Source organism: Citrus clementina, unplaced genomic scaffold (genome assembly GCF_000493195.1).
Source record: "Citrus clementina cultivar Clemenules unplaced genomic scaffold, Citrus_clementina_v1.0 scaffold_6, whole genome shotgun sequence".
Classification (NCBI taxonomy): Eukaryota; Viridiplantae; Streptophyta; class Magnoliopsida; order Sapindales; family Rutaceae; genus Citrus; species Citrus x clementina.
This window is the reverse complement of record NW_006262139.1, coordinates 15,790,008-15,843,419: the sequence shown is the minus strand read 5'-3', so window position 1 is coordinate 15,843,419 and position 53,412 is coordinate 15,790,008. Positions and strand designations below refer to the sequence as shown.

Here is a 53,412-nt window from a genome sequence, read left to right as displayed (position 1 = left end):
GTTAGCTCATTTAATTGATTGCACCACTACTGGACTAATAAGTAAGATAACTAGCAATTTGGGTCAAAAGCCTAAATATATCATTTAGTGGGAGGCTCCATTTAATTAGCTTTTGTATAAGGGGCCTTATGTTATTTTACAAGGTGGGTCCCCTATTGAAAAAGCAAATAACGTGGGTTTTGTTTTTTCATTATTTGGAGCCTAAGGTTTTCACTAAAAGGAGATATATAAGGCTTATTTTTCTCAACAGAAAAAAGTAGAAGCCACTTTATACAGATCAGAGAAAAAGATTTTTCTCTCCATTGTTGAGAGAAAAATTTTCTCGTGCTAGTTGCTTTGGTAGTGATAAAGGCGCCCACACGTCAAGTGCAGATCGAACCTGAGTCATAACCTGGAAGATCATTGGTGACAGTTCGTGATCTAACAAGCGTGGTGGTGACGGATCGTGATCTAACAGGAGTGGTGGTGGCGGATCGTGATCTAGGAGCCTAAATCACTTCAGCGGAAAAAACCAACTCGGATTTTCAAGGTACGATTTCTAGAATACGAATTCTTATATATTATATGAGAGCGATCTTCAAAAGGTTTTATAAAAAATTAAAAACCTGATTTTTCCCCAACAATTGGTATCAGAGCCATCTCATATTAATATATAAGAATTTCGTATGAAATCATTCTTGAAATTTATGTATTAGAGTGGCACAATTTATTCAGATATATATTAATTATTTAATATATGAATAAAGCATGTTTTGTTTTGTCTTAATTCATGGTTAGATTTTCCGTTGTATTTTTTCTTTGGATCTGTAACAAGAGGGGTGATTTTTTATTATCATGTTTCTCTCTTGATTTATTTTACTGTTATAGAATTTTTGTAAGCCAAAAATTGGCCTAAGAAATTTGTAAATTAATTACTGGAAAATTGCGGAAACTTGCTGGAAACTGCGGCAACGAACCAGAGTAGCAGCACGCGGCCAGCAGCACGCGCTGCGCGCACGGCCCAGCAGCACTCGCTGCCAGCAGCGCGCGCTGTGCGCGCGGCCCAGCAGCACTCGCTACCAGCAGCGCGCGCTGCGAGCGCAGCCCAACAGCACACGCTGCCAGGCGCTGCACACACAGCAGCTGCAGCGCGCGAGCAGCAGCTGCAGCGCCCAAGCAGCAGCGCGAACGTGGGCTGGAGGCGCGCGCTGCAGCGCGAACGTGGGCTTGAGGCGCGCGAGTGAAGGCAGCTGGCGTAGCGTTTTGGTTGGCGTCTTTCCGGCGTTGATGAGGGCTGTCCGGCGTGGAAACAGTGAACAGCGGCTAGGTTTTTGGAGATGGCGGCTGGGAAAGAGAGAAAGAAAAATATGGATTTAGGGTTTCATGGTTTCTATCATGGAGGTCCCTATGGTTCCATAAGTTTTCATTTGGGCAGAAATTTTTAATTTTTTGCGTTTAAATCCAAAAATAGTTTTGGGTTTAATGAATCCTAGTTTTAGGCCCAATTTCAATTGGGCTTAATGGATTAAAATGCATAGATAAAATTAAATACATTAAATTTATTTTTGGTCCAAAAGTTTTATTTTTTAATAAATTTTTTTTATTTTCTTTCAAAATTAAAATTGGACCAATTATAAATTTAAAAGCCCAATTTCCCCTAGTCCATTAACAAAGACAATATTATGGAAGATGGACATTGACAAGAAGCCCAATGAAGATTAGGCTTAGGTTAATGTATTTTTCATTATTAGGAAAGCCATGAATTAAGATTAGTTAATTGTTTTTCTATATGTTATGTTTTGGATGATAACATGCCATGATAACATGTCATATAGAATAGGTAGTGCCACTCTATGCATAATGATACATGTCATTCATTAATTATGAATTTCATTATATTGTTTGAAATTTGCACATGCTTAATAATATTTGATATCATCTAGATAATATTATAGGTAGCATGCAATTAACAATATGTATGTTTTAAAAAGGAAAAACCAATTTTAAAATATTGAGTGGGAGAGGGAAAATTCAAGATAATTTTCCCACGGGCTCCATTGTTAGTTCAATAATAAAATTATATATATACCTCGACTTCATGATACGGTGATGCTCCCTACGGAGGGTATATATATTAGATATTTTATTTGATAAACTTCTTCAAAGATAAAATTGAAATATTTTTCAATCGATTGTTCACCCCAACGGTGACTATTGATATGAAAAATACGTAGATTGAAACAATGGTTATACACTCAACTAAAGTTTGTTATTAACCTTCCCAACGAAGCTCTGTTAACAAATTTAGGTCCAAAAAGATAACGATAATTATTTATCATGTCTTTACATGAAAGTAAATAATCCAATGGGTAATTGGGTCTAGTAAGTATAGACATGACTTCCCCACCGGATAGCTTGTCAAAGCAGTACTAGATTATCGTTACAATAAATTAAAATGCATTTATGGTTTTTTGCATTTTTGTCATTTATTGTGAATATTGTTTCAAAGTATTTATGCATGTGTATTTTGTTTTTTCAGAAAATGTCTTCCATCAACCCATTATTAATTATCCTTGTTAAAAATGAACTCACTGGCGAAAATTATTTAGATTGGAAACGCAATCTATTTAATATTCTCACTGCTAAGGGAAGCAAATATGTGTTGACCCAGCCTTGCCCTCCTGAACCATCGTTATACGATTATAGAAATCAGAGGGAGCCTTATGAGAAATGGTGCGAAGCTAACAAAATGGCTAAGCGCTATATATTGGCTTCGATTTCTGTGGAACTGCATAAGAAACATCGGAGCATGGAAACAGCCACTGAAATAATGGCTAGTCTTCATCAGATGTTTGGGCAAAATACCCATTTTGCCAGAGAAGCAGCATTAAAACGTATTACGGATACTAAGATGGAAGAGGGCACAAAAGTTCGTGATCATGTCCTCAAAATGATGGACTATTTGAATGAGGTTGAGATTCATGGTGTTCAAATCAATGATAAATCAAAGATTAACATGGTGATTGAATCTTTACCTGATACATTCAAAGAGTTTAAGGTCAGTTATATCTTAAACAATAAAGATATGACCTTAATTGAATTAATGCACGAACTACATGCTATAGAAGAATTTTATCATAGCAGAAAACTTCCTGAAAAAGGATTCTCTTCAAGGCTTAAGTCGAAAGACAAGAATGAGCAAGCAAGAGTTGGGATCGGCAAACTGTCCACTAAAAGAAGTGGCAAGCCAAAAGGCAAGTGTTACAAATGTGGACAGAAGGGTCACTGGAAGAAAGATTGTCCTAAGATTATTAAAATCAGGTATAAGAAATCTTTAAGCTTCCTAATTAGTTCAGATTTCTATTGATTCATACAATAATGAATTCTGAGATAACTAATCTTATTTGTAATTCATTTATTTGGTTTTCAGGAAACCAAGAGATTAAGTGAAGAAATCTTCAAACAGCAGTTGAGGACGTGCTAGTTTATATCAATTGAAAGACTAGATCAATTTTACAAGACTTGAGTTTTGATATTTGTCTTTATATTAGAGGAATTTAATTTCGGTGGCTTGTTTTAATAAACAGGAGTACACTGTTATTTATGGATCCTCTGTTTATTACTTATTTTGGTTATTTATAAAGACAATTTATATCATAGAAGTACATTGATCTATTCAAAGTAAGATATAATGATAAAAAGTATATGCATTTATCTAAGAAAAGAAATGTTTCTTCTAACCAAAAATTACCTCTGATATTTATGCTTAAGTCATATAAACTATAATAAGATTTTAAGAAAATGATTAATGATAGACTTGTTGGCCTATTAAGATTGATCATTGTAACTCTATAAATCTTATTTAGAAAAGTAATATGACAAGGATGCTCTTCATGAGCTAAAAGCATAACATTGTATTTGATGATTTAGCGCATACAAATGTATACGGACTAATCAGTTTACATGTTATAAGAGGTTATGAGTATTCTATCAATCTTGTTGATGAATATTCATTTTATTTATGTTTGTCTAAATGCGTCATGATTCCATTGCTTTTGAAATTCAAAAGAGAACGTGGATAAGACAGAAGCAATTAGACAGGAACATAAAAGAACTTCGATATGATCGAAACAAAGAATATCTCTATGGAGAATTCAAGTACTATTTGGTTGTCAATGAACACTATGATACAATAGTGTAATTAAATGGAGAAACAAGATTCTTTTGGATAAGACAAGATATATACTAAGTGGTTTATCATTTACCTTTTTGATTCCAGATACTAGAATTTGAAACTACAAAGTTTATTGAACTAAGTTTCATCTATCTCGGTGTCTACTACTCCAAGATATTATGAAAAAGTCACAAACATAGTTTGAGACACATTCGTATTTGGAGTTTACTAGAATCAGAGATAGAGCAGATGAATTCGTGTTCAGAAGCTTGCATGTTTTAGGTATCTTAAAGGAATAAGGGAAAGTCTGAATTATAGTCCTCAAGATAGGAATGTATTTATAGAAATATTATTTACTTTCTTTGAGGAAGACTATATAATGACTTATAACCTAAGAGTAAGGTAAAACTAGAGAAATAAAAGAGATCAGGTTGATGCTCAGCTTTCAACACCTGTTATAGAACAGGAAGAACAGCAACAACCAGCTGATCAGTACAGGATTATCCTTGAACAACCATCACTTTTAGAACCTCGTCATAGTGGGAGGGTAACTAGGTTACCTGAGAGATACATGCTTTTGGGAGAAACCTATACGGCTATCTCAGATGAACATGTACAAGATCCCACTAGTTACAACGAAGCTCTAATAGATAGATATGTTGAATTTTGGAAAAAGGCCATAAATCAAGAAATGGAATCTATGTATTCCAATAAAGTCTGGGAACTTGTAGAGACACCAAATGGGGTAAAACCTATAGGGTGCAAGTGGATCTACAAGAGAAAAAGAGGAGTAGACGGAAAGGTGGAAACATTTAAAGCAAGATTAGTAGCCGAAGGGTTTACTCAGAAAGAAGGAATCAATTATGAGGAAACCTTTTCTCCGGTTGCTATGCTTAAATCCATCAGGATTCTGCTCTCCATTGCTGCAGTGCTAGATTATGAAATTTGGCAAATGGATGTCAAGACTGCCTTTCTTAAACGGGCATCTTGAAGAAAACATCTACATGCAGCAACCAGATGGATTTATACAAAAAGGCCAAGAACACATGGTATGTAAGTTGCAGAGATCCATTTATGGATTGAAGCAAGCATCCCGGTCATGGAACATCAGATTTGATCAAGCGATAAAATCGTTTGGATTCATTCAGAACATTGATGAACCATGTGTGTACAAGAAAATTCAAGAAAAATTTGTAACCTTCCTAATTCTTTATGTAGACGATATTCTTCTAATTGGAAACGATATAGGAGTGTTGACTACAATAAAGAGTTGGTTAGCAAAACAATTTGATATGAAAGACCTGGGAGAGGCAAGTTATATTCTTGGTATCAAGTTACTACGAGACCGGAAGAATAAAACTTTAGCCTTGTCTCAAGCGGTCTATATCGATAAGATATTGGCTAGATTTAGCATGGAAAATTCCAAGACTGGTTTATTACCATTCAGACATGGAATTACATTCTCTAAGGATCAATCACCTAAAACATCTGAAGAGATAGAGAGAATGAGACGAGTTCCCTATGCAACAGCTGTGGGAAGTCTCATGTATGCCATGCTTTGTACTAGGCCAGACATCTGTTTTGCGGTATGGATGGTTAGCAGATATCAATTTAATCCTGGACCTCAATACTGGACTGCAGTCAAGCATATTATAAAGTATCTGAAAAGAACTAAAAATTATATGCTTGTGTATTCTGGTGATGAACTTATTCCAGTGGGTTATACTGATTCTGACTTTAAGTCAGATAGGGATTCCAGAAAATCTACTTCTGGCTATGTGTTTGCATTGGGAAGTGGAGCTATTAGTTGGATGAGTGTGAAACAATCTTGTATCACAGACTCAATAACTAAAGCTGAATATGTGGCTACATCTGAAGCTGCAAAAGAAGCTATATGGCTCTGCAAGTTCCTACGAAATCTTGAGGTGGTACCTGTTGTAACTGCACCCCTTAAACTATTTTGTGATAATGGTGGTGCGGTAGCTCAATCTAAGGAACCAAGGAACCACAAGAAACAAAACATATTGAAAGGAAGTATCATCTTATAAGGGAATAGTGTAGAAAGGTTATATGAAAGTACCCCAAATGGCATTAGATGCTAAATTGCAGATCTTATTACAATGGCCATTAGTGGGAAACCTTTATAACCTGCACTTAGAGCCCTAGAGCATGTGCAATATGCCAGATATGCTTTGAGAGCTAGTGGGAGATTGTTGGGAAAATATGCTCTTTAAAAGCATATGTGTTTATTTAATTGTAATAAACAATTTTTTCTGATTAATAAAATAAATGAGGTATTTTATTCAAATATCTTAATTGCATTAATATTTGTATTAAAGTCCATTTAATCATATTATATGTATTTATGTGATCACCATGTGGATTCACAGAAGACATAAATACAAGTTATCTTATGATTAAATAAATTTAGTTCGCAGTTGATAAATAAAGTTGGGCACTTTATTTAGGTATAGACTGTAATAAATTCATTGAATGATTTGTCTTAATCATGTATGAATTTATTGATGTAGTACGACTACATTGAACAGGATCACATATGAGATTTAATTAACTTTGTAATAACTGTCAGACTTATTAAATCTCATAGGCGTTGATTTTACTGTAATCTTAATCTTGAGTTAATTATGATTTCATGATTGTGATTGTTATTTCATTTGAGTTACCTATGGGCACGACACATCCTTGTGATCAAGATTACCCGGTATCTTGGTGGGAGCAATTATGAGTATTGGAGTTATGGATTAACAATATAGAATTTGTACAACACATCTCTTGATAGGTTTTCGGTACTTGATCATAGAATTCTCTGGCCAGAGTGTGTCAACATATTTAGTATGTTGAAAATGATCATTAGAGAAAACCAGTAAGGATCAAGGAATAAGATGTTATTAAATTGATTGAACAGTTGAGATATCAATTTAATTAACGATGTGGTACAAAGGATTGTGCAGTAAAGAAATCAATGTGGCTTGGGACGAATTATTATTCGAGCATACAATTATGGAAGTCAGTTCCAATCTTTTAGTGGAGTAGATTTGGAATTAAATAATTGGGCTAGTTTAATTACATGCCTAATTATTGTAGCCACTATTGTATGTTCCCAAATGATCCCCGGGTTAGCTCATTTAATTGATTGCACCACTACTGGACTAATAAGTAAGATAACTAGCAATTTGGGTCAAAAGCCTAAATATATCATTTAGTGGGAGGCTCCATTTAATTAGCTTTTGTATAAGGGGCCTTATGTTATTTTACAAGGTGGGTCCCCTATTGAAAAAGCAAATAACGTGGGTTTTGTTTTTTCATTATTTGGAGCCTAAGGTTTTCACTAAAGGGAGATATATAAGGCTTATTTTTCTCAACAGAAAAAAGTAGAAGCCACTTTATACAGATCAGAGAAAAAGATTTTTCTCTCCATTGTTGAGAGAAAAATTTTCTCGTGCTAGTTGCTTTGGTAGTGATAAAGGCGCCCACACGTCAAGTGCAGATCGAACCTGAGTCATAACCTGGAAGATCATTGGTGACAGTTCGTAATCTAACAAGCGTGGTGGTGACGGATCGTGATCTAACAGGAGTGGTGGTGGCGGATCGTGATCTAGGAGCCTAAATCACTTCAGCGGAAAAAACCAACTCGGATTTTCAAGGTACGATTTCTAGAATACGAATTCTTATATATTATATGAGAGCGATCTTCAAAAGGTTTTATAAAAAATTAAAAACCTGATTTTTCCCCAACAATAAGAAGAAGAGCCACTTAAGAAAACAAGTGTTGACACCGTAGTAAACATTGCTAGAATCCCAAATTTGATTTTCCAAGATTTTATGAAAAGAAATGCTATAGATAGAATGTTAGGCACCAAGGACAATCCCCAGAAGCTGAAGATAATCAGTTGGGGGCGGAAAGACATGGAAAATTCTTCTTCTCGAAAGTTTGTGGCTTGATCGGCTATGAACCTATCGATTGAGCCCATGTGACCTGAAATTCCAAAGGCTATTAGACCTAAAGCTGTGTATAAGAGAATTTTTTGTCCCTCGCCGATGCATTCAGGCTTGTAGTCACTGCAAGTGCCCATAGCCCCAGCGAGTGCAGGTGGTGTTGACATTGTCAATAAGCACATACCCTGCAAAACAGAATATATTGTGTGTGATTTTAGATACTGCTATAATTACTCCATGTTTGTAACTGATGTACTTCAGCTTGATTTTAAAAGTGCTAAAAGAGGAACTTAATTACAGCGGTATAAGCAAAACTGGAGACCAAAATCATCCAATATTTACTGATGGTAGTGTCAACAAGATATCTTATTGCCAAGGGCAACACGTGGGCGGTGCCCCAAAAGATATTGACAATCCCAGCAGCATGCACGAAACTGATCATCCACACTTCTGTTAGATAGTCCATCATCATCCAGAAGACAAATGCAACAAAGACGTCGCTCCAAGAAAGAACTGCCATTCAAGAATACAACCAGAAATTTAAAACAGGCTGAAGATATGAAACACTGGGTTGAATAAAATACACGTGTTAGATTATTAATTACCCAAGATTTTTCCAACGTTCAAGAGTGTTGATGGAATTTTTGAAGTGATTGCGTGACTTGCAATATCTTTTGGCGCAAGGGAATGAAATAGATTCTAAGAATCAGATGAATTAGTTTACAAAATAAAACTAAGTTTTAGTGCCGGAGTAGGTAAAGCTCAAATCAATTTTTCTGGGCTTCTTACCTTTTAAAAATTTAAACTCGGGTGATCAGACAAAAGACATAATTTGAAAACCACTCATTCAAGATCCTACGGACTACCAAGAACTCAACCTTAATAAGAAAAAAAAGGTGATCAAACTGAAGTGATCTTGTTGGGAAATTGGAAAGATTTCGGAAATGCAGTGTAGTATATATTGATGAAGGATGAAGACAAAATAATATATTCCCGTAGAAATAACGTGGTTGACAGTGTTGTCAACAACTTATTTGTTGAAATTCTGCCCTTCCACCATTTTTTATTTCAAAGAACGTTCGGCCGATTGATTTTCTTAATGGCATACGACACAAAAGTATTAGGAGGATTCAACTGAAATGGGGATTAATTGTTGCTGGTGAAGGTGTTGATTATTAACGCACAAAAAATCAAACACGGGTTACACAGCCGCACGCGTTTACACCAGGAATAATAACAAAAAGGGTAATTTTTACTTTCCTCCCCTGAGCTTTGGGTTTTTGCACTTAGATGGCCAAGATCTATTTGTTAGTAAAGACCCTCCTACCGTCAGTTAATTTTGTAGTTGACTGTTAATTGAATTCAAAAAGACTGAAATACCCCCAATTGTATATTATGGTAAAATGAATTTGACTTTAGTACCGACCAAAGAAATAATTGAAGATGCAAATTGGTTAGTTTGACGTGCATGGCTATTCGCAAAGTGAAATGTTTAACCCGTGTTTTTTGCCACGACTTTTTTTTTTCCGCAACTCACTCACGTGATCACCATAATTTTGATGACTACTCAAATGCGTTTCCGCAATAACTAACTGTTGATGCCAAAATCCGGATGAGTTTGTCAAATCTCAGATCCATGCATCATCATTAAATTTGTTTGGTGGGAAGCTGATGATTAGTTAGCACCATGAGCAGACAATCCATGAGCAAATAATTCATGAGCAGGCAATCCATGAGCAGATAACCCATGAGCAGACGATCCATGAGCAGACGATCCATGAGCAGATAACCTATGAGCAGACGATCTGTGAGCCTGTGAACACAACCAACGGTCAGGAGGTGCCGGAAGTTTTTCCGGCGAGAACCCTCCAACGCTCAAGTCAGTGATTCGGGTCTTACTTGGAAAAACTCATACCACAATTCATGTGGCTTAATTATGATTGCTTGAAACAAAAAGCTTTTAAGTAAATTTAAAGGAAAAGAATTTGAAATAATCAATCTTAAAGAAATCACAGGCGAGAGAGAAATTTCTCAGTGGTAGAGAGAGAAAAATGTCCAATGGGCTCAGTTGCTTAGAGAGAGAGAGAGAGCTCCAAGCCCCTTTTCCTTTCCTTTTCTAGGGTTTTTATAGAAAACTATAGCGGTTTTCATCCACTAAGAATATGGTCCCTAATATTTCGGAGAAAATGTTTTGACTGAATCGTGCTTTCTGGTAATTTTCTAGTCGAGGTCACCACATATTATTCTGGTCGAGGTCACCACATATTATCCTGGTCGAGGTGACCAATAATATCCTGGTCGAGGTGATGTGCTCGAGGTCACATATTATTCTGGTCGAGGTGACCACATATTATTCTGGTCGAGGTGACCAATAATATCCTGGTCGAGGTGATCTGCTCAACCATTTGCTCCCTTTTACTCTGGAGGAGAGCATGATAATGTATGAGCAAACACCTCTATCTTGGTCACCCTATTTCATTCCCTAAACACTAACGAATAAGCAAAAGATACTGATGACCATAATCATGTAATTGAATACAAGGCTTTATAATAGATTATACCACCAATCTGTGCCTTTTGAATACATCTGCTTTAACAATACATAAGTGAATTGAGGCATATCTTTCTTTCACAATGTAAACTTGCCAAAATACATGTAGTCTGCTGGTGAAATAATTTTATAAAATAAAGGCTTGACTTGATGTGTATATATATTATAGATATTAGAAATTTTTATTTTCTACATATCATTATATATGTAAATATACACAAAACAACTAATGATTCAAACATATCATTATATATCCAAATCATCATCCGGGTCCTCATTTGAATCTAGCATCTCATCATCCGAATCATGAAAATATATTATCTGACCTTTGCCACTGTCCTCATCAGGTTGCAATTTGCCAGTTGAGACAAGTGCTTCCTCTTTGTTCTCACCGAGAGATCTTCGACCATAATAAATTTGCATAGGTTTACCATTTCCTGAAGCATTAATATTGTAGAAAATAAAAATTTCTAATATACTATTTGATAGGTTGAAGTACGTTGAGCAAGAACTGGCCAAGAAAAGGGGAAATAATATTGATGTGAATGATCAAGTTGAGAATGATTTAAAGCACGCTGAAGATGAATTATACAAGATCCCAGAGCATCTTAAGGTGACTGGGATTTTTTTGTGCACACATCTATCTATGATTTCAAAGCGCTTTAGTGATACCTACTGGTGTGTTTTATTTAGTCATTTAAAAAAAAAAGGTGTCCTCGTAAAATTCTAATTTTCTTGTTCTTTGCATTCTTTATGAGTGGTTGTGTTGGTAGTTCTACACTGTTCTTTTTCAGTTCTACATGCAAGAATATTATTCTTGTGCCTTAAATTTCATACTTCTTGTTTTTATCAGGTAAAGAAAAGAAATTCAGAAGAAAGCTCTACGCAGTGGACTACAGGGATAGCTAAGGTTCAGCTCCCGACTGAGTATGTTGCACTCTCTCTCTCTCTCTCTCTCTCTCTCTCTCTCTCTCTCTCTCTTTCTTAGAGAATTTGTATTTTGCAACTGTATTTGAAAGTTGTAAATTTCCTTCAACTGAGGAACATGTGGCCTCAAGGCTGTGTTTTGACTAGCTGACTTTGGGTCACTCCCATGGTGATAGGACATTATGCTTTGAATCTTATTGTCGGATAAAATGACGTAGGGACCTGAGACTTCATTAAATAAATGTCTGGACTTACAGTCAATGGTTTAGAAAAGAGAAAAAGTTTTAAGCTTTGATTTTTTTATAATTTTTTATTTATATGAATGATCACAAGGCACGATTTTTTCACAATGATTTGATAATTCATTGGGCTCATGTCAACTAAAATGTGTAAAAATTATGCTTGTCAAATTAAAGTACTAAATTGTCCATAACTAACCATATGAGATCTTCCGTAAGGGGGTTTTTACTAATAAATGAATCTTAACCATCTAAGTGCAAAAGACCAAAAACTCAAGGGAGGAAAGTAAAAATTACCCATAAGAAAAACTAATAAGCTCCATTGGCTTGCAAGCCATCAGTCATCGGCCATGCGTTGTCAGTTTGTATAAGTCTAGAAGAGTTTTAGTTTAATATAAAGTTAGGAGAAAAGAAGAACAACGGACAAAACTAGATTAGGAGAAAGAAGAAAAAAGAAAAGCACAAGGAATAAAAAAGAATAAAGTGCAGTTATTCAAAAGACCGTCAGATATAAATTTCAAAACTAAGTATTATTTATATCCGAGTAATTGTTGCATTATTTACGTTCAAGGATGACAAATTGATGGACCCAAATTTGTGTTGGGCAATAGGCACAGGCCCTCTAGAAGTTTATCTAAAGGTTTGGGTCGGACCCATCTCGCACTTAACTCGGCTTCAACAAAGTTTTTTCAAACGTTTTTTAAATTATTGTAACCTTTTAATCGGATAATAATTAACAAAGAGTGGGACTATTGGCACCCCTCTAAATATCTCTCAACACCTCTTTTCTTTATTAACTTTATTAAAATATTTAAAAATATTATAAAATTCTTTTAACACCCCTTTAATGACAAAAATACCCTTAATTTAAATTTATTAGTATAGACCCCATTGTTTAATTTTTTATCCCTTGATTGTGGATAAAATTTAATTTTTGATCCCTTGTTTAATTTATTAGTATAAAATTGTCTAATACTATCATTGACTAGCTAGATCAATTGTTTCTTATATGGTAACTTCAAACACCAAATCCTTAAAAGCACTTATATTAGTTTTGTATGGTGTTGCCAAGCCTTCTACAAATGGTTCATAATACTTGATCCAACCATTCGTAATAGGAGGAATAAGTGAAGCTGGAAGCATGAACACCTGCAGAAAAAAGCCATAGAAAAATTAGTCCAATAATAAATATATTGCAGCATAATTTGAATTTCCAAAGTTTTACATATCTATATGAAGTGACTTCTATTAACAAATCTAATAGTAATGATTTTATGTGAAGAGCGTGATAATGGAATAAATCTAAGAGGAATGAATGATTTTATGTCAATGATAATAGCAATGATTCTATTAACAAATCCAATAGCAATAAGGAATTTTTAAGGGGAAAAATTATTTGATTTTGAGTGGGGGTTTAATTAGAAATTGTCTTATTATGTAATTTTAATAAAGGTTAAAATTGTAAAATAATTAAAGAGGTGTTAAGAGGTATTTAGAAGGGTGCCAATAGTTCCACTGTTAACAAATTGTTATAATCAATGATGAATTAAAAAAAATGACTATCTCAAATAAAATAATAAATAAAGAAATTAAAAAATAAAAGCTTACAAATATAATTTCTTTAGTAATGAGTTTTAATTCAAGCATTCTCTTGATTAATTGATTGATTCTACCTAATATAAAAAAAAAATTATGGCCACTTATATCCTAAAGCTTTAAAATTAATTGACCTTTGAATAATTAAACTTGATAGGGGAATATGAAATGAATGGAAATTGATTTATTATTTTATTTATAAATATAAATTCAATTATTTAAAAATATATGTAAGGTGGGCCTGGCCCAAGCCTTTTTTATTAAGCACTTGTCTAGGGGCATGAGATTTTTTGGCCAATGTCTAGGCCCGTATGCAAAGAGCTTTTGCCAAGCCTTTTTATGTCACTCTAAATTCAATCATTCAAAGTCTATGACAAAATTTCACTTGTAAAATTATTGAGTGATTTACCTATGTAACAATAGGCTAATTCTAAGAATTCATGATCAAAACAAACCATATAACAAAACTTCTTAAATTCCTAACCACTTACCAATTTTAAACCAAAATATTCTTAAAAGAAAATGATGGCTTCCATTGTCCACGTCATATGTGGGTGATAACCGTCATCGCCCACATTGTCCACACTATTTGCTTGGGAGATGGCACCCATCCACTAGGCGATGGCACCATCCCCCACTACTATTGCTTGGGCAATGGCATCCATCAATGGAGCGATGGTGCCTTTGTCCGTTGTCATCACTTGGACAAATGAGTTTCCAAGCAAAAAAGATAAACTGCTAGTGAAGAAGATGTTATAATGTGTGATAAAACTTCAGTAAATGGAAATTAGGATGTTGATTAGTAATTAGAGTATTTTGGTCCAAAATGGATGTAAGTAATTAAGAATGCAAGAAATTAGTTTTGGTAAGAAATTTTTGAAATTGGTTAGGCAAGTAAATTTCTTAAAACTACTTATAGCAGAAAGACATTGTAGTTAGATTTTCTTTATTTTTTGTTTAATTAGTATATTGAAAGTCAACTAATAATCAACGGACAGAAAAGTAATAAAATATAAAAATATAAAAATTTATAATTTTCTAATAGTAAAATATTAAATTACAATAATAGTTACACTTAAGATTATTTTCTAATTACTTCATTAATGAAAAGATAGTAACACCTTAAAGTAATATTTCAAAGCTTTAAAACCAATAAGAGCAACTATAAGGCTAGTAGAGCTTGCTTGTGCGCGGGGTCAAACAAAGCCATAAAAAGAAAAATCAACTGAGAAGGGGTTTTAAGTACAGACTACAGAGAGCAAAAGTGACAACAAACACAGAGAGATTCGAATATGGACGTGATAAAGACGCAGCAAATTTCATCGAGACCCATAGAGAAGGTCATAGTTCACCCGCTCGTCTTACTAAGCATCGTCGACAATTACAACCGCGTCGCCAAGGACACGCGCAAGCGCGTCGTCGGCGTCCTCCTCGGTAGCTCCTTCAAAGGCACCGTCGATGTCTCCAACAGCTACGCAGGTTCGTACGAGATTTCACTTGCACTGTCTGTTTTTTGAAAATTCATATCTAGATCTGATGCTTTTAGGGTTTCATTATCTACAAAACGTTGCCAATTAGATGCAATTTCATATTTAGGGTTTCATACGCGAGTATGGTTGAGATTAGGCTTTTCGATACAGAATTGTACTCAATTTTTGACGGATTCGAATCAGTTATTTCTTTGATTCGGTGTGTCAATTATGATGTTTAGGTTCAGTGTATTGGCTTATATTGATGCGAATGCTCGAAAATCCTCTTATTTTTATATGAGCAATACATACCAAAAGGTTCAAAGAAGGAGCGCGCATGAAAAATAGACAATAAAATTATTTTATTTAAACAAAAAAAAGAAAAAGTGAAAGGTTTGAGAGAAATTCCACCCTCTTACTTGTTGGCTAATAACTTTAATTTGATTTTACAATGTTATTTTGTTTTGAGTTTCGCTATGCTGTTATGTAACTTGGTGTTTGTAGTTTTGTATTCGTACTAGAAATATGGCAAAATAGTGATCTTTGTAATTGGCAAAGTTGCTTTCATAAATAAATGCACAGTCCCTTTATAGAATCTGATCCGTTAATGAGCAATTTTCATATTTCATTTCCTTATGGAGCAGCATTTCCGCTTTTACCACTGGGATTGGCAATAACGCATAATTGTACATTTCTCTTCACCTTTATATTTTCTACATCTTTGCATCCTTTGTAAAACATATGTATGGTGGGTCTGCTCCTTGGTTAGTATTTGTGAGATTTAACTCTCATTTATCACATAAAATATGGTAACTAAGGTTTTTTCATTACATTGTGCGATTAATATTTATTGATGTATCCAATTGGTGGAATATGGTAATTTCAGTGCCTTTTGAGGAAGATGACAAAGACCCAGGAATATGGTTTCTCGACCACAACTACCATGAATCAATGTATTCAATGTTCAAAAGAATCAATGGTATCAACTTCTATAGTTTGCATCAAACTTTTATCGAAAATTGCTTCTTGCCTCTGGTTATTAATTTGTTATAATTGTTTCAGCCAAGGAGCATGTCGTAGGTTGGTACAGTACAGGACCCAAGCTACGAGAGAATGATCTTGACATTCACCAATTATTTCACAAGTGAGTTTAATTATTTTTAAATATCTATATATATTGAACTCAATTTTTTATTTAGAGGCTCACTTTTCTTCTCGCTATATTTGGTGTTGTAGCTATGTCCCAAATCCTGTATTGGTCATTATTGATGTCCAACCAAAGGAGCTTGGAATACCCACCAAGGCTTACTATGATGTTGAGGAGGTTAAAGAGGTAAAATGAATATTCTAGGCTTGTTTTGGTATTGTTTTTACTTGTTGCTATTAATGAATGGATAGAGACATAATAGAGATTAAAGGTGGTCCATTTAACTGTTGAGGATGGTTTTAATGATGTTAAGAAGAAAAGGATAAGACTCAGAAAATAATTATTGTCGCTATTTTTTTAACTAGCATCTATTTTTTTCCCTCCAATCTGGATGTTATATTATTATTTGTTGTATTATAGAATGCTACTCAGAAAAGCCAAAAGGTCTTTGTACACGTGCCATCAGAAATTGCCGCTCATGAAGTCGAAGAAATCGGTATGCCATGAGATGAAAAATTATATTATGTTTTTCCATAGAATTATATTTTAAGTTGATTATTTTTAATTTATTCTTTAATTTTCTGTGCTGATATTGCTGACATCTCTCCTGTCAACAGGAGTGGAGCACTTGCTAAGGGACGTGAAAGACACCACCATCAGTACACTTGCAAATGAGGTTATATAAAATCTTTGTCTCTTTTGATATATCTATTTTTCATTTTGGTTGATGCATCTGATGTTGAGTTGAGGCCATCTCTTTTTATTAGTCTCAATTTGCATCCTATGGATGTTAGTACTTTCTGCAGAAATGAAGGATTATACTAGTTACCTTTTGTCGTGTACAGGTCACTGGAAAACTTACAGCCCTAAAGGGTCTGGATGCTCGTTTGCGTGAGATCCGTGGTTACCTTGACCTTGTTATTGATGAGAAACTTCCGTTGAATCACGAGATACTTTACCATTTACAGGTATATTCATCCTTATTTGTTTTTCTGTTTGCATTGGCCTCTTCTTGTATCCTTTTATTTGCTTTTCTTTTTCATTATTATTTTTTGCTTGTATATGGATCTCATGTTTTCGAATCTGTTCAATTGCAGGATGTGTTTAACCTTTTACCGAATCTGAATGTGGCTGAATTAATCAAGGCCTTTTCAGGTAATATAAGCTAAAAGTTACCCTTTTCAAAAAAAAAAAAAAAAGGCTAAAAGTTACCGCAAATCTCAGTTTCTTGCAAATTAAATATCTATATCTTTTCCTTTTGTGCAGTAAAAACAAATGATATGATGTTGGTTATATATCTTTCGTCCCTCATCCGGAGTGTTATTGCACTGCATAACTTAATCAATAACAAGGTAAAGAGTTTCTGTTGCATGGATGTTTGTTCTGATAATAGGACCACATTTATAAATGGTTTTCTAATTTGCAAATTTGGTTTCCAGATTTTGAACAAAGAACACGAAAAGACTGAGGACGCAAAGCCAACGGCAGTTCCAACTGCCAGTTCAAGTTAAAATCAAGTTTGTTGTGCTTTGGGGCTTTCAGCCATTACCGAACTGGGGCATTTGAAAATGGAAGAGAGGTGGTGGGGTTGGGGGAGTGTGTGGTTAGGTGCAGCCAGTTATATGTCGAATGTGAGAGGTTACATTTGCCGACAGTTTTCTTCTACTGAGCATCATCAGAGATAACTGTGCTCCAAAAAGCTTGCGATTCATACCCCTTTTTGCTGTTCATTTTTCTTTATTTTTCCAAATTTTTATTTTGATGCAGATGGATTACATATTTCTTGCCTGTCTAAATCATGTTAAAATACCAATTTAAATTAGATTCCAAACATTGTGTGGTTGCTGTATTTTTAGACGGTTTTTTTAGCTACAAAGTATGTCGACCCTTTGCACCTTTTGGATTTCGATACTAGCAGATTTAGTCACCGAAGGCTTGCTATATGGCTGCTTCTTACAGTTTCTTTTAATTGGTAAGGATTGAATAGAAAGAAGCCCTTATTATTTGTGGCATGTCCAGCGGTTCAGAGTTTTCTGAAGACTTCTTGGCTGTAAACTTCTTAAAGCTCAGGTTCAAAATCATGCTACACAATTGTGCCACACTTTCACTGGATCTTCTTCTTTGCATTGTTATTGGAAGGATAAATTTGAGAGGTCAAAGGGATGACAACGGAGACAAAAATCACAATTTTTTTTTGTCATTTGATGGTATTTTTTGCGGATTTGAATATTCTCCGCATTTTCTCTCCTAGTTCTCTTAGGATTTCAAAGATCCATTGACAAGTGTCGTCTTTTACCATCTTGGATATCATTTTTCCCCTCCGCGTTTCGACCAGATATCTTCCGCATTAGTAATTGTTTCAAACAATCGGAGAAAGGTCTTTGTCCTTTCATAAAATTTCTAGCTCGGAGGTATACTTCTTATACATAAAAGGAAAATTATCAGTCATATATATTTAAATGATATCAGTATCAAATGTGTTATAATATTTTTTAAGTATATCACTCGTATACCTTAAGTTGACAAAATATTTCTGCCGTCCATCAATCCGTTAACTGCCGTTTGCAAGTGCTGACATTATAAGGGTAATTTAATTTTTTTAAAAAACGACATGTCATCTCATTTACCTAGTAAAAAATGATATGTCATATGATGTATATTGATAAAAATGACATGTTATCCCATTTATCGGATAATTGTTAATAATTGCTAAAAAAAGTTACTTTACAACTGAATCTATTCCTCCAAAATTTAACCTAAATTTTTAAAGATATACTCCTTCAACTTCTAACTGGAATTTTTTATGGTATAATATGTATAATTGTAAATAATATATTGTTAATAATTTTTTATAGTATAATATGGATATTTTTTACGGATAATTGTTAATAATATGTACCATTAATAATTCATATTTTTTAATAAAAAATATATTGTTAATAAAAAAATTAAAAAAAATTGTGTATTGAAAATTTACGTTAATTTTTTGGGTAAATTTATTTTTTTACCTCATTTTGAATTTCAAGGGCGAAATAGTCAATTTGCTACAATTCTGTTAACTTTCTAACGGAAGTTAACGGATTGGTAGACGGCAGAAGTGTTTTGTCAACTTAGGGTATACGAATGATACACTTGAAAAGTGTTGTAGCACGTTTGATACGGGTGTCATTTAAGGGTATATAGTTGATAATTTTCCTAAATAAAATCAATAAAAAAAGCAAGCATTTGCCATCATCTGGATGATTTCAATCGTAACAGACCAAGCAATAAGTCATTAGATTGCAATTTAGGTAAGCATATATTAAAATTAAATTTTAACCATTTAATTTTATTAATGACACTTATCAATAAATCTTTAAAATCTTAAGAGGATTATCTTAGGAGGATTAAGAGAGAAAATGCTTTGGAGAATATTCAGATCATTTTTTACAGTGATTTTGCCATAGTTTTCTCCAAAATATCATTTTTAACAATTTTACTTCAACGTTCAAACGCATATTTAGTAAAAATATATCACTCAGACGAGCGATAAAAAAATGGTTGGGTTTTTTAATACTGTGATATTGATAAATTACAATTTCTCAATAAGGGTAATGCTAATTTGTCCATTTTCCAAAATTAAACCTGTCTCTGATTTACTTTAAATGACGAGATTACCCACCCCTGTGGTTATGGAATTCACTATTTCACCCGAAAAGAATAAAAGTATTTCAGAGAGGCCAAGGATCTGTTTGATACAAATTGTCATAACGTCATAAGTGCAGGGACCGGCAGCGCCAGTACCGGAAAAACGAAAGTGAACAAAACGATAAACCCTTTCTCTAACCGGAGGGTTTTCAGTCCATTCTCCAAAATAAAGGAAGCAGTGCAGTGATATCCATCAAAAGGCAAGTAAGTGTGAAATCTCAGAAACTTTCTTTTAAATTATTATGATTTATTTTATTTATTTGTTTATTATGTTTTCGTAGCTTACATTGCATATCTGGGCTGCCCTTGTTGATTATATTGATTCACCATTAGCTTGCCTTTCTTTGAATCTTAGCTGTTAGTGGTGCGCATTAACTGCTCGAAGAAATGATTGTAGGAGAAGTCGGTTTATTAATTGGTTAACAAAAGAGTTACTCATAACTGTTGTCCTTTGATGTAAACCCTAACTTTTGAATTTGATTCTGGTATCAGGAGTTTGGTTTATACCAGGAGCTTATATCATGGGCAAAGCTTCGAGGGATAAGAGGGTACATTCTATCTTTTATTCCCTTCCCCCCCTTCTTTGAAACTTTTATTTTGATAAGCTTGTTGCTTTTGCAGGATATTTATTATCGTAAAGCAAAGGAAGAAGGTTGGCGTGCTCGTAGTGCCTTTAAGCTTCTTCAGATAGACGAGGAATTCAACATATTTGAAGGTGGATTCTTTGTTTATTTTTTCTCTGTTTGAATCTCTCTCAGGTGAAATGATAGTCAGATTATGATTGTAAAATTTTAACCTTGAGTAGTTTGAAAACAATTTGATTTGCAGCTGTGAAGCGTGTGGTAGATTTATGTGCTGCCCCTGGTAGTTGGAGTCAGGTACGATTTCAATGGAATTATTGTCCTATGGATTGCCAATTTTTTATCTGTAGAACATAAACCATAATGAAATGAAATTACCTGACTTTCTGATGATTATCCTTATTGCTATTTTAAGTTTGTCATATGCTTCCTACATTCTATCATTTTAAATGCAGGATGCATGATAATTGATCATGATAGACACTGGATTGTCTTGTAGTCGTGCTATCTAGGAGTGTTAGAGAAAGTTATCCTTTCTAGGTTTTGATGTTCACTTCTGTCATGTGTAGGTTTTGAGTCGCAAATTGTATCTCCCGGCAAAGTTGTCACCTGATTCCAGGTAACTCTTATCCTGCCAAGTTTCATTTTCTTGTTTGTTGTAAAATCTGTTTATTGTTCCATTCCAACTTTGGGGTGAGTGTCCTGTTATTGACTATCTTAATGTTACAAAAAAGATTTTGTTGAAATCAAATGTGGTTTTGCTCTGTATTATGTCTTAGATTTAGTATATTTTTTCTTGTATTGTTTGTATGTAGTTGTTTGTATATCTGTGCATTTGGAGCAGAAGCATTTGTTTTGTATTAAACTTTTCACATATTTCTGCTAAGGTAGTTATTACTTTAATGTGGATGTTGTTAGTGTTTCCATCAAGAATTAGCAGTTCGTGCCTTCGAGAATTCAGGTTTTGTGATACATCATCAATTGAGAGGGATTTAGAAACATTTTCCATGTCCAATATGTATTTATTACTTGTCCTCTCCTCTAGGTTAACAGTCTGTTCGAATTTCTCATGACAGCTCCTCTTAGTCATGTCCAGTAGACTTCTATGGTGAAAATTTCATGTGCAACTTTTCCTTATCCGAGAATATTAACTAATGGCAATTGTAATGAACAGATAATTTTATTTTGCAGTTTCCTGTTAATTGCCTCCCATATCTATTCATTTTCTCCTATTATTTTGGTTATTGATAACTTTTACTTGAGTGGATACTCCCATGCACTCATATTATGATGAAAAAAGACCTAAACATCCGATATTTTTCTTCATGCATACTACATTCTCATTAAGACCATAACTTTATGCGGTACAATTTGCAGGGAGGGTGATCTTCCGCTCATTGTGGCTATTGATTTGCAGCCCATGGCTCCAATTGAAGGTGTTATTCAAGTGCAGGGTGATATAACTAATGCCCGAACAGCTGAAGTGGTAAGTATTGTTATCATTCCTCCATTCTTTGTTCTCCAGCCGTTTCAATTAAAAGTATGTAAACCTTTCAGACTGATGCTAGTTCAAATTGCATCAACAACTTGAGTTTATTGTTGCACTGCCACAGGTTATAAGACATTTTGATGGCTGCAAAGCTGACTTGGTTGTATGTGATGGTGCACCTGATGGTAAATGATATTCGGCTTCCTACTTTCTAGTCCACTCCATTGCTGCTTTATAGTGGTACTTGTTCTTAAGCTTGCTTTATTGTATGGGGAATTTGCAGTAACTGGCCTTCATGATATGGATGAATTTGTTCAATCCCAACTTATACTTGCTGTAAGTATTCAGTTTTTTATATATGAATTAGTTTTTTGTCTGAGACAACTATTACAGTACGTAATTTTAGATGGTAGCTACTTTTGCAATAAGTGATGTACATCAATTGTAGATGCATCTAACTGCTGCTTATCATCCAACCTCTCTTGCCAATATCATCCTCACCTAGGGTGCATTAGCATTTTATGTCTTGACTTGCTCGTTTTACAATTTCTGTGAAACACCAAACTCCTCATTGGATTCTCCATATCTGTTGATGTATTAACTGGATATATTTATCCAGATAACATTCTTAGCAATAAACTTCTTTGCAATGTTCACAACTTAGACCTAAATTAGGTAGCGCACAAAGAGTTACCAGATGGTATATTATATCAAGAAGTTGGTGTTTTGTCATTGAGGATGGCAATGTTACCGAAATACTTTAAGAAGCTTATGTCAAAGCATTTTACCTTTGGTTGCTAATTATTCTCAGGGCATTGTTTCTTCATAGGGTTTTCTCTTATTTCATTTTAAAATATTGCTTCAGTTCATTTTTATTGGCATCGGCTGGTTTTCCTTTGTTGCAGGGTTTAACTGTTGTTACTCACGTACTTAAAGAAGGTGGGAAGTTTATTGCAAAGATATTCCGTGGAAAAGATACTAGTCTTCTATACTGTCAGGTAAATAAGATGCTTGTGAAGACCCCAGTTTATTTTTTCTAGGATTTTTGGCTCATGTGATTTGTATATTGCTGTGGTAACCAGACAATGTTTGTTTTATAACATATCTATGCCAAAACTTTCCCTTATAATAGGTTGTCTACTTTTATTTATAAATCAAGAAATGACATATCTCTCCTTTTGCCTACTTTTGTTTCTTTATTGCAGCTGAAATTATTTTTCCCTGTAGTGACTTTTGCAAAACCAAAAAGCAGCCGTAATTCAAGCATAGGTATCTTCCCCAGCATATTCATTTCAGTTTTTTGAATGTGGTAACCAAAAGGAGAAACAGATTTAACTTCATTTTGTTATCCTCAAAGCTAATACTTGTTTTGTTTGTCATCCAGAGGCATTCGCTGTTTGTGAGAATTATTCCCCTCCTGAAGGATTTAATCCAAAAGATTTGCACCGCCTTTTGGAAAAGGTGGGAAGCCCCTGGGGAGGAGAGGATCAAGGTCAGTGTGCATGCAACATTCATTATATATTCATGCCTTGAGTTATTTTAAATTAAAAGACTTGCTTTAGAATGAAATTTCTAAGAATAGATATGTTTTATGAATTTACTGATACTTAGTCTTCCTCATAAATGGGTCTATTATTGAACATTTACGAGTAATACCAAATCTCAATCTGAAAACAAAGTCACCCTGGCTTTAATCTAATCTTATACCTAAATTTATGTATATTAAGTATTAATATTTGTTAACTTTTAATCACTAACGGTTGCTAATATAGTCGATTACATTGGAGTGTACACCCTCTTCTTCTCAAAGTGTTCTGGAAACTCATTTACCGTTAATTGATCATTGGGAGGCAAGAGCTTTTGGGGAATTTCTCAATCAATACAAAGAAATAAGAATATGAAACTAACTTCAGACTGAACGCTCGTTGTAAAGGACCTCCATGCTAGTCTTGTAACGAACAAAGGAAGATGTAAGCTAAGAATTAGAAATCATAAAATAGACCAAGTGATGGACTTGTTGTATATAGAAGTTTTAGTAAGGAATATAATGATATAGTTGGTGGAAGTACTAAAGTTTTGGATGGTATCATGTGTCAGCATATGCTCTCAGGTTAGCTCAATTATGCAATTTCTCTTATTGTGAATTATTGATTTATCATTTAGTTAATTTAGAGAACTTCCACTATTCTCAATATCAAGGCATACTAGATAAGAGACAAGGTAATCTGCTGTTTTGATTAATGGGCATTTCAGGTTTGTTCAAATTCTACTTTCTATTTTCTATTCACAGATGTAACATTGGTGTTGTGTTTGTTACCCTGCAGATTGCAGTAGTGGTTGGTTGGAAGGACCAAATAAGGTTTACATCCCCTTTTTAGCATGCGGGGACCTAAATGGGTATGATTCCGACCGTTCATATCCACTGCCTAAAGTTGCTGACGGAACTTACCAGAGCTTGGATCCTGTACAACCCCCAATTGCCCCTCCTTACAAAAGAGCTCTTGAAATGAAGAAAGCTTCCAGTCAAGGTATACGAGAGCCTGAGAAGCATTCCTTGGATTCTTAATTATGCCTTACTTTTTCATAGATGGGCTCATCAATGGTTAAATTTCTTGATAATCAAATTATTAGTGGACATGCCATAATTATTATGGTGCAACTTTGAGAACTTAATTCTTGTTGAAAGGGGTGTATTCTTTATTATAATTGTCCATTTGTCCCCCAGACTGGCAGCAGTGCCAGATTGTTCCGGTCTCTTTTTTTATATACACACACACATGAAATTAATTTGAGAGGATGTGACCGCCAACCAATGCCATGTTTCAAGGCCAGTCATTTGGAGATTTAGCTGGAGGAGCAATTTGAGCTAATGCCATTGGAAATGTAGAATCAAAAGATATGAAATTAAGACGATATCATCTGGGATATTTGCTATGTTTTCATTTATGGTCTTGGTAGTGACATGTCTTCTGGATATTAGATAGAGCTGGGTCAACACCCGTCTGTCCCACCCATAAAAAATTGTCTGTTTTTGAGTTGTATCCCAGTGACATATCATATTCAAAGTTTTAATGTATAGTTTGTCTTCCTTTAAGCTTTGTCCCCCCGTGTTTCCTTTTACGTGTCGTGTAAATGAAATTCACCAAACATAATCACCAGCTCATCAGCATCACACGGTTCGAGAATGCATGACCACAAATGGATTATTGCATTAACATCTTTACCATAAAATGAACAGTGTGTTCAAAAAAATGGATCGTTCATGACAATTTTGTCCTGCTAGTTGTCTTACGTCAAACAGACTAGACGATTCTGATCCATGAACCATTTAGTTCCCTTGTTTCATTTTCATTTTTCAAAACAATGCAAAAGTTTCGACAAGAATTCGGAAAAAGTGAATTGAGCTCTACAAAGAGGAGTAAGAACTTAGAACTACTCTGCTACAATCCTCCGGCTAGAACTCGGTTGGATATCTAGCTATTATCCCAGCGATCTCGCCAGGTTGGTTGAAATGAAACCTTGCCGAAAACTTTTAACTCCTATGATTCGTTTCCTTTACAACTAGCAAGAACCTGCAGAAACAGAGTTTGATCTGGACATAGAGGAAGAAGAATTCAAGAACTCGATGCAATCTTCGATAGCTTCAGCTCGATGAGATTCAATTGACTCTGCTAATGATCGAGACCTCGCCAAAGTTGATGAAGTAACCTTCCGAGAAGACCTCTTTTTCGTTGATACAAAACGTAGAGCTCTTGTCACTTTAGCTCCGAGATGCCTCAGCAATCTTGCAGGTGAAAATCCTGAATCCCTCGGTATCCGAAAACTGAAAATTCCAACGACGACCCTCTTCCGATTCCAGGCCGCTCTTGCACTGCCTCCATGCTTGAGAAAGACCGTTGGCTTTTCATTAACATCAGGACTGAAAGTCACTCGCTTGCTTGACATTTTAGACTTGTAAGAGTTTGCTACAAACGGAGGCAAAAATGGATCTTCAAGTATGAACAAAGACAATAGATAACGTGGCCAGGGGTATTTATTGATGAATGAATAGGGGGAAAAGAGAAAAGGTGAAAACAGAGCAATGAAGAAAGAGATAAAAAGAAGAGAGGATTGGGCTTCTCAGTGAAATCAGGAATCGACAGGCAGTGTTTTGTGGGAACCAAAACATTTAAATTTATGCTTTTGTTCAAAGAAATTCACTGTAGACCAACCAATTTGTACACCAAAGTCGTTTCTTGAGATGTATTCATAACTCATATACGTGCATGAGCCATGCACATGGCCTTTTTATAAGCCTACATTTCTACTCTACGCAACCATTATAATAAATGAGGAATCGCCATCACAATTTCATTCAATTCGGTGCCTAATCACTGTGCCAAAATCTAAGAATCAAACAGGCCATTTAGCTTAGCTCAAAATGAGTTCAAATTTCAAACATATGAACTGTATTACAATAAAAACTAATTTGGAAAGACCTTGAAATTGAGGAGTGATTTTCAAACAACTTTATTAGTTGACTACCTAAATTCGAATCTTAAGAGAGGTAAAAGTTAAAAATTCTTGAATTCAAATTTTGAAAGAGATATTAAAAAATTAATTTAGACTTCACTTATTCCTCTATGCTTATTTAAAAATAAAATACAAACTGCCTTGATATTATAATTCTTTTAATATTTTGGCCTGTATTAGATAAAATGGTCTCCATATGCTTTTACAAACTTAATCTTAATGTTATATTTATTTTAAGAGGACCTCTGATAGTTAAATAAATTACATTAATAATAAAAAGAAAACCTAATACTCATGTTTGAGAATGAATAGCTACAATATGTGTTGTCTTTCACAGAATTAAGATTGTTTTCATATTTAAACTTACATAACTACTAAACAATCATTATGTGTGTGTAATCATTCTCTAATGAGAGTATCTTCACTTTGTTATAACTAAGATGCTACTCAAATATAAAAATATGTAAATTTTAATATATTAGAAATTGTATTTTTTTATCTATTAATAACGGTTAAAATGAGAATGTCTTTATGAGAATGATTATATTCATATATACACTAACGATTGTTAATAATGCATATTGCACTTGGAAGCAGACCCCTTGAAGGATACACGAGCTAAAGCTGGCCTAATTATTAAGCAGCCTTTGTGGGGAATGGGTATACGAGAATTTTAACCTAGGAAAATGGGGTTATTAAGTTGGTCAAAAGAAAAGGAATTGGTGGTGGAGCCACTGCTAAAGGGGAAAATAAGAACACAAGTGAGTGAAATGATCATCTGAAATATGAAAAAGAAAAATAGTAGTAAGACTGTAAGAGGGAACACAGAGACAATTACTAGATACTCTTTGATCATTATTATTATTATTTTCCCTGGAGCGTTGCTTTTGAGGAGCTCACAGGGCCTACCATGTATCTTTTCTTTTGTTGGTTACGTTGAATTCTTGATTCTGTTTTCTGAAAAAACAACTGTGAAGTGGATTAATGGACCATTTTTTGAAAGCTAAAGAGGGAATCTATTTGAATATATATATATATATATCTGTTGTGTGTGTGAGTGTGGGACTGGGGGCTAGCTAGCTTGCATTGCCGTGAATATTAGGGAAACTAATTGTAGGTTACTTTTTTCTTACTTGCTTTACAAACTTTTGACAGAAGGAAATAAAAATAAAAATAAAAATCCCTGTTCAAGTATCTGCTTGCTGGTTTGTGTTTTTTGACTGGGAGCTATAGAGGCCCCAGTTTTGTTTCTCTTTTACTTCTCACTGATTTCATCCTGTCTCGCTGTGCATGCTTGTTGGTTCAACAGATAAAACGCTCAACGGCATGCAAAATTGAGAAATGGTTTGGTTTATATTTATGTAATATTTGAAACTTCAATTAATTTGAATTACATTTGTATGTCCAATTTTTTTAAAAAAAATCTAAATTACTGATTGAAAATGGTCTTGAAAACGTTGAAACTTGAAATTGAAACTTTCATTCCATTTTCTTTTTTTTCCAACCTTTATGTCCAGTGCAGTTGGAGTCAGTGGAATCAAAGAAATTTGACTAAAGAAGATGTGAAAATTTTCATGTGCTTGATTGGGTGCTGCCACTGCCGGTGCCGTAGTTGGGGAGGGCAAATAAAATTCAAACCATAAGACTTTTCTTTTACGTACAACTATATTTTTCTGCCTGCAACGTGACTTATTTATACCCAATTAGCTTGGAAAGTAACAGTTTCTGCATTTTGTGCCCAAAAGCAAATGATTGTGGGCTTGACAAGCCAACACACTCTTCTTATAGCCCAAGAAAACTCACCACCAACGAGGCAACAACAAGCTCCAACTCAATGTCGAGCCCTTTATTCATGAAACAACTAACAATCCCTAGTTTGTGATTCGTCACAAACGTTAAGACTATGGTCTATCTGGTTGAGACTAAATAATGATATCTTGTTATAATTCAACGGTGTTCTCTAGCTTCAAATTTATATATTAAAATGTGTCGGTATATATATATATATTAAAGAAGAACACAATATTTAATTTAGTTCATGAAAAATATCTTCATGCGGCCGGTTGATTTTATGCCAAAATATAACGTATCATATACGCAATTCATGAATGAAAAACTTGTAGATATTCTCAAGTGTATATGCTTTCTATAGTTGTATTACTATTGCTTGCACCTTTCAAGTAATTAATCACGTTAAGAGTAAATAATACACATGACAAAAATATAATGAATGAGAGAATATATTGGAAGACATTTATCAAATAGACACGTTCATTCTTCACGTAATGTTATGTTATTCAAGAATAATATTTCAAGTCCAAAATCTGTGAATCACTCTTCCAAAGTTGGGTAGAGAGTTTATATTGGTATTTATTTGCTGTCATTACACTAATTATTTTGATATTTATCGCTGGCATTACACTAATTAATTATTTCCAAGTACGGAACTTATCTACCTTTAAATCTTTTCACCAAAGCGCTATAAGAGAGGGGCGGTTTCCAACTTAATTTGCATTACTTAAAAAGGTGACCTACCAAAAAAGGCTAAAACAGAATTTTCTTAGTGAGAAAAAGTGATGCAAGTTCATAGAATATTAATTAATCCAAATTATAAAACCGAGAGATGACGATCTTCATTCATTACTTAACGAAACTTGATCTCAATATAATACAGAATTTAATTAGTGAAGCACGTACACATTCATTCTTAATGTATAAAAAAGCAAAGGATATTCAGTGGAATATTCTTTAGATATTTTGTTTATGCAATTGGGTATATTTCAATTTGACTCACAATATGCCTACAAATACAATCATATGAGACGCCATCATTTGTGATGATTTTGAAGTAAGTTAATCCCAAACTTTTTAAAAACAAAAATAAGAAAATAAAAAATAAATAAATTTGATATACATGTTGAGGAAAGACATTAAAATGAATAGCTATGGTCATTTAGGGATTTCTGATCATATTAAAATAAGGATTGAGATAAAAGTGTGTTCAATAATATACTAACATCTATGTTTTTTTTTTTTTTAAACTTATCTCTAATTTTAACATAGTTGAGAAAATCTTATCCGAAGCTTGTTCATATATATAATTTTTTTAATCTATTCATTGTAACCACTATGTTAATATTTCAACAAAATGATTATTGATGTGAATTTAAAGTTGATATTATGGTGTAATTTTTGTGTCATGTAAATAAGTGGTATGTAAATATGTAATTTCATTTATGGCCATTCGCTCTCAATAAATACCCATGATAGGCAAGTATGATTTTTACTGTTTTAGTGAGTATAAGTAATGGCTTATTCTTAGTTCAATTATCAAGGACGAGTTTTGGTAGAAAAATGGCATTATCTACTTAGCATATGAATCCAAACATGGAAAAATAATTTGGAATTCATGAGTGTGTAATGAGTTGAATTAGATAGTTTTTATAGTAATAAAAACTATTAGTTCAGAAAAGTATAAAATGTTAATAATATTAACTCTTAAAAAAAAAGTGGTAAGAGATTACATGCGAAACATATTAACTTGTTAGCGATAGTGAATTTAGAAATTCTAAAGAAATGGTTTGTTGGGTATTTACTCGTTAAATCGAATCAATATGGTGAGTTAAATATTTAAAAAAAAATTAACAGATACTTATAATCAACAACTTCTTAATTAAACTATTTAACTCTTTGTATGCAAGAGAATCAACAACTTTTTAATTGAGTGAGAGATAAAAACATTACTAGTAGTAAGATTTGTTTGCCGGAGGGGAAACGGGAAAAAAAATAAAAATTCGTGGGCCATTTCCATAAAATGATTTGAAGTAACACAAATTCTACAAGAAATTAAAATCCTCTTTGTCAAATTTGAAAAGGGACCCACCAGCATATACATACAATTGTGATATTTTTTTTCCTTTTTATGGTTGTGCACGTGAAAAATGGACAAAGAAATTTCATTGTCTGATTTGACATTTTGTTGCAGAGTTGCAACACGAATCCAATAGAATTTAACATTATTTGGATTAGAGTAGTGCTAGAGAGAGAAGTACGAGAAAAAAACGAGAGAATTTTATTCTCTCTCTACCCACTCACTCTTTCTCTATTTTTTTTTTAATTGTTTCTCTCATTTTTTTTCTTGTGTTTCTCTACAACAAGCATTTTCCTTTGGATTAATATCTAAACATCAAATATCTTTAAATAATTGATACCCCCCATTTACTTGGAAGGTTCGTTCGTTTTGCTTTGAAGCCTAAATCCCACCCCCTCGTAAATCCTCAGGTTTCCCAACAAATGAAAATTTGATGCCAACGACACGTATTATGTTCATCAGAGACCCAATCAAACTAAATTAGCTATTTGAAAATAAATTAGTCTTAATCATTAACGATTGCCGTCCGTCTACGTTAGTATTAATCTTCTTCGATAAGTGATGGCCTACGAATTTCGATAAATGTCTCTGACTTTTTTAGATTTAGATACAATTCTTCGAAACAAAAGGATATTTTCTTCTTCTTCTTTAAAGCAATGTGATGTATACTTTGCATAATTAAATGCCAATCTTTCATGCTTTTTTATACGAGTAGTGCTATATATTATTTATCTTAAAAACTATCTTAAATGGCGATGTAAAATAATTAATTCACTTAAATCTTCTAAATAATTACCAATCACTGAATTAATGATAGTTATTTGAAATAAAATTTGAGATGTCAATCGTTACTCTTCTTATATTTTTTCCCTAAATTATGGGTATTTAGTAATAGCAAACTCATATGGATCTTAATGCTATATGTGTAACGACTAACTAGCTAGGACTATATATTAAGTCAATAATATTTGAAGAGTAGATTGGTAAAAAAAAATTGAAAAAATAAACTTTAATGAATTCTTTTTACAAATAGAATGTATAAGGCATTTTTAAATATTTGGCGAAAGTCGGTAATTTTCAAATTTAAGCGTTTTCCTTTTTTAAATGAGAAGACAATTTTTCTAATACAACTAAAATGTCCCCAAATTCTCTTCTAAATGGTTAAGATTTATGTTTATGCCCAAAAAAAAAAAAAATTATGTTGAGAAAGATTTGGAGACAGTGATGTTTCTAACCCTTTTGCTAATATTTAAGAAAGATACGATTGATAATTATTAGATGAAAATATAAAATTTAGAGTCACGACTATACATACTCGTATGTTAAAAAATTATGAAGAGTTGAGTAGAAGTTTGCATTCAAGTAAAGTACTGTTAGGAAAACGTCTTATATAAAGTAATAATTTTGAACTCGTAAAGATTTGATGGTGTTTAACTAAAATACTCTTGACGGTTGTTTCCTGTAATTAACATACATGTGACGCAATCAATTTGTTCTTTCTTAGTTTGTGGGGATAACAACATATGGTCCTTCAATTTATAACTTTCTTCGAATAATGGCATAGTCTATCTATTTATATCAAATAAATCCTCGTAGAACCAAATTTTTACCATCTTTCTATACAAGCACTTAACTATAATATAATCCTTTTCTCTTTTTAGTTACAGTCATTTGCTAATATTTCAATCAAAATTTATTGAAACTAACTTATATAATTTTTATTGTGGTATAGTAAGAAGAAGAAGAAACAATCATATGCATCTCATAAATATAGCATTTGTAAATTTAGAAAATGTGTTATCGATATGAGATTCAGGGGGCGGCTCAAATAATTTTGGGGCCTTAGGCGAATTACTTTAATTAGGCCTTTTAATAAATTTGAGGTCAAATATATGTATTAATTTTGTTAAAAAGTTATTTATTTAAAATCAATCTTTCTAGCTTTCTTAGGTGCAAAATTATTGTTGAAATTTTTATATTCTAATTTCGCTAATATATTCTTCTCAATATAGATAAATCATTTAACTTTTCTTGCGACTTATTTGATCTTAAATAAGTTATATTAATTTTAATTTTGAAAAACTTCATCAATTACTAATTCTTCACTATAATTCATGTCTTTGTTTTACTATTTTTGACAAATTTATCAAGAGCTCATTTTTTAGATCGAACTAATTTTTTCATTCTTCTCTTTTTTTTTCCCAAGTTTTTTGTATCTTGATGCACATTTTCTATTAGACATTTTTTCGTTTTTAGTGAAAGAAGAGAAAACAAACAAACAATTATGCTAGATAATTAAAAGAAAACAACAATAATATTTAAAAAAAGAAACGATAACAATTGAATAACACAACTAATTAAGAAGAAAAAACTTGGATATTTGAAACTCTAGTTTTGATGGATTGAAGTTTTAAACAGCAATGATCAATGGAAATAGTTTTTTTTTCTTAAGTAAAAATTAAAAAAATATTTTTTTTTCCTTATGCATTGAAGCATTGAATGTCTCGTGCTTTTTCTTTTAACTGATAAAAATATTAATGGATAATAAGTTAACAAATGTGTGGCTTTTATAGAGTTTTAAATGAAATAACATTAAACAGAGATTTTGTGGGAATAAATAGAATTAAAATCGTTTATTCCAACATTAAAAAGAGATTTTGTGGGAATTTGATAATTTATTTGAACAAAGATTATTATAGAATAATAAATATAAATATAAATGAATAATTTAATAGATATAATATTGGAGAAAATTTTGAGGCCTTCATTTACAGTGGGCCCTAGGCAATTGCCTAAATTGTCTAGAAAAAGAACCGTTCCTGTTGAGATTTATATTTTTATTAAAGTAGTGAGTCATCTCCTACAATAAAAGAGACATATTTACCGCACTAACATCTAAGGAGACAAATTTATTTTTTATATTTTTTATATGAGAGAGGGTGGCTAACCCTACTTGATTTGGGTGCCGGAATAGTAGTCCATGCACATGCGGGGACTTTGAACCTATTGTTTGGGGAAGTTCGGTTACTCTCGCTGAGGCTGCGCCCTGTGTGTCAATGCACAAACTATATCAAACGTAAGAAACTATAAAACGTCAGGGATCTAAATGTTATTATCCATTACGTCAACGACATGGAGTGACCCAATCGCGAAATAGCATATGCTCAAACGCATTTCTTTTTGATACCTTTTTCTCTCCCGCCCTCAAAGAAGAAAAAAAAAAAAAAAGAATATCCACTGCTTATGCAAGCTGTAATTCTTTCAGATTCCTTCATAGCCTTCCACTCATTAACCATTCACGCCCCCTTCACTATATTATAGTTAATCAAAACTACAAACAATCATGACGACTCCCTCTTCTCTCCCTATAAATCCCTCCCTCTCTCCTCCTTCCTTGTTCGCTCCATCAAGCACCACCCCTTGTTACTCAAAGCCTTCTTCTCGGTCTTCAAGTTCTTCTTTTTCATTCAAAGTTTCAAGCTTTAACTCTTCGAGAACAAAACCCATTTTTCTAAATTGCAAGAAATTTGATTATTTGAGAGTGAATAGTGAGAAAAGTAGAAAAAGATTGGAGGGTCTCGTTGTTAGAGACAGCGATAATAGCAGACAAAGTAATATGACTATTTCAGAGGTTAGAGAAGATGAGGTCGAGGCGCCTTTGCTTGATCCTGAGATCAATGAGAATAATTCAAGGCCTCGTCGTATTGCTCTCTTTGTTGAGCCTTCTCCTTTTTCGTGAGTATTTTTCTTTTCCTTTTTTTTTTGTTTGTTTGTTTGTAAATTAGACATTACCCTTTACTTGAAATTGCTTGAAAGTGCTCAAAGTTGAAATTTTCGAGCTTTTTGTTTGACAAGTTTAATCTTTGTTGGCGGAGTTTTCGGTTCTGGGTTGCTTGAATAAGCATTGCGTTTTGTGATTTTGTTTATGTTTGCTGCGTTGACTTTGATTTAATGATGTTTAAACTCTTCAACATCTTCAACATTCTTGTTGTTGTTGTTGTTTTTTTTTCTTTCTCTGGTTGGTTATTTCGTTTGTAATTGACATCATCCGTTAGCAAGTAAAAGGTGCCTTTAGTGGCTGTTGCTTTGATAACAAGTGTCTTGTGTGCTATGCCGGCTGCTAGTGATTCCAAGTTTGGATGTTGACTTGGTGATCCATCCAATGCTGCGTTACATAGGTTGCTAAGATTTTTCTAGCTATGATTCTTTCTGAGTTATAGATTTTTACGCATAGAGATGATGAGTGCTTTATTTAATTGTAATTGTGAGAGATTTGTCACTTGGCTGCTTTATGGCGTTGGGATTTGTGATAAAATGACAATTTTCTGGTTACTCTGTGGTTAAATTGGCTTTTGTAGTCAAGCTGGTGCGGACAATGAATTCATCACATTGGAAATATTAGAACATACTTTGAAATGGCTATTAATTTGGATGATTAATACAAACAGTGGTTTATATGTAAAATAAAATAAAACAAGCACCAACCTAGATTCTCTGGTTGGTGACTTGATCTTGGATGCCACAGAGAATGTTATTTGATTTGATTTCCATATTTTTGAAAATTTATAATAGAAAAAATGTATATAAATACTATTATATAACATCCTCTAGCCAGATTAACTGTATTTGATGAGCCTAGTTTGGTAGTCAGCTGAAAATTGCCTAGGGCTTTTCTTCTTAGTTTTTAGTACTGCTTGTTGGTGGATAAAGTCTGCACTTCCCTGTTTTATTTTCCTAGCCACAGAGCATCAACATAGACATGATCCCAAATAAATGTATAAGATGCTACATATAGCACATATCTATGAATTAGAAACAGATTAAGATATGGATACAAGACCCATTAACCAATGGAAACTTTCTTTTAAAATCAAGGAAAATGCATTGTTTTTCATCTCTTAACTTAAGACCAAAATATCATTCATCAAAGAGGTCTCTGCTGGTGTACATGTCGAGTTGTTGTCTGGACAGATGAATGTAGTCGTTTCAAATAGCATTAGAAAAAGGTGAAAGAAAGTATCGCAATAATGTGTGTTGGTAAGAGATCAGATGTTTGGATTATAACTAAAAATTGAAGTTTGCTTCAATTATTGTTTGGAGAACATATCATGAGTTACACGAAGGTAGATTTCACTTCTGTTCCTATGTAATTAAATTTAAAAATGATACTAACTGAAACCAGTCTTATTCCCTTTTTTATTTTGCAGATATGTCTCTGGGTACAAAAACCGTTTCCAGAATTTCATAAAATACTTACGTGAAATGGGGGATGAGGTACAATTTTAATTTACTTGCATGTGAATAATTATATGAATTGCCAATTCCATGAAAGTAGTTTCTAATGAGCCAACATACAAGAATCATTGTAGGGTACATTGCAAGTTCATGTAGCTTAAGGATCGTAATATCTGGAATGGGGTCATATTGCTCGCTGACCATTGATTTCCTTAGTTGTGGCCTTAATTCAAAGGGTCCGGCTATGTTGGAACCGCTCTAAGGTAGAGCACCCCTTTATAACCACACGATCAAAGTTATAATGAGTTTTTTACTATTAATCACTTTACGTGTGTGGTTGATATTCGTGCTCCACCATAGATTAGCTCCAACATAGCCATAACCTTATTCACATTGGGTGCGATAACTTTTGAGGAACAGCGATTCAAACAACTAAGGAAATCTTAGGATATGTCTCCATTTCTAACTCCATGCCATGCATAAACCATTTCGGATAGTTCAAATTGTAGCTTTGTATGGCTTGTTTAATTTTTCACATGATACATTAATGGATTTTCTGATTTATGCACGTTGTAGGTAATGGTTGTGACAACACATGAAGGAGTGCCCCAGGAATTTTATGGAGCAAAATTGATTGGATCTCGAAGGTTGCTTACTAACTTCAAATAATATCTTGACAGTGTTACTGTTATTTTCTCGTTATTTCTGATTCTTTTTGTTAAATATGCTTTGATTTTGAAAATATTCCTAAATGTGCCGTGAAGACAAAAAGAACAATTTGGAACCAGTAAACAATTAAAAATACCGATCACAGTGCTAAAATCTAATAATATCTTTTGAAGTAGGATTGCAATTTTTTTCCCCGCTACACCACTGCAGTATGTACATGGGAAGCTAATTTTATCTTGTAAGCATTGGGAGATGGGGAAAACAAAGTATTGAACAATCAAACACCGTGTTCATCATTTTAATTTACAACATACCTTTTTATAGGTGAATATAGTTTGATGAAGTTTGACATTCTTACATCAAATCAATATTTTTTTTTAATTACTAATGCAATTAATTCCATTTCTTTTCATTATCTTTGAACATTTTGTTTCAGATGATTTCATTTCTTTTGTCTTGCTTTAAACTCTGTCTGGTACTCTGTTCCAGCTGACTGATGGTTCACTTATGTCTCTGCACATTTTTACAGTTATTTGTTAGTGCTTTCGGTTTGAAAACTGATCTTTTCTTTTGGATCTTAAACTTTTTCCATCATATTTGCAGCTTCCCCTGCCCTTGGTATCAAAAAGTGCCTCTTTCCCTGGCACTTAGTCCCAGAATAATTTCAGAGGTTGCACGGTTTAAACCTGATATAATACACGCATCATCTCCTGGGATCATGGTTAGTTTACATCGCTGGTAATTTTCTGTTTGTAGATTCTAATGATTTCTTTCCAAAGAAGAAATAGCTGAAAGGATATCAATAGCCACATTGCTGACGGTTTTTACTGCGTTGTAGGTTTTTGGTGCTCTCATAATAGCAAAATTATTGTGTGTTCCAATTGTGATGTCGTATCACACTCATGTTCCAGTGTGAGTTTAATTCTCATATGATTTTCCTGTCAAAAGTTTTTGCATGCACATGTTCTGTTTAGCTTAAATACAATTAAATGAGTGAAAAACTTACCAATTTCATTGTGGTAGGTTCTAAAAATGTTAGCAATAGTATAACGCCTGATTTGCATGCACTTTTTTATCTGCAGATACATCCCAAGATACACATTTAGTTGGCTGGTGAAACCTATGTGGTTGGTTATAAGTAAGCTATTCTTTCTGCTAAGACATTATGGCTGCCTAGTTTTTTCTGTTTTTTAAGCATTTACTAAGTTTTGGTCTGGCTTTTTCAGAATTTCTTCACAGAGCAGCTGATCTCACGTTGGTTCCATCGGTTGCTATTGGAAAGGATCTTGAAGCAGCTCGGGTGACTGCAGGTGATTATGAATTTCCTGTACCACAACTGGATACTGCCTTTACAATTTGAGCTCAGTCATCACAATGTGAAACTGGAAGCTTGCATTAAAGTCACATTCTGATGTGTTTTCCTTGGATTTTTCTCTCAATGATCTTCATATGTTGACCAGAAAGCTCAATTCTGTGTTTGTGCACTGTATTCGGAACTAACTGGTTATTATTTCTTGTTTATCTCAGCTAATAAGATTCGTATTTGGAAAAAGGGTGTTGATTCCGAAAGCTTCCACCCACGTTTTCGCTCTAGTGAAATGCGATGGAGACTAAGGTTTGACTCTTAGGCAATCATTTGCATCGATTTCTTTCTCTTGTGAGGAACTTCTCTTATTACCATACGTTTTGTTCTGAACAGTAATGGCGAACCAGATAAACCATTGATAGTCCATGTTGGACGTCTTGGGGTTGAGAAGAGTTTGGATTTTCTGAAAAGGTAGCTCTTATAGGTTGCTTTTTTTTTATACTGTTTAGTGTTTACTCTAAATTGGTTTTATGTTTCTGAACCTACTAACGTATTAAACACACTGAAAACAATCTTTGCTGGTGAAGCTGACTGCATTATGCACCATCTCATTTGAAAAGATTATTCATATGTCAAATAATTTGCAAGCTTCCAGGGATTGAAGCTTTTTTCAGTTTGTTTCCAGGGATTGAAGCTTTTTTCAGTTTGTTTTCAACAAGTTCTTTCTCTGATTTGATGAGGTTCATGTTCACTGCACAACAATGCACTAACCTTGAAGATTTAGAATCCAATCAGATTTATGTAGCTTTTAAGTCTCTTTTTCTTTGATTAACAACTTCACTCGTAGTTCTGCTCTTCATTCTTTGTCAATTTTTGTGCAAATATGTTGTATTTTACAACATTGGAATTATGGGAGTGCCTGATTGAACAGGGTCATGGATAGACTTCCGGAGGCTCGAATTGCTTTCATCGGAGATGGCCCATACAGGTAATATATTCCAGTACGCTTGACTCACTTATTTCTTAAATTTATCTCAGGCAATTCTCTAAGATGTTATTACACTAGATCTGACAAGGTATACTATCACCCCGAGTGACCTTACATCATGTACCGAGTACTAGTCTACTAGACATTTACAATACCCATGTATAATTTCTTAATTGAGTTCATCTTGCCAAAAGAAAGATGAAAAGTTTAATTTAATCTTTTCAGATCAATTGATTTATTACCAAAATCACGATGTTTCTTTTGCCTTGTTCTTATGTAACTGATTAGATGATGAAAGCCATTTAATTCGCCTGTACTTCAATAACAAACATGGCTACTTTCTTCACAGGGAGGAACTGGAGAAAATGTTTACAGGAATGCCTGCAGTATTTACCGGGATGTTACTCGGTGAAGAGCTGTCTCAGGCATATGCTAGTGGGGATGTTTTTGTGATGCCTTCAGAATCTGAGACACTCGGCCTCGTTGTTTTGGAGGCCATGTCTTCTGGCATTCCTGTGGTGGGAGTTCGCGCTGGGGGAATTCCTGATATAATTCCTGAAGATCAGGATGGCAAAATTGGCTATCTGTTTAATCCAGGTGATCTTGATGATTGCTTGAGCAAATTGGAGCCTCTGCTATATAACCAGGAGTTGAGAGAAACCATGGGCCAAGCCGCACGACAGGAAATGGAGAAATATGATTGGAGAGCAGCCACTAGAACGATACGCAATGAACAATACAATGCTGCCATTTGGTTCTGGCGCAAAAAGAGAGCACAACTACTGAGACCTATACAATGGCTGGCAAAACGCATTTTCCCATCGGCAGAAGTTAACTACAGTTGATGCGGAAACATTCCAAAAGGTTTCTTCGGCACAAAGATTAAAGTCAAAAGTAGGCAAAGTTTCTCAGGTTCTGTCATGAATAATATTGATTGATTGGCTGTGACATGTCCATTGTTTGTACCATTTGGACCACAGAATTTGGTTAGTTGTGCTGTGCCTAATGTAAAAATTCATTGATTCGAAGTCAGATTGATGTAATGAACATTGGCAGTTTGTGTCTTTGCCATCTTCTAATATGGGAATTAAGAATAACGCCACATAATTGTTAGGGATAGTTTTGTCTTATGCTCCAAAGCTGTTAGTCTTGGTGTTTCACGTAATTATTAATTATAGACGGGTTTTTAAATTGAGCAGATGGGTTAATGTAGATTTTTTTCTTTTTTTAAATAATTTAGTCTAACGGTAATTCAATACTTTTCCCATTCATGTGAGCGGGATTTGAAGTCTAACGGTAATTCAATACTTTTCCCATTCATGTGAGCGGGATTTGAATCCCAGACTTTTTTGTTTTCACATGAGATTTTACCATCTCAAGGCACTAATAGGGTAACGTAGGTTGATCAACATCATCGCATTCATTATCATATGATCCATACTCATGAATGTAAATGTTACTATACATGAGCAGGAAGCCGGGAACTATCAATGTGCTTGAATTATCTCTGAACTGAATGGATCTGTTTCTGTTTCATCCTTGCTGAAGATAAATCTCCAGCTTAAATGTTTGATTAAAGGGCTTGTATTATATATATCATTAGTGTCTGTCTCTAATTGGTTGCGGCCTAACGCAATTGGAATCAAACATTTAAGCGTCATGTACTCTTAAACCATCCATTAACTATCTTTTATCATTGCCTTTGTATCATGTGAAATATTTGTAGAATCTCCGGAAGCTTTTCAATTTTTTGCACGCATCTAATAGCTCATTGATGCATTTTTTAATTAGAGATCTATGCCTGGGATTTGATGGTGGTGGTTTGAAGATAAATGTTAAAAAAAGTGATATATTTTTTTTCTTTTTGCCACTTCGACGTGGTGGGCTGCTGCTCTCACAATTCAAGCCCCCACAAAAGCATTATGGGGGCTAAAACATTTATAACTTCTTTTTCCTTACGAAATGTAAGTGAAGTATGAGCATCCATTGTCTGTAAGGGTAATTTATCTGTGTATGTATTTCATAGAATTTAATGTAATCATATATAAGTCTCAATTAGGTATATCTGATTGTAAATATTAGTGTACTATTGTGATAATAATTGTAAATGTATGTGCAATGCAGTAATCTGGTGTGTAATTAGATTTTCAAAGATCACATTGATATAGACAGCGAGGAAACGCGCGCGCGCATATGGATCTTGGCATTTTGGGGCAATCTGAATATTCAGCCATAAGTGTGCATGGCCCCCTCTCATAATGAGTTTTAGATATTTGGCAATCAAATTCCAAAATAAGGGGTACTGCTCAACTTGGCTTATTCAATGGACTTATCATTATTATTATTATTTGGCACTGAAAGAGTACTACATCTGAGCTTAGGTAAAGTCACCAGTAATTGCCTGACTGCTACAAAAGAGAAAAGCATGAACATCAAGCAGAGAAAGTGTTTGTGCTGTTACTATTCACGTTGATGCACCCGTGGGGCGTATTTATCGCTGTAATTACTCGAGAGAGTTCGAATAATAAATAAAAGATAAAGATTTATCACTGTAATTACTTGAGAGTTCGAATAATAATAAAAAATAAAGATTAATGGGCGTATTTATCGTTGTAATTATTTGAGAGTTCGAATAATAATAAAAGATAGGGATTAATATTTAATGGGTGAAGTTTTATATTCTATTCATTGAAATCTTAAATAAATAAAAAGAAGATCTGATGTTGGAAGATGTCAAATGTGTCTGCTGTGTGTAATTGAGGTAAGGTTTCCAAATTCAATTTCAATTTCAGCAGCGGCCCTCCTTTTTTTTTTTTTTTTTTTAATCTTTTTCCCAAATTAAAACAATAATTAGTTGTGACTGAAGTCACAGACCTGCTGCCAATAATAATAATAATCTTGAAAAATATCAAGCTTTTGATTAAAAATCGCTTAAAATTACACGCAAGCCTTGGTGGTAGGAATGACATTCAATCACATCACGACACGTACTCCATGAACTCCAAGTCATTCTCAAGACCCGCCATAGTCTCGGGAGCCAACACAACCTCAAGATCAACGCTCCCGTTTCCTTCCCTCCCAGGAAAGGCTGAGATCTTCCCGTCAAACTTATTGGCCCTACCGCTCCTCACGGCCAACGGCCGGCCCCACCCAAAATCATTATCATACATTGGGAATCTCGGCGAGCTGCCCATCGTGATTGATGCACCGTCAAAGTTCCCCAGCGGAAACAGCCTCGGGTTACTTTCCCAGTCCGCTACACCGCGTCGCACCGTTTCATTATCGTGTGCCACCACGTTCTTGTGAAGCCGCTCGGCTCCCCAGCCCAGATCGTGGGATAACAGTTCCCCCACTGAAGCAACGGTCGGGATGCTCTGTATCAAGTTGCCAAAGTAGTACGGACTGAGCCGCGGCTCGAGCCTGTGGCGACAGTTCACAGCCATGCGAAACGTCGTCGTTTTGCCAGACGCGAGTTTCCTCGCACGTGTCACGGACCGCCATAGCTGAGCGCACAGTGACTGGAAAGAAGAAATCTCGTCCGTCCGATTTGCGTTGGTTTTTAACAGCGTCTCAAAAAGGGACGTTATCTCTCCGTTAACCGTTTTCCAACTGTCGTTACTTTGCTTGCCTATAATCTCGTTATTTACTGACTTGTAGTAATTACTTTTTAAAATTCCCTTATTAGCCCTGAACTTCATCCTCAAAATAGCCTCCCTGCTGAAATGGAAGATTCTCTCACGCAACGGCACCGCGCCGGAGAAAGTAACAGCGGGGCCACCGGCGGGGAACTTGAGCACCGCCGGCGAGTCAAAAACGGTGTCGCGGGAGAAGTCGGGAACTTTCGAGATTTTCTTGGCGCCTTTAGTGATTTCGGCGAATGTATTAAAGAAGTGCCAAAAGGAGGTACCGTCAGTGACGGCGTGATTGACCGTACAACCGACGAAGACGCCGTCAGCTAGCTCCGTCACTTGGACGGCGGCTAAGGGCCTGACATGGCCGGTGTAGCTGATGGTTCTGTCAAAAGCGAAGAACTCCTTGAAAGAATCGGGGACGTCGATGGGCGAGAGGAGGCTGTTGACGGAAAGGAAAGTGGCCTTGGCGTGAATGAAGTCGACGCCCGTATCGTTGCAGAGGATGCTGATGTGGCCGTCGGAGTCGGTGGAGAAGCGGCCGGCGAGGGCGGGGAAGTGGGAAAGAGCGACCGAAAGTGATTGCCTGAGCAATGAAACGAAATGGGTGATTGAAAATGGAGGGGCCGTGAGGAGGACGCCTTTTTGAATGTACTGGCAAGAGAGCATGGGGAGGTCTGAAACAGAGAGTCTGAGAGGCTTGATTCTTGATTTTTGATCGGGGCGCACTGTGCATTTGGAGATGATTGTGGTTGAAGAAGAAGGCATGTTTGCTTGCTTTTATTCCCTTCAACCAATATCTATGAATGATGGTGATGAGTTTGAGTTTGCCAAGGATGGGGGGTTAGGGTTTATATAGTGGGAGAATGAGATCATTAGAGAGGTTGGATTCATGAACTTAACATTAGTAGCTATTGTAGCCATAGTTTCCTCTTTTTCCATATCCATTTCTTTAATTATTATTATTATTATAATAATAATATTCAGAGACACACGTATATAATAGTTTTTTTTTATCGAGAATTTTAAAGTATGGAGGTAAGGGTTTAAAATTGCATGATCTTAAAGTATTATGAAATTAATATTTTAAAACAGTAGAGTTTAAAATTTTTTTTTAAAGTTTTCCATACTTTAAAATTCAAAATTAGAAAATTTATATATATACACACATATATAAAAATTAATTTAAAATTTTGAGATACTCAAGTTTGCAATTCTTTTAATTTTTGAATGATGAAGCTAGAGGTTTAATTAATAGAGGCCAACATAACAATCAATTTAATACAAGTAATCTGTAATCACAACTTCAATTCATCGGGCATTTCAGTTAAGCTAATAAGGGCAAGAGTTTTAAAACTTTCAACTCATAGGGACATTTTAATTAAGTTCACGGGATTAAGGATTTAAATAGCAATTTAAAAGATTTATTAATCAAGTGGGAGTAGCTGCCCCCACTTGCCCCATGCTAGCTCAGTCCTTGTGTATAAAAATTATTATGCCCATGCGATAGTCTCGTTAATTAACCTTTTACCACAAAAATAAGGGTTCGATTGTTCAATTAATGAAACGGTTCGAAGATAATTAAATAAAATTGTTATAAAAATTCTCATATGCAAATGTCTGCAAGTTTAGATTTTAAATTTGAGTAGATAGTGGAATTTTACGAGAAAAGTATATATAATTAAATATATACTATCTATATCTAGGCTCTTTTTGTACTATTGTTGAGAAAGCTTTGATTTTTAATCTCAAATTTTTAAAATGTTCAGTAAACATTTACAACTGTCATTTCGTTCCAAAGCTAAGGTGATGATATATATATATATATATATATATATTTTGGCCATAGTTACTTGATTTAAATATATATTATATTTATCATTTTTTTAAAATTATTGTTTAAAAATAATATTTACTAAATAGTATTAACTTTTAGTTTGTAACTGAAATTTTTAATTCATAGAGTCACGACTTAAAAGTCACAACATCATAATTGACGCTATGCTCAAAGCTTTAATGTTGTACTGTAATTAGATAAATGTCATCTAATTCTAATTCAAAATTCAAACATTTCAAAATGTGATAACATGCATATATCTAAAATGAAAAGCAAATAAAGAATCCTACATATGTGTGTAGATAGAAAAAATTCATGTATGAAGTGTTGGCCACACACATAAGAAAGTGAGATATGGTTGAAATATGATATGGTTCAACCCAAAGACGCAAGGGTTTTATATATTAAGCTAATAAATTTTGTCAATCCTTTTTCTTAAGCGGATTGCAACTACTTATGGTGTGTTGACTTGATGGTTTAGGGAATGTGAATAAATGAATGAGAATGAAACTCATGTTTACTTGATAAAATGTAATTTGAGAATGAAAATAAAATGTGCGAGTCCCACACAATTTAGGAATAAGGAATGAGAATCTCATTCTCATGGAGAGTTGGGAATGGAGATTCTCATTTCCTAAACTGATTTTTGTATCTCTATAATTTTTTCATATTTTCCGAATTACTCTCGTTCAAATCACAATTAATTTTATTATTTTAAATGTCATTATTATTATTATTACTATTAAATTTTATTAACTTTATTATTTTAGTTATTATTATTATTATTTTAATATTATCATTATTAACATTTATTATTATTAATTTTATTTTTTTTAATTAATATAATTTTTATAATAATATTTATACATGTATCTAGTTAGTGAAAATTACATTCTTTAATACTCTGAATATTTTGGTAAATTGATTTTTATTTTCATTCCTCATTTTCATTTATGTTGTCAAGTAAACACATTAATGACATTCCAGCACATTCTCATTCTCATTTATTTTTGTGAGTAAACATTAAAATCTCATTCTCAGTCCACAACACACCATTAGCTCAATAATTTTACATGCCTATTTAACCGCCACTGTTATATGGGTTAATTAATCATGTCATTGATGTTACAATGTTACTTACAGCCACTGTAACATAACCGGACCCCAAAAAAAGAAAACACACACATATAAAAATAATAGTCCTGTTTTTTAGCCTTTACATTTTCTTAAAATTAGACCAACACTTTATACATGAAATTTCTCTCTCCCTACACATGCACAGGATTGTTTAGTTATTTTCCAGTGTTGATGTTCTCATACTTTTAAATGTGAGTTCGAGGTAGCCAGATACCATATCAATGTAAATTTGATCAAGACGATAGTGATAGAGTTACAATATAAAAATATTAAATTAGAGATGGAGAATATATTTTTTTCAGTAAAATTATTATGCCTGCTCAAATTCTCAATTTAAAACGTGCTAATTATTGACCAATCTCTAGTTAAAATGTGGCACACACAATTCAATAATTAGGAATTATAAATATTTTGCGCTATGAGTTTTGATTTTTAAGTCAAAGTATAACTTTTGTAATTAATAAAATTATAGTTTAAATTTTAAATGATGAGACTATCTAATAATTTGACAAGACTATTTAGAAATATGTTAGTTTTTATTTTTATTTTTATGAAATAGAGATTTTTTTTCCAGTGGGGGCTTGAGCCCCCAGTAGTCCTATAGTGAATCCACCTCTGCCTGCCTCAAGTAATTATGACGGAAATAGTGAGCGTATAAGAACATGAGTCGAGCACTAGTATTGGGTATTAGAATCGACATCTCTATCTCTTCCCATTGTCATTCCTATTAATTTTTTCTCTTTTCGAATCCTACATATGCAAGAGATTGAAAATAAATTTTTAACCAATAAAACGGAAATTTGATTAGATATTCTATGGAATCATTACCATTACTAGTAATCCAAATTATAAATTAGTATACATTGAGACACCATGACAAGTAAAGATGGAGATACGCGCTCTATAATCTAGACTCTGATTTATCCCGTTAACTTTCATTCTTTATTTTTTTTCAACTTTTGCCTCTGGATGACCACCTTTTGTTTGAAATAAACTTGGTCTAATGAAATCTATACTCTATTTTTCGTTAAATTCGATCTTATCCGCTAGATTTCAGATTATCAAATCCAACGATCGATCCAGGCCGGCTGTTTATTACACAGAATGTAACCTAGTAAGTTGCTGCCCTTTTCTCTTATATTATTACTGGGAAGATGTATGCAAGAGAGAGGAAGCAGCCCATTGACTAACTGTGCAAGAGCAAGAAGACGCTATTCAGCACAGAAGGAGTGACACATCTGAGAAAGTTAATTTTGGAGTTTGGACCATTCATAATTCAACAGTGATGATGTAATAATTTTTTTATGGAACTTTTGTACAAAATTCATGGAAAGTGAATTTAAAAAAGCCTGGGAATTTAGCGAAACATGATGATTTTCATGCAGATTTGATCAGATCCCCATGAAAAAGTACAACCCGTGACCCCAAATCTCTTCATGTGCCCCCAGATATTTGGGTTTCGGAGTTTTATTTTATACTCCGCGGTTAATTTCAAATTACTCTTTTTGGGAATTATTTTTTTAAATAATCTCAATTTATTCCATTTTTAAAAAGAAGACAATTAAAAAAAAGAAAAAGATTTATCAATCCACTCTCAAATTTTTCCGCATCTTTTGAAAAAAAGAGAGAGAATAACATGAGATATTCAAAGTAAAAAAAAAATGGTTTAAAAATAATCAATTTATGAGGGGAATAATCTTAAATTTATCCTTGCAGGTTTGTAAATTTTTTAAACTCTATGTAATGGGATTTGTAGAAGATAGTGCACATGCCTCCTTACTACTGATTTTCAATCGGTTTTATAATGTAATGAATTATTTATGTGTCAAAATTCTCACTGTCATATGAAAATTATATAAAAAACTGATGAATACCAACAAAACTGTTAGTTAGCCTAATGGTAACTCTTAATCTCACATGAGATTTTTTTTTTTTGAAAAATATGAGATTAGTGTTGAGATTCGAGACTTTTTTTGTGTATTATGAGAGTTTATTTTTTTCTTTTTTTTATGAGAGTTTATTTTTTCTCTTTCTTTAAAGAGTGTATTCTTCAATTTTTAGAGAGATTAGAGCTTTTATCCTCCAGATTATTTTTGATTGTGTATAATAAACAAGTTGATCACCTATAGATCGAAAAATTAAAAATAAATGAATAAATCTTTATATTCTCAGAAAATGAAAAAAAAAAAGGTTAATTAAAGTTGCTATCAACAGACGATTGACTGATTCAAGTGCTTCAACCAAAAAAAGTTCAAGACAAATTTGATTTCATATCTGATACATCGAACACCCCACCCGACTAATATTGCGATGCCGCATGTGCTATCATTAGCAGCTTCTTCTTTGCAGAAATGTTGGTAAGAATCACTATCCACTTTCCATTGAGCTTCCTTTGACCGAAGTTAGATAAATATCATCAAGTTAAACGTGAAACCAAAATGATAATAACATTTTTTTAGTTCTTTTGGCCTTACATGGAGTGTTTTTCGTCAAAAAGTTGAAACTACACGTTTTATTCTTACTTGCTGATCATTAGGGTTTGGAGTTTCTTGGACAAGCAATTGACAACCGCCAGAAGATTGATTCCTTCTTTTCATTCATTTTTTTATCTTTACTTTATTTACCTACCTTATAATTCATTAACGAATGGTACTGTCAATGAATCAAATATGCCAATTTTAATTATGGGTTTAGGCTTGACATGTAACAGGTTTGGCGGTGGTACTATAGATATAAATTTCTCTAGGCATCAGTTCTCGGTTGATCCTCGGTATTGTTAAAATTTGTTGATAAGAATACTCACAAAGAAAAAAAAAAAAGATGAAAGAAAAAAGTTTGAAAAATAAGATATAAAATTTGAGAAGCTCTAAGTGTTTACATCCACTTATGCTAATTGAAAATTGAAAAATCAAAATTTGAATACACATAGTCTTTCTATACTACGGGCACCTTCATTTTTTTTTTTCATACTGACACACTTTTAAATTTTGCGATTTAATAAATTTATATTTTAATGCTACTAAACCGCATGACTTTAGGGGGATTGCTACTTTCTCCCTTATAGTAATCAACATATACTATTTACCCCCCTGCTGTTTTCATAATGGCCAAAAAACCTCATGACAGCATAAATTTACAATATTACCCTTATTTTTAGCTACTCTTTTATTTACATTTATTATAAATTAAATAAATTACATGAATAGAAACTAAATAAAAAAATTAAGTATTAAAAATAAGAAATATATGTTTTGATATGAACACAAAAATTAATAATAAATTTTTTTTTGTAATTATTTATTTTGTGAACATTTTCTTATAATAAACATTTTGTAATATTTTATAATTAAATGTAAAAAGTATAGGCAGAATATTTTATTATTTATCTTATAATAAATTTTTATTTGTCATTCAAGTTTTCTTATAATAATTTTTTATCATTTTATAATAATTTTCTTATATATTTATTATAAGAAAATTTTCACAAAATAAATAAGTACAAGAAAAAAATTATTATTAATTTTTTTGCTCATATCAAAAAATATATTTCTTTTTTTTAATGTTTAATTTTTATTTAGTTTCTATTCATGTGATTTATTTAATTTATAATAATATAAATAAAAGAGTAGTTGAAAATAAGGATAATATTATAAACTTATGCTGTCGGGGGGGGGGGGGGAGGGGGGGTTTGTCCATTATAAAAACAGTAAGGGGGAAAATGGTATATGTTGATTACTATAGGAGGGAAAGTGGCAATCTCCCCATGACTTTATAGCGAATTTAAAAATAACTTTATTAAGTTATATGGTTTTAACAGTATGTCTGTATTAAAAAAATGAAAGCGATCGTACCTTAACACGCGCACACACCCACCTCTCATCAATGCATTTTTCACGATTAACTTTTAATATGCATGTACAATAATTCTGAAAACCTAAACCTTTTCATATTTCACTTAATTTTACATTTGCACTTTGACTGTGGGACCTGATTGTGTTGTGCCATCTTTTTCAACCAAAAAAAAGAAAAAAAAAAAGGAACTTGATTATGATGATCTCAAGCAATATCCTAAAGAATGGGATATAACTATCTTTTAGTTAATTAATCCAATTAATTTGAAAATGATAGTCCCACCTTGACAGAAAAGATTGATAAAGGTTTCAAGGTAATATGCCTCATGAAATGTGTCTGGAAACCTCAACAAAGTACTAAGAAAAACATAACTTATAACTAATTAAGACTATATATGTTTCGAATTGAAGTGTTATAATTTTTAAGAGTCTTGATTTTATGCGCACAATGGTCAGGAATTAATTGGCTAGGATGTGGGGTGTACAAAATAGTCCGAATAATGAAATCTTAACACCGTCTCATTGCGCATCATAGTGTGTACAACAGCACGCACCTAATCAGAATTTAACTTTTAATTCATAATTTCTATAACAATAATATCATAATATCTCAATAGTTTATTTTAAATAATAATGTGGCACTAATCTATCGAATGATTGTTTTATTATTTGTAAACTCACTTATTATAAACGTGATACAAATTACTTCATCGATCACACCATTCAATAGATGAATGTGACCCAAATTAGAATGATAAAGATTGAGATATTACTTGAGAAGTGTAGTATTACTTTTGCTGTAAAATTAAATACCGGTGTTTCGCAAAAATTAACTGTAAAGCTACTCCAACACAAATTACATAAAATACTTTTACCCATCTTGATGCTACCATTCACACATCGCCCGCTTGTCATTCATATCGGTTATGAAGCATTAAGTATTGAATCAATGGTGGCATTTTTCTGAAGCAGATTATGGTCATAAGCAAGTTTTAACTAGGGCTAGTGATAAAATTAAGGGTCCCATTAATTTTTGTTTAAAAAAAGATAAGGTGAACCACCTGGCCCCGGCGGCACCAAACATGTCAAATCCAAAGTGTACTAGTCAGAATGCTAGTTCACTATTGACCAGGTCATTGAACGTGTGAGGATTTTGCGCATGATTTTTCTGTGCTCGCAAGTGAAAGTCCCATGAGGGAACTTAAAATTAAATTAACTAAATGTGGGTAATAAACTTCTACATTCATGATTGGACGATTTGTCGTTTAATCCAACGGTTGAGTTTTTCGTTCCTCACGCCAGTTAATTTGTATTGCGCTATAGTTTTTGTCTCCTAATAATTCTCTTTATATGGTACACTTTTTTATAATTGTTATTTCTATAATTACAAAAATACTTTTGCTTGTTTTTGTGATTGGAAGAAACTTCACGGATTCGAGGGAGCATTTTATTAAATAAAGAAAATAAAAGGAACGCTAAATCCAGGAAATATAATAAGTTTTACCATTCTCATAGATTACAATAAAAATAAATGAATTTATTATAATATTCTAAATTAGGGGACGATAACCAGAAAAATAAAAACTTTTTTTTCTTTGTTTTAAGGGAACATTACAATATAAACTACTGAGTTTATAGTTGAAAATTTTTTGTTTCCACTTTCATATACGGTTTATAGCTGTAATTTTTTTTTTTAACTCTAGGAAACAATGAAACATGTCGCAAGAATACTTGAGAAAGTAATGTATATGTAAGTTTTTCAGTTGCACGTTATAAAAATAATTCTAATTTATCATGGTATAAAAGCTCGGGCATTTCAAATATGTAAGTGGAAGAATTCTTGAGCATTTAATTAAAAAAAATGAAAGGTTAAAGTAGAACACGAATACAATACACCCAGCCACCGGCCTACTTTTGTTAGAGTGCTATTAAATTCTAATAATATGAATTTTTTTAATCCTAAAATAACAAGTGAAAAAGGCACGAGCCAAATGCAAAGTCTTCATTCATGAATCTAACGGGCCAACTAAATTAATCGTTGAAAAGTTTATGTATTTATAAAACAGCAGCTGGGGGCTGGCCATTGGACCACCCTTCTCTGGTCCCTAAAATTCTTTTAAGGGAGCTGCTACCTTTCCTTTAATATAAGGTACAATCCTCTTTACAGTAATGAGTCCTATTAAAATTCACTTCTCAACTGTGTGAGAAGACTGTACCTTACGTTAAACGTAAGGTAGGCAAACCATTCTTTTAATCATGTAATATAAATTTTACTAATTTATAATTATTTTTACAACAAACATTAGTTGTGTGGAACTGCTTTCCCTTCCTTCCTTCTTTCCGCAATTATTGGTCATTTAAACGAAAATCACATTTTAATATCACCACAAAAAAAAATTATTATTTACCGACATAAGTTTAATTAGGAGTCAAGAAGTCGTGTTTTAGTCTATTTTATTATGATTATTTTATATATGTGTCATGTCTCTTGTTAGTGAATTTTATTGTATTTAAGTTTCTTTACTTTATTTAAATAATGCTGACAAACACTTCAATTATAAACCTCTCCTTATATTTCTTATGAGATTCTTTATTTCAATTTCATATTTTTTTTTAGCTTGTTTGGATTAGAATGACAAATGATTTCATCTATTTTGGACCATTACTTAACTATTTGTCTTTGAATTAAATAATAATTGTCTACAAAATTATTTTTTCGAGTCAATGTCTAAAACTGAACATGTTCCAATAATTAAAAAAAATATTTTTCCAATATCCCACTATCTTGTTGTGTCATGCAAAATTTCTTATCCCACCTGACAGATAAAATAATCTTATAAAGGACAAATTTTACTTGAGTATTTATGTTTACTTCAACTGTTAGGGAGTTGATCAGATGCATACAGTCGCACATTCTGTATTACATACTGCGGGTATGTGAAGCTCCCATTAGAGATTGTGAATCTCATAACATAACTTCTTTAATAAAAGATTTAATACGTACATATTCATACACTATAAAGTGCACGATTGCACACATCTAATTAATCACTCTTCTTAGTTGTTGTTGATGATATGCGATCTAAATCTAATCACTCTTCTTAGTTGTTGATGATAAATTAATGGGTTTTGAGTCTTTTTGAAAAGATAGAAAGAGTGTCCAACTTGATAATTAAAAAGTGGATTTTAATCAATAAACAATGATTAATGAAGAAGATGGTCCTGATACAATCCTTTCATGCCCGCTCGTCAACTGCTAAAGGCCATCAAAGATTTTCAATTATCCTTTGGCCTCAAGAATGGGAGACACAAAAGACTGTGCCAACAAAAAAGATTATTATCGTTATTAAAATATAACAAAACGATATCTAATACATTTGTTTAGAAATGCTTTTGAAAATATGGTGCTAATAATTCCCCACTAGTCTGGGTGCAACTGCTGGTTTTTTATCGTTTTGGAGGAAATGCCCCCATTTAATTAAATTAATTATTTGACTGCTAATGATTTTGTTTGTCCATGGTGCAGCGCATCAATGGTAATCATCTCCCAACAGGCAGAAGAATTCAGAGTATGCTAGCTGGGCCGTCGCATTAATTGCCGATACTTATCGTTTTGGAATTAAGCTAATTATGATACGAATAAATGATTATTCAATAATGATAATAAAAAACTTTTATTTGCGAGGTTCGTATAATGTCAAAATACCAACCGTATGCAAATAGTGACCAAATAGTTTCTTATATATGCTTATCAACAATATTAATGTATGCCCTCAGGAGCTCTCATCCGGCGAAAATCATTCTTAATTTTTTATATCTTTATCACTATAATAATTTTTTTTAATGCTTTCCAGGACGTCAGAGAGGTCCTTATAGCTTTAACCAGTTTATTTATTGTAACGATGCTTGTCTTTCTTGAATTGTTGATCGTAGTATATTTATAATGAAAACATAGATTTTTTTTTTTATTTTAAATACTCCTGGCAAGTTTAAATGTGATGTTTGTGTGGCTCATAGTTATTTGCATTTTGTTAGACTTTATCCCTTTAAAATTTTACCATTGTGACTGTATTAAATCTTAACTATAGACACTCTATACCACAAATGAACGTATGGTCCGCTATATCTTTAAACTGTTCCCTAGAGCCCGAACAAGAGAGAGATAGAGATGGCAAAAGTCCGGGCCGGGTCCGGGTTTGGGGCTGCCCGGAACCGACCCGGATATCAAATGTAGCTACCCGGACCCGCACCGTGCCCGGAATTTTTCTATGCGGGCCGGGCACATGCCCGGCACTATCCGGGCACGGGTTTTTTCCGGGTTTTCCCTACCCGGATTTGAGTGGTGAATGGTGATAAATTTGAGACTTTGAGTGGTCATAATATATGGGAAAAAATCAGAAACGCACATATTACACAGTGATTCGAAATTCACTGCAAACCCAACTTGCAAAAACCATCATTTCTCACAACACACAAAAATTAAAAGGCAAATCACACGCCAAAAAAGAATAAATAAAAGGTGTCAAAATAATTATTTACTTCTAAATTCTAACAAACCATAACAGTCCAAAATCTAATGGA

The 53,412-nt window shown here is 33.4% G+C and overlaps 5 protein-coding genes across 6 annotated transcripts; 3 read left to right on the top strand and 2 right to left on the bottom strand.

Moving 5' to 3' along the window:
* The first annotated feature begins 14,602 nt into the window (after positions 1-14,602).
* On the top strand, positions 14,603-18,282 carry LOC18039414 (26S proteasome non-ATPase regulatory subunit 7 homolog A). Its single transcript, XM_006429254.2, has 10 exons — positions 14,603-14,902; positions 15,779-15,871; positions 15,955-16,036; positions 16,129-16,225; positions 16,460-16,535; positions 16,657-16,715; positions 16,885-17,007; positions 17,137-17,194; positions 17,306-17,391; positions 17,479-18,282. The coding sequence occupies exons 1-10, from the start codon at positions 14,716-14,718 to the stop codon at positions 17,548-17,550; spliced, it is 933 nt and encodes a 310-aa protein (XP_006429317.1). The 5' UTR covers positions 14,603-14,715; the 3' UTR covers positions 17,551-18,282.
* Positions 18,283-19,663: 1,381 nt separating this feature from the next.
* Positions 19,664-24,890, top strand: LOC18038050 (putative tRNA (cytidine(32)/guanosine(34)-2'-O)-methyltransferase). Of its 2 annotated transcripts, none has more exons than XM_006429251.2 (12): positions 19,664-19,926; positions 20,219-20,274; positions 20,348-20,441; positions 20,555-20,604; positions 20,877-20,926; positions 21,685-21,793; positions 21,921-21,981; positions 22,080-22,132; positions 22,702-22,794; positions 23,002-23,065; positions 23,181-23,288; positions 24,121-24,890. In XM_006429251.2, the coding sequence occupies exons 2-12, from the start codon at positions 20,248-20,250 to the stop codon at positions 24,360-24,362; spliced, it is 951 nt and encodes a 316-aa protein (XP_006429314.1). In that variant the 5' UTR covers positions 19,664-19,926; positions 20,219-20,247; the 3' UTR covers positions 24,363-24,890. The 2 variants fall into 2 exon arrangements, with proteins under 2 accessions (XP_006429314.1, XP_006429315.1); XM_006429252.2 differs by having other exon boundaries at positions 19,664-19,930.
* Positions 24,891-24,972: 82 nt separating this feature from the next.
* Positions 24,973-26,055, bottom strand: LOC18038049 (josephin-like protein). Its single transcript, XM_006429250.2, has one exon. It carries the CDS (start codon positions 25,739-25,741, stop codon positions 25,358-25,360), a length of 384 nt encoding a protein of 127 aa, XP_006429313.1. The 5' UTR covers positions 25,742-26,055; the 3' UTR covers positions 24,973-25,357.
* Positions 26,056-33,363: 7,308 nt separating this feature from the next.
* LOC18037996 (sulfoquinovosyl transferase SQD2) lies at positions 33,364-39,496 on the top strand. The gene is made up of 11 exons (XM_006429249.2): positions 33,364-33,914; positions 35,387-35,453; positions 35,991-36,061; positions 36,687-36,804; positions 36,922-36,995; positions 37,166-37,221; positions 37,310-37,393; positions 37,611-37,698; positions 37,783-37,860; positions 38,321-38,377; positions 38,727-39,496. Exons 1-11 carry the CDS (start codon positions 33,523-33,525, stop codon positions 39,220-39,222), a joined length of 1,581 nt encoding a protein of 526 aa, XP_006429312.1. The 5' UTR covers positions 33,364-33,522; the 3' UTR covers positions 39,223-39,496.
* Positions 39,497-41,264: 1,768 nt separating this feature from the next.
* LOC18037995 (uncharacterized acetyltransferase At3g50280) lies at positions 41,265-42,862 on the bottom strand. The gene has a single exon (XM_006429248.2). The coding sequence runs from the start codon at positions 42,772-42,774 to the stop codon at positions 41,356-41,358; it is 1,419 nt and encodes a 472-aa protein (XP_006429311.1). The 5' UTR covers positions 42,775-42,862; the 3' UTR covers positions 41,265-41,355.
* Positions 42,863-53,412: the final 10,550 nt, after the last annotated feature.

Coding starts and splice junctions, on each gene's coding strand:
- LOC18039414 (XM_006429254.2), top strand. CDS start 14,716: ATGGACGTGATAAAGACGCAGCAAATTTCATCGAGACCCATAGAGAAG. Junction 16,716..16,884: donor TCAGTACACTTGCAAATGAG/GTTATATAAAAT, acceptor TGTCGTGTACAG/GTCACTGGAAAACTTACAGC. Junction 17,195..17,305: donor ATTAATCAAGGCCTTTTCAG/GTAATATAAGCT, acceptor CCTTTTGTGCAG/TAAAAACAAATGATATGATG.
- LOC18038050 (XM_006429251.2), top strand. CDS start 20,248: ATGGGCAAAGCTTCGAGGGATAAGAGG. Junction 21,982..22,079: donor ATGTGATGGTGCACCTGATG/GTAAATGATATT, acceptor GGGAATTTGCAG/TAACTGGCCTTCATGATATG. Junction 23,066..23,180: donor CAGCCGTAATTCAAGCATAG/GTATCTTCCCCA, acceptor TTTGTCATCCAG/AGGCATTCGCTGTTTGTGAG.
- LOC18038049 (XM_006429250.2), bottom strand. CDS start 25,741: ATGTCAAGCAAGCGAGTGACTTTCAGTCCTGATGTTAATGAAAAGCCA.
- LOC18037996 (XM_006429249.2), top strand. CDS start 33,523: ATGACGACTCCCTCTTCTCTCCCTATAAATCCCTCCCTCTCTCCTCCT. Junction 36,996..37,165: donor TATCACACTCATGTTCCAGT/GTGAGTTTAATT, acceptor TTTTATCTGCAG/ATACATCCCAAGATACACAT. Junction 37,394..37,610: donor AGCAGCTCGGGTGACTGCAG/GTGATTATGAAT, acceptor TGTTTATCTCAG/CTAATAAGATTCGTATTTGG.
- LOC18037995 (XM_006429248.2), bottom strand. CDS start 42,774: ATGCCTTCTTCTTCAACCACAATCATCTCCAAATGCACAGTGCGCCCC.